This window comes from Vicia villosa, unplaced genomic scaffold, assembly GCF_029867415.1.
Source record: "Vicia villosa cultivar HV-30 ecotype Madison, WI unplaced genomic scaffold, Vvil1.0 ctg.002268F_1_1, whole genome shotgun sequence".
Classification (NCBI taxonomy): domain Eukaryota; kingdom Viridiplantae; phylum Streptophyta; class Magnoliopsida; order Fabales; family Fabaceae; genus Vicia; species Vicia villosa.
Window position 1 is genome coordinate 64,153 of NW_026705880.1, and position 59,809 is coordinate 123,961.

The 59,809-nt window shown below is 35.4% G+C and overlaps 2 protein-coding genes across 3 annotated transcripts; both read left to right on the plus strand.

Annotated features, from left to right (window-relative positions):
• Window positions 1-29,073: 29,073 nt before the first annotated feature.
• On the plus strand, window positions 29,074-35,488 carry LOC131638332 (disease resistance protein RPV1-like). Of its 2 annotated transcripts, XR_009294645.1 has the most exons (6): window positions 29,074-29,848; window positions 29,945-31,067; window positions 31,200-31,505; window positions 31,875-33,455; window positions 33,546-34,190; window positions 35,353-35,488. XR_009294645.1 is itself a non-coding variant. In XM_058908894.1 (5 exons), the coding sequence occupies exons 1-5, from the start codon at window positions 29,373-29,375 to the stop codon at window positions 34,116-34,118; spliced, it is 4,059 nt and encodes a 1,352-aa protein (XP_058764877.1). In that variant the 5' UTR covers window positions 29,074-29,372; the 3' UTR covers window positions 34,119-35,216. The 2 variants fall into 2 exon arrangements, 1 of the variants encoding a protein (XP_058764877.1); XM_058908894.1 differs by lacking the exon at window positions 35,353-35,488 and having other exon boundaries at window positions 33,546-35,216.
• A 194-nt stretch (window positions 35,489-35,682) lies between these two features.
• On the plus strand, window positions 35,683-38,087 carry LOC131638333 (phenylacetaldehyde reductase-like). The gene is made up of 6 exons (XM_058908895.1): window positions 35,683-35,814; window positions 35,940-36,109; window positions 36,373-36,564; window positions 36,649-36,811; window positions 37,073-37,256; window positions 37,387-38,087. The coding sequence occupies exons 1-6, from the start codon at window positions 35,694-35,696 to the stop codon at window positions 37,529-37,531; spliced, it is 975 nt and encodes a 324-aa protein (XP_058764878.1). The 5' UTR covers window positions 35,683-35,693; the 3' UTR covers window positions 37,532-38,087.
• The last annotated feature ends 21,722 nt before the right edge of the window (window positions 38,088-59,809 follow it).

Here is a 59,809-nt window from a genome sequence, read left to right on the forward strand (position 1 = left end):
AATTGACTTATGGACAATAAGTTATGAGCTAATCCATATACTAAAAGAACATTAGTTATAGAGAGAGAATTACCAATACATATGGTTCCTGAGCCAATGATTTTGCCCTTCTGATTCCCTCCAAACTTTACTTCTCTAGCAGATTTAAGTTCCAGACTTTGGAACATAGACCTTCTTCCCGTCATGTGAAGTGAGCACCCAGAGTCCAGGTACCATGACATGTTTTTCTTTTGAGCCGTGAAGGAGATCTGCAACAGGAATTATCTTATCATTAGGTACCCACATTCTTTTGGGTCCTTTGGGGTTGGTCCTTCTCAAGTTCTGATTGAATTGAGATTTCACAAGAGATTTACCAGAATGTGCAACAGCATATTTCTTTGTGTGTGTAATATGGAAACTCTTAGAGTGAGATGTGTGTTTGATATCATGAGAATGACCATACTTAAACTGTTCATATAAAGGTTTGTAATTGATAATCATATCATCAACATGTTCAAGTTTATATGGGGTTTCTCCCTCAAAGCTTATACATATTCTCTTGTTTCCACTTACACCATATATCATAGGGGCTAGCTAACTTCTGCCTATACCTCTAGATAAGAACTTTCTGAAGCTCAAGTCATATTCTTTCAGAATATTGTTAGTGTTTGGAATATAATTTTCTGAACTTGAAGATGTTTCAACATCTTTAGTTAGTTTTAAAATCTTTTCTTTCAGTTTAGAGTTTTCTATTTAAAGTCTTTTAGTTTCAAATTCAAAGAGCTTTTTGAGCTTTTTGTATTTGATACTAAGTTGACTCTTGACTTCCAAAAGTTCTGATAAGCTGGAAACTAGGTCTTCTCTAATAAGTTCAGAAAATACCTCATCAGAGTCTGAATCAGAAGTAGATTCTTCATCAGCATCAACTGTTGCCATGAGTGCTATGTTGGCTTGCGCATCTTCAGAGTTTGACTCTTGATCTGATGAATTAGAGTCATCCCATGTAGCCATCATGCCTTTCTTATTTTCAAACTTCTTTATGGGCTTTTCCCTCTGAAGCTTATGACATTCATTCTTGTAGTGTCCAGGTTCCTTGCATTCATAGCACCTTACTTTCTTCTTGCCAGATCTTCTGTGTTCATAAGATTCTCCCTTTTCAGGTCTCTTGAAGTTATTGAATCTTCTCTGCCTGCTCTTCCAGAGTTTATTTACTCTTCTGGATAAGAGAGATAATTCATCTTCTTCTTCTGACTATGATTGGTCAGATTCTTCTTCTTCTGCCTGAAAAGCATTAGCACAGTTTTTATTTTTAGATTTTAAAGCAATTAACTTACCTTTCTTTTGAGGCTCATTTGCATCTAGCTCAATCTCATGACATCTCAAGGCACTTATCATCTCTTCAAGAGACACCTCATTCAGATTCTTGGCAATCTTGAAGGCAATCACCATGGGTCCCCATCTTCTGGTGTAACACGGTGGGAGAACTGACTTTTAAAAAATGTCGCGGATAGCAAGAGTTGCCACCGACTTTTATTTTATCCAATATAGAAAGGCTAAAAGAACAGAAAAGACCTTTTAAAAGAGATTGAGTTCGGGGGGTAAGTTATACAAAGGGAAGGTGTAAGCACCCTTTGTATCCATGGTTATCCATGGGCTCTTTAATTGCTTAGCTCACTTTTATTTTCAAAATGTTTGAAGTGTAGTGTGTGAATAAGAAAATGTTTGAATAAGAACTTTAGCTTGAAAATAAGCGTAGTCTTTTTGAATTGATTTGAAAGAAGTGGGAAAAGATATTTTTGAATTTGAGAGGAGCAAGCAATTAAAAACAATTACCTTAAGTTTAAATTTTCTGTTCTTTAAGACTTTTAGTTGGAAAGGGCTATCCATACCATAAAGAGGGCAGGTAGTCCTTTCATTGGATTTGAAAAGGGTCATCGAGGATTATCGTTCGCCATGAGACTGCCCTACCATAAAGATGGCAGATAGTCTTTAGGAAAGGACATAATAGTCATTTAGGCAACCAGTGAGGATACCTTAGCACTCGAAGGGGCGATCATCATTTTATTCGAGGCAACACTGAGGGACTAGATCTCATATGATGATTTGATTCGTAGGCAGCGGGCTAAGGTATCCTCGTATTCGAGGGACTTGACTATTTTTTAAATTGAAAGGCAAAAGGCAATAGGCAGCATAAGAAGGGTTACCATAAAGGTGTGTGTGTGGCACAATCAGGTGATCAATATTCAAATATCTTATCTTGTAATTAGAGTGATACTAGGTTAATTTTAGCAAGGCTTGCACTCCCTAGGATTACTAACCACAGCAGAAAAATAAACAGGATTAAAGATCCTACGCTATTACAATAAACACCTGTAGGGCAGAAAAATAAAGGCAAGAAAATAAAATCCTAAATCTATTACAATAAACACCTGCATATGAATAGAGGCAAAATAATAGAAACCCTAAGCTATTACAAGGCTTTGGGGCAGATACAATATAGAGGAAGAATTGGGCGCGAAAAATAAAAGCAGGATAAAATTGAAAGGGAATTGAAAAGACGAATAAAGATAAAAAAGTTAAGACTATAACAAACTTAAAATTAATTATTGGTTAAAAACCTAATTAATTTTTAAATGACTAATCCTGATTAAATTATTTAACCTAAAATTAACTAATTATTAATAATTAAACCTAAATTAATTAACTTATTTTTAAAGAAAACAAAATTTAATTATTTTAGGAAAAAAGGTATTAATTTAAAGAAGTAAAAGAAAAAAAAATTGGAAAGAAAAGGTTTTTAGAATAAAAAAGAAAATAACAAAATAAACTTGTAGAAAAAAAATCTGGCTATGAATCTGGTGAGGTGGACTTCTAAAGGTCCATGGTGGACTGCTGCTGTTTAGTCCTTCAGATCTACTTTGGTGGAAATCCAAGGGCGTGGATCTGGTGCAGTCGTTCCTTTGAGGGAGTATGGTGATCCTGCATTCTGGTCCATCAGATGAGCATTCGTGGTGATCAAATGGTTGACGTTAGTGGATGTATCGTGGGCAACGTATGGGAGGCGCGCTGGATCAATCTTCAAACAACTAGAAAAAATAAAATTGGCCAAACCAGGGATCGAACCCAGGTTTTCTTGTACACCAAGACTTTATCTTTTCCATCTATGCTGCAACGTTAGTTTGATAACATATTTCTCATAGAAAAATAAATATTAAAACAATAGTTAATGGAGCAAAGTCAAAACCGGGACCCACCACTCACACGACAGCCAATGGAAGAGGGAGAGAGAGTCTGTCCTCCTTGACCAACCAGTAGTGAGGCCCCGTCGTGACACGCTGGCGGTCAAACAAGTCAGAGAGAGCGGCCGCCGGAACAGGGACGTCCGATCATCTTCTCCAACTGCTCCGATCACCCAACCTGCGAAATATAACCAAAATAAAACCCCAGGGTATCCTTGTCCACTAATTTGACCCTCCTGAGTCTGAATCTAGTGTTAGTTTTGGTTGAAACGGTTTGTACATGAGAAACCGATCGCCTCCCTTGATCGTGCCCTAGCAATGGTGTTTGGAGATTTTGTAACACCCCAATTCTACCCAAGCATTTAGGTACAAATATCAGAGTACAAAAATTAAATTCATATAAACAATTAGGGTATTACACTTAAGTAACTACACAAACACCTAGAAAACAAACGACCATCAACGATGCCAAAAGCATACAACACCTGCCTATAAAACGATACATAGCACACGGAAGATGTGAACACACACACACACACACACACACACACACACACATATATATATATATATATATATATATATATATATATATATATATATATACGTATAACTCTCACTCTCAAAGAGGAGTTTTCCAAAATAAAGTGTTTACAATACACATCAGCACATCATCACATATATATGTTCAAAAGAGTCATATACAAATAAATAACAACAGACTTCTGACTACCCGGTGTTATGTATCAGAGCAACCGACAAGACCAACTAGAGAACTACCTCTTCCAAAAGACTCCCAATGCGGCTAATCTGCAGGATGCCACTCAAGCATCAAATCAGCAGAAGGGTGAGTATATAATTCATTATGAAGAAGTATAATATATATAGCGACTAAAACACAATGAATCAAAATACAACACACGGACCAACCTAATAGCTCAAGAATAAAAGTCACGGCAATCCACTCATTCAACCACAATCGATATATAAGTAATTCGACTCATGAATGATAACATAAATTATAAAGACAGACAATGATTAATGAGACTCGACTATGCATATGCATGTGGTATCAATCTGGAGTAAACTCCTCTTGTCATTATGACAAATACACCATTGCCGAGCATTATGCTGGGACTTTATACCACTCAGGAAATTGCCACTCAGGCCATTGTCATCGAGCATGTAACTCCCACTGATGACCTCTTGCCACTCAGGAAAATACATCTTTACCGAGCATTAAGCTCCTACTGGTAAAAATTGCCAATTCAGGCCACCTGTTAATAGCATTCCTCCATTAACGTAATGATATGTTATGATGTGCAAATATATGACTCTATTACATGATAACAACATCATCCACAATATAACACGGTCACATACTCACGTTACACTGTTTATATTCTATCCAAAAGGATACATCACCAATTAATAACATCGTTATCAATTACATCACACCATAATTACCACACGGGCATTCATAAGCACACATCACACATTCACCGTCAAAACATACTGGCCACATCGTCATAGATGAACGCATAACACACAAATACAATCCAAACAATCATACGTCATCAATACATCAACAACAAGTTGTACTAACAACAATTCAACAACTAATACATACCGTTTTCATAACAATAGTTACTTGCCATTAGGCCACACATCAGGTTAACAACAAACAACCAAACATCGTTACATATCAAGAATGAAAATTCATTAATACATAACCTATACGAACATAATCTCATGTTATCGACAATTAATCATATTCCTCGTACCAATACGATAACGTTCACACAACACATCATCATGATTTATCATGCACTAGTTCACAAAACCATTTATGAAAATCAACCAACCACTACTACATCCTACATCATCATATAGAGCATGGAAATAGCTTCCAAACGTTTCAAACGACACATAAAACAAACACCCGAGTTAAAAGATACGACTTTTCAAAAGTTTGGAAAACATAAACATACTTCATATGTTAACCCTACTTAGTTCTATCACTAAATCCTAATAAAAATAATAGGAGACTACATCCTATGAATCATTTCATTAAATCTTAGTGTAGATTATTGTGTTAGCTTTCCAACACTTCGAACGACGACAAAATCGGAGTTACGGATCAAAAGTTATGATCGTTACAAAATCTGTCAAAAATTGGAAAAGTTGTAGGTCGACGCATGGAAAACATAGGTCAACGCATTGAACTCCTGCCACCCTCGGGTATGCACAAGCCGACCCAATAGGTCGACACAAGGATTTCACAGGTCGACGCATTCTGCAGAAAACGCAGATTTTTGCCTTTTAGGCTGCACAGGTCGACGCAAACCTCTGTGTAGGTCAACCTAAGCTGCGTAGAAACCTAAAAATCACCATTTCCACCAACCAAACTCTTATAAACATTTCTCTAACACATATACATCATTATAACATCAATATAACACACACATGCCATATAAACAACATAACATCCAACTTTCATGGTTGATTCATTAATCTTTCTCAAAACCTAACATTTTCTCCAAACTCAAGCAAGCCATGGAAATGGAAAAGAAAGCATGATCAATCATCATAACACAACAAGGGTATCATTTAATCATCATACAATCATTCTTAAGCAAGCTTAGATCAATCAAAGACCACACAAGAAAGTTATGGGAATTGAAACAAGAAGAACAAGAACACAACCATATAAACCATACCAATTCACAATAAACAACATACTCCCCCTTACCTTGGTTTAATTCTTCATCTTCTCCAAAACTCTCTCCTTCATTTCTCTCCATCTTTGCTCTTCCTCTTTCTCTCTTCCTTTTCTTTCTCTCTTCTTTCTTTCCTTTTTTTTCTTATCTTCTTTTCTATCTCCCCCTACTTTTCAGAATATCTCAACAAAGTATCTACTTTACGGTCTAAACTCAATTGCTCAGAAAAACCCCAAAACGCAGAATATTACCTCAATAATATTTCCAGTACCAAAAATATGAAAACCTTCAATTAAATATTAGTCTGCCATCCCGAACTAATACCGACTGAAACGACTCAAAATGGTAAAATTCCAATAAACATCACAAACGTCCAAATTAAGCATATACTTATTTTTCCGGGCGTTACAGATTTCTCCGTGAAAGCTTGCAAACGACAACCCAGAACTGTTCTAATACATCTCAGGAAGTGATTAGCATGGTTAGTTTGAATCGAAACAGGCTATATAGTAAAATGCGATCAACAGAAAAAAACAAAGAAAGTGAACTCATGTATGCATGGTTCTGCGTGTTATAGCCATAAAATTGATTCCACACTTACCTATTCTTACCTCAGGAATCTGAATATATCCTTGAAACTGATTGAAGGTGGTTGCAATATGATACTCGATGGTTCAAGTTTTCTTGAATATGTTGAAATAAGAACCCTATTTGTTTTGCTCAGAATCCGTCCCCTTGCCATCTAGTAGGTTTGTGTATTTATAGATGAGTGGATTAGGGCAACAAACTTAGACCAAATCCCTTTCAATCAATGATTGGAAAGTTGATTGAAATATATTATGAAAACCTTCTAATTTTGTCTCAATCTTAATCTTCTCTCACCAATCTCACTTAGAACGAATTTGTATCAAATATCCAGCCCTTGGATGATTGGGAATGATTGGAAATCAAAGCCAAATCAAATCTTTTGTATTTCCTCTAATTATTTTGATTTTAAACCATCTTTTAATGAGTAAAAATTCAATAATAATATAATAAAAATCAAATAATCGTGGCTTTGGTCATGGAGCTTTTTGATGACTTGAGAAACAAGATTGGATCATAAAAACTTGGGCCCATTTGCAAGAAAATCCATTTTGAAACTTATTTGCTTCACATTCTTCACCCAAAATTGTCCAACTTTGACAAGGCATATATCCCTCAATTTTAAAAATATGGAAGTGTTCTAGGACTTTTTGGAAAGCTCAAGATTTCCTCTATAAGCCACTTTGGAATATTTTTCCATTTGGAGATTTTATCTTGATGATATGGCTCCTGACAAAAAAAACAGCTTTTTGCGATCTTTTAGAAGGACCTGTAATGTTTTGGCTCATATCTCTTAGGCTGAAGCATTTCTGGGTCTTGGACCCAACATCAAAATTGTAGAGAATCAAATTTCCTTGAGAATGAGCTTTGTTTGGGAAATTTATGATGAATCAAGAAGGAGGTCTGTCTAGTCAAAGTTGGATTGACTTTTAGTTCAAAACCCTAACCCTAATTTAGAAACTTAGACATTTAGTGATTTTGAAGCTTTCCTTGATGAATCATGATCAATTATTGATTAAATGATGAATGTTACTTCAAAATGTTGATGTTAACCAAAAATCAGGAGTTTTGGCTATGGTTTGACCATGGTTGACCTTTAGGTCGAACTAGTCGACTATTGACCATTTGAGCAGTTGATTGAGCAGTCTGGTGAATCAGAGCTTGAAGCTTGGCATGAGGATCCTTTGAAGCATATGAGTGACCATGGGATCCATTTTATGTCTTGTAACTTGATTTGGCCTTGAGAGAATCAAAACCCTAATTGTGGGTTGATTGCTTAGGAGGTAGGTAAGTGTACCCGATTCTTGCTTAGTCTTGAGCAGTTGAAGATCATATGAGTCAAAATATTTTGAAATATGATAGGCAAATTTTGGGGTATGACAGCTTCCCCTGTTTAATCTTCTTATACCTGAGGATGTAGATTGGCTTGTGTGCCTGTCAGAATCTGAAGGTGGAAGAGGATTGAACACTAGAATACCAAGACGTAAAAGGTAGAATCAAAGATCTGAGAGCCCACTCTGATTGGGAGCTTTACTTCTCCGTATACTATTCTTGTTGATCCGTCGAAGGCTCTTACCACCACATCACTTGGTTGTAACACAACTCCTTCGAAGTCAAGTTTTTCCAGTACTACTTTTGGTAACACATTCAACGAGGAACCATTGTCTACCAGCACATGAGACAAAGTGGTGTCGTTACATTCGATAGAGATGTGCAGGGCTTTATTGTGATTTTTCCCAGCAGGGGTTAAATCAGCATCAGAGAAACCGAGACCGTTATCCACTGTTAGACTGGCAACACAATTTTCAAATTGGTCGACTGAAATCTCCTATGGTACATGTGCAGCTTTCAAGAACTTCATCAGGGCCTTGGCATGAGTTTCTGAATACTTTAGCAGAGACAGCATTGAAATCTTTGAAGCAGTGTGCCCCAGTTGTTCGACAATATCGTAATCACTTTTGCAGATGATTTTCAACATTTCCTCCATTTCTTGCCTTGACGGATCTTCAACAGTGACTTCCACAGGTACTTGAACTGGTTCAACTAGTGGCTCTTTGCCTCGAGCATTGATATCTTGATTAGGAACTGGGACCTGGACTGGATTAGTAGTAACATTTGGAGAAATTTCTGGTGAAAAGATCCTTCCACTTCTTGTAGTTTTACTAGTCCCCACAATATTATCAACAGTTGGAGTAGTAAAATTCACGGCCTCTTCAGTCAAGGTGTCTTGCTTAACTCCATGGACATAAACATTAGTGCCATAACTCCACGGGACAGCTTTATCTGAGGAATATGAAAATGGAGCCAGATTGGTAATGATTACAGATGCTACTCTGGGTGTAGCAGAAATCTTGAAGGGAGCCTTGGTAGGGATTTTCAATGGTATGTTAGAAATCACTGAGACGTCCTCTATCTTCATCCCATTTGAAAAAACTTCGCACAAATTGTCTATAGAAGGAAGTTTCGCAAACATAATGATACGACGATCCATCCATTTTTGAATTCCTCCTTTCAGATTTTCACAACCATTGGGTAAGTGTGCGCAATAAAAACAATCAGGGTCACAACCTGGAAATAAATCAGCTTGTATTAGCTTTCTTTTTACTTCAAGGAGCGGAGTTGACAGTTCTCTTACATCATAGATATAAACAGTGTCTATGATAGCATTAACAGTCTTGTCGTGTTTTGGCATAGGCGCAGTGATGACATTTGGAGTTTCTGGAGGATCGAACTCAATTTCCCCAGAATCTATCATGTCTTGGATTTTATTTTTCAGGGCCCAACAGTGATCTGCGTCATGTCCAGGACAGTTGGAATGGTATGCACATGTTGCATCGGGGCGATAACTAGGAGAGGAAGTGTTGACATTCTTTGGAGGATCTTTCAATGTAATCAGATTTGCTTTTAACAAGTGTTGCAATGCTTGCGAGATTGGCATGTTGATTCTGGTGAAGTTTCTTCTTGGTGCATCTGGTCGACGCGTATACTTCGGTGGTTGATCTTTTTGAGGTGCAGATGCAGAGATCAGAACAGCCCCTACAGATTTGCTTTTAACAAGTGTTGCAATGCTTTGGTGGTTGATCTTTCAATGTAATCATATTTGCTTTTAACAAGTGTTGCAATGCTTGCGAGATTGGCATGTTGGTTCTGGTGAAGTTTCTTCTTGGTGCATCTGGTCGACGCGTATACTTCGGTGGTTGATCTTTTTGAGGTGCATATGCAGAGATCAGAACAGCCCCTACAGATTGGTGATGCTCACTTTTGCGGCTTTTCTAACTGTGCACTGTATTGACATCATTTCTCCCACTGATGGGCCTCTTTGTAGTACCAGAGGAGGAGCCTACTTGAATTTTTCCACTTTGAATGCCGCTTTCGACATGCTCTCCAGTTAATATCAGGTTAGTGAAACCTGACGACGAGCTTCCCAGCAAATGACTATAGAAAGGGCCAGTTAAAGTGCCCATGAACATGTCGACCAGCTCGCGATCAGATAAGGGAGGTTGAACCCTTCCAGCTAGATCTCTCCATTTTCGTGCATACTCTTTGAAACTTTCTTTTGGTGCCATGGTCATGCATCGTAGCTGAGTACGGGTTGGTGCAAGATCAGCGTTGTATTGATACTGTTTGTAGAAAGCAGCAGCCAGATCTTCCCAGGTGTCTACTTTTGCACTTTCCAGTTGGTAGTACCACTCGAGTTGAGTACCTGACAGACTTTCTTGGAAGAAATGAATCAACAATTTGTTATCTGCTGTATGAGGTAGTATCTTCCTCACATAAGATCTTAGATGCAGCTTTGGGCAAGAGACTCCATCATACTTTGTAAAGACAGGAACTTTGAACTTTGGAGGGATGACAATATCTGAGACGAGTCCAAGATCATTGAAGTCTAAACCAGGTATTTTTTGTATCTCCATAGCTTTCATGCGTTCTTCCAACTACTGGTATTTGCTATCACCCTGTTCGTCTTTGGAGTGATAATCTTCTTCATCAGGAGAGAGAGAGAGAGAGAGTTTGGCAGAACCTTGGTTGCTGTGATTGTCTTCTTGATCACCTTCACCGACTACTTCATGGATTGGCGCTTTTCTGGGCATCCTGGCTGGGACTCTGACTTTCCTTACAAGGTGACTTAAACCTACAGATCCCTTGGGCTTCTTTTTCTTCTTGGTCATCAGGGCTTTCAGTTCCTGTTGCCCCTTTGCTAGCTCCAGAATTGCTATCTGAACTTGGGCGTTCTGTTCCTCGAGATTCTTGATGCTTGTTTCGGAATCCATCCCTTCTAACTGAAATAAACAGCGAGGAGATGAGAAACCTGTTATGTGAACCTGTTATGCAATGTTTATGAATGAAATGTATATGCAATGTTTTCAAGGATCTTAGAATTTAGATTTGTTTAAACAAGAGAGAAACAAACATTTATTAGTCAAACAATTTATTTCTCTTTTTTTTCTTTTGTCTCTTTTTTTTCTTTTTCTTTTTCTTTGCCTCTTTTGGGCTTACAAGATAAAACAAAATATAAGATCCTTCAAGTTTCCCATGGACGCTTTCTCTTTGCACCCAGGAACGTGTTGATCTGCTGTTCTTCCTAGAGTTGTCTGGTGAGCTCCAACACTTTCCTTTCATAGTCTTGACAGTGTGCTTTGAAGGTGTCCCTTTCTCCTTTTAGTTGAACCCAAGATTTCTGCAACTCTTCTAGGTCAGTCGACATGTCTGGATGTAGAATAACTCGAGGTTCGTCCCCTTCGACTTCTGGCTCAATAGTCATAGGTAGGATAGCGGGATATGGCATGATGAACTTCTGAGCACGAGCTCGCACCCATTTGAGGTAAGGCTCCATGGGAATAGAATTCCATTGTCCTAAAGTCTTGCTTTCTACTTTATAGACACTGCCCCAAGCATGTATAAACCTTCGTCGATATCTTTGGGAATCATCTTCGTAGTCGAACATAATGCCATGGATAATCATGTCATGAGGACCATTTCTTCGTGCATATCCGAATTGGCGCAAAGCTAAAGAGGGGTTGTAAGTGATACCTCCCCTAATGCCAAGGAGTGGCACATTATGGTACTCCGCACAATGGTCAATGAGAGTGATGTCTTTTTGAAAGAAATTGTTCCACCGGATATCTGAATGAGACAAAGACATAATCCTGCGAGACCATTGCATCCTTTGCTCGTTTCTCAAAACTGATCGGGGAAGGTGTAATGTAAACCATCTAGCCAGTAATGGTACACAACACATAAGAGTTCCTCGCTTTTTCATGGTACGAGTGTGTAAAGAATGTAGAACGTCTCCCAGTAAAGTAGGTACCGGATTGCGGGTTAAGAAAATGTTGATAACGTGCACACTTATGAATTGGTCGGGATTAGGGAATAAAACCAACCCATAAATCAAAAGAGCCACAACTTCTTCAAAAGCTTGGTAACTCTTATCCTTTAATAGTGATCGAGCCTTTCCCATTAAGAACTTAGCAAGCAAACCCTTGACTCCACTCTTTGTTTCCCAATTGGACTCGATTTCTGACTTTCGTAAATGTAAGGCCGCAGCAATAATTTCAGGCTTTGGAATCTTTTCTAAACCAGTGAAAGGTAATTGATCTCGAACAGGTAGCCCAATTAATTCAGAGAATTCCTCCAAGGTGGGTACTAGCTGGTAATCAGGAAATTTAAAACAATTATGTTTGGGATCAAAGAACTGGAGCAGGACTCGTATCATGTCTTCTTCAAATTTTGAGGTAACCAAATGGAGTAGGTGATCGTGCCTCTCGGTGAATTGAGCATTTCTGGGAAATTATGATATTAAGCCCTTTAGTTCAGATGGTACTGTTGAGATGTTGATTCGGATGTAATCTCTGGTAGCGGGAGCCGTTACCTGCAATCACAAAACAAAAATAAACTCTTCGATCCTTGAAATGATTAGTGAGAAAATGATATATTTATGATGCTTATGATGTCATGATGTCAAACATGTGGAAAACACACACAAATCACACAATAGCCTTAGGTTTAAAGGCTTGCACGAGGTTTATAGGTGATACCCTCCCCACTGAAGTTGAGTTGGTTAAAACCTGTCTTAAAATGGTATTCGGGTTCTATGATCCTTGGAGATAACATCCCAATACGGCACTCGGACGGCCGATCAAAATATTCCTCGAGGATAACTAACTTTGATCAATTTCAAAGCCAGTCACTTAATAGGCCACTAGTCAAGTTCAACTAAAGGTTCTAAGACAAATTAGTGCTTAATGACATTTCGGAAGCCTAACATACTCCTTGATCGTTTTCAAGGGATATCAGTAAGACCAAAGTGTCGCACTAACGGTGACTACCAGATCAACCGTATCGGTACATGCCGTACAGTTTCCTTGGTCTATTGTCACATACTTAAGGTATCTCGAGATTCGGGTTAGAATCTTTCACACAAGTAAATCCAATACCCAAACAAACCTTTGAAAAATAGAGCAAACAAGACAAGCAATTGAAAACATCGAAGTGATCTAAACTCTAAGGTAACCCCTTTTGAAAACATTTTGTTTTTGATATCCCCAGCAGAGTCGCCAGTTCTGTCGTCCTCGGATTTTTTCGTGGGATACGAACTGACTCTTCTTTTATTTTTGAGTTGTGAAAATCAGAGAGTCGCCACCGACTTTTATTTTATCCAATTAAGGAAAGGTTTATAAAAGAAACAGAAAAAGACCTTTAAGAGATTTTGGGTTCGGGGGTAGGTTATACAAAAGGAAGGTATTAGCACCCCTTTGTATCCATGGTTATCCATGGGCTCTTAATTGCTTTGCTCACTTGTTTGAATCATTTGTCTTGCTTTGAAAAGCTTGTATGTGGTTTTAAATACTTTTGTAAAGAAATAGCTTTGTAATGATCCTTGTGCGGATGTATACAAAGTGTTTTATCTTTCGAACGATGTTTTGATGGTTTGAAAAAAAGTTTTTAACTTCGTAATGATCCTTGTTTGGATATATACAAAGTGTTTGTCTTTTTGAAAGTTTTGTTTTGGAAAAACAGTGATATGTGAAACATTTGTTGTTTTATTTGATTTGAGCAAGCAATTAAGAGATTTACCCTAAGTTCGTAAGGTCCTTTCTTATTTCTTTTAGAAAATTTTCTTTGACTGGATACAGAAAGAAATTATTTGAATCGCCTTTGAAACAATAGAATTGATTTTGGAAAGAGTAACAGAGGGATTACCCTAAGAGGTGCAAGTGTGATTGTGTTTTATTTTCAGATATTTTTGTCTTTGAAATTAATGATTTAGCGCTTCAGTTATTATCTTTGCCATACACGCAATTTTATATGTACAGAAATTAAAGTGCGGGAATGTAAAATGCAGAAAATAAATCTACGCTATTACATCAATTGTGCGAGAAATGTAAACTACGCTATTTACATAAATTTGACAACCTATACACTTATCTATGAATTTAAATTGCAATAAGATAAAAGGAAAATATTTTTGGATGATTGATTTTAATTAAAATTAATGCATAATTAATTTAATTAAAAGGTTAGGAATTAGAAATAAAATTTAAACCTAAAAAATTAAGTCTAAAATATGTCCAAATTGTGTGTTAATTAATTTTAAAATAAAATTAATTTTTTGGGATTTTTTGAAATTGTTTTGGAGATTATTAAATTAATTAACATATAATTATACAAATAATTATACACATAATTTAAACTTAAAGAGAAAAATATTCTAAATATGTACAAAATTATTTTATAATATATAAACCTAATTTAAATAAATGAAAATATTTTTTCTGATTTTTTGATGGGTTAGAAATAATTAAAAGATAAATATAACAATATTATCTAATTAATTAAACAAAATATTTTAATTATGAAGAAAAATAAAATATTTTTGTGTCAAAAATTAATTAATTATTTTATCACCCTAAAAATATTTTTATTATATTTTTCTTATATTTAAAACTATTTTTAAATAATTTTGCAAAGAAAATAAAATAAAATAGAAAATATATAAAATAAGTGATCAGGTGTGGTTGGCTGGAAGGTCTATGGTATGGATGCATGTTCAGGCGCGTTGGATGAGCTGGCAGGATGATCATGTGGCTCAGATATTGAGGGTGCAGGGAAATATGATGGAAAGCACACATGGGAACCAAGAATTTAAAAAAAGACTGGCGCGCGCGTTCTGGCCAACCAGAGCTTGCCACGCCTTCATCTTCTTCCTCTCTCCGTTGCTATAGGCTCTGCAACAGTAGGTAGAGCTTTTAGTGACGGTTTTCGTCCGTAGCTACAAGACCTGCACATGTCAAAACTTCATACAAGCAAGATAAATTAATTAGGAGACCATGGTTCAACTTAAAATTGTCCCCTGAGTTCAAATATGCCCTTAGTTTCTCCTAATTTTGCCTAAATCAAAGGATCCCAAATTTTAGCTTAAGAACCCTAAAATGGTATATTTTACAAATGGCCATTAAAACTCAATTAAAGCTCCAGAAATGATTAGAGCACCAAACTAAACACAAATATGGGATTACATCTTATTGAATATGCATGAATAATCAGATTCGTGTTGGTTTATGTTTGAATAAACCGTGGCTTGTATGGCTCGATTTGTGAGGCTTTGAGGCTTGAAATTGATTTGGATAGGTTCAGTGATACTTGAGGAAGATGTTTGAATGTTTAGTTTGGATTGAAATTAGCTTAAACTAAAAATTTGAAATTCAAATTTCTTTGAAAATTTCAAGTTTGATACAAGAGTGATACAAGCATGTGTTTGTTCTGAATTTGTGTCTCCCTTCTTACTGAAGTATGCTAAGCTATTTATGAGCAACAAGAGTGCTGCAAACTTAAGCTAACAATTATTGATTGCTTTGAACTTTTGAATTTTTTAATATATAAAGCTTTGAATTCTTTGGCCATGGCTTCATTTTTCTTCACCCTCTTGCTCTAGGCCTGCTGTACAATCTCTATGATGCAGAAGTTAAGCCATCTTGGTGACTCAACCTAAGGACAAAAGCCTTGGATAATTGTCTTGAACCATTTCTTTTTTAATTTAATTTTAAATGTAATAAAATTAAATTAAAAAAGAAACAAAAATGTCATGGGCCAAATGTTGGTCATGGGAGCCCTTTAACATCATTAGAAACATATTTGGATCATGAATGCTTGGCCTCTTTTGAAAAAAAACATTTTTGATCAATGCTAGTTTCATGCATTTTCCCAAAAAATAGCCAACTTCAACAAGGCATATCTCCCTCAATTTTGATCATATGAAGGAGTTCTTGTACTTTTTAGAAACCTCAAGATGTCCTCTACAAGCTACTTTGGAAACTTTTTTGCATTTGGAGAAGTTATCTTGATGTTATGGCCTTTGACAAAAAACCACTTTTTGTTGACTTTGAAAATGATCTGTAATGTCCTGGCTCATATTTTCCAAATGGTAAATCCAATGACCATGGGATCAATTTCATTTGAAATATAATTGAATTTCCTTCAAAACAAGCTTTGGTTGTAATTTTTTAAATGAACGAGGAGAGAGTTATGGCCGGTCAAAGTTCAGTTGACTTTTTAGGAGAAAACCCTAATTTTGAAACTTAGGGTTTTGTTGATTTCTGAACTTTACTTGATGAATTATGATCAACCATTGATAAAATGATGAATCTTTTGACAAAATATGGATGTTGACAAAAAATTTCATTTTTTGACTGTCTGTTGACTTTTCGGTCAAATTGGTCGTCTGTTGACTGTTTGAGCTGCTGACTGTGCGTCCGAGCGAATTGAAGTTTGAAAATTTTTCTGGTGGTACTTTGAGACATATGGAGGTCCATGAAATCCATTTTAGGTCTCAAAAAACGTGTTCTCCTGAAAAAAAACAAAAAACCTAGTTAGGGACTGTTTGTGTAGGAGACAGTTAAGCGTACCTGATTTTTGTGCAGTGTTGAGTCTCTGCTGATCATGTGATTATCAGAAGAATTCTAGAACAACAATCTTGGAATTTTGAAATATGAAATATTGATTTGAATGATAGTACAAACACGGAGAATCTTGTTGTCAGCGGGTTTGACTGTTAACTGGCTGTCCGGGAATTACCATAACAGTTAAAGTGAAAACTTTAACAGTTAAAGTGAAAACTTTAACAGTTAAAGTTAATTTTTCTTTTTTGTTTTTTTATTGTGTTAATGGTGAAAATTTATTTACATGAGTTGTTAGAAAAACACAAACATAATAAATAAATAAAATATACCGTACACGAACGAAATTACCGATAATAATCTTGAAAAAATATTTAATGCACAGACAAATAAATATTTAACTAGCAATAAACACACATAATACTATCTTGATAATTAAACGACGGTACGACAGACAATATAATTTTTAATACTGACAGTACAAATATTACATAATAATATAGCGAACAGTACGACAAAATGAACGATACATTATTTGAAAGCAAAAGATACGACAAACTTTAAGTATGACGATTGAAAACCCATGCTACAAATAACAATATATAGATGCACGGGAGTGTAAACATCCCAGGTCCTCATTTTTCAGGACTATGCAGACAGAAAAAAGACATGATCACCACCAAAACAGTGATGACCATAAGAAAAAACGTGTCCATCCACTTTGCCATTTTTGCCGGGGAAGAAGAGAAAATAATTATGAGATAGAAATTTGGGAAATGAGTGAAATTTGATGTGAGAATTTATGAAAAAAATGAGGGGTATTTATAGAGTGAAAAGAAGGATAGAGACGTTGGGGAATGAAATGATACCGTACAAAAAAGGAAAATTTGAGTGGTAGTAGGATTTGAAAGAAAGTGTATGGAATAAAGTTAGGATTTGATTTGAAAGAAATAGATTTGAAAAGAAAGGAAAAGATTTGAAAACAATAGTATAGTACAAAAATTAGTGGGAAACAAAAACTAATAATAATTTAATTGTTACCAGTACAGTCTGAAACCCCGGACTTTGCGCCTGCAAAATTTAATTCTGTACCAATTGCGTCAGTATTATTTATCTGAAAATAAATCTCAAATAAACAGCGTGTGTGAAGTGATAAACAGTATTTGGCGTTTGTGTAAGAATAAATTCAACAGCGAACCAAAATACCGTATAAAACCTTCTAAAAACTGAGTATTCATAAAATCAGGATATTTACGAAATAAAATCCAAGATTATATGAAACTCCCAATTTTTAGACAGAAGTCTGTTGTCTTCTCTCTGAAAAATATGCGGGCAAATTTTGGGGTATAACACTCACGCCTTCTGTTTGAATGTTACTCCTATGTTGGTAACGTGCAGGTAATCAGGAATGAAAGCTATTGACCTTCATTAGTTCAAGTCGGTGTCGTTGCTCTGATACGTAACACTAGGGGGATGAACGTTTGTTGTTTTGTTGTTGTTATTACCTCAATTATTGGATATTAAGTTCATTTTGTAGAGTACTTGCTGTTTTTGAGGTTGTTTTAGTTGAACAAAAGATGTTATGACTATTAAGTTGAAATTTATGAATCCGCTGTGTAGTATTAAAAAGTTATCTTATTTTGAAGACTAAAAGTTATTGTTATTTGTTCATCCAAGTGTTAAAGTGTTATGTATCTGTTTAACATGCAATTAATTATGTGTTGATGTTTTAAAAAAAAGTTGAAAATTGTAGCATTTCATTGTATGTTGTACTATGATTTTATTAAATATTTGTTGGGTAGCAATGGGGTGTTACATGTTCTGATCCTCTACACTTCTGCAATCTATCATCCACCACTCGTCACGTTTTTCCCTACAAGTTAAGCTAAGCATTTAAGATCGGAAGTTTTTCAAGGTTCAACAATGGCGTCTTCTGAAAAAAACGAATTTGTGATTAAAGATCAAGAAGTCTCCACCGTGTTTGCGTCAACCAATTCTAAAACTTGTGAAACAAATTTCAAACGTTTTAATTTCCAAAACATAAAAACAGATCTACCAAATTCATCACTTAGTCGTAGCGAAAAGAACTACCAATTTTTCACAAATTCGGCGACAAATTTGATGTGAGCTTTGCGTATTTGCACTTGATCTACTTCTTCAATGTCTTTGAGTTTCAGTTCTAAGGTATTGAGTAAGAAGGTTATGTGTGTAACGGGTTGTGGAAGTTTTTTGTGTGTGATTTCCTGATGATGATTTTTGTTTCTTTTCAGATATGATGTTGTTGTTACTTATGGGGGAATGAAGGGATGTAATGCGTGATCAAGGTGTGAGCTGGCATGAGGGAAAAACGTGACCAAAACTTACAATTATCTCTTTTGCAATTTTGTTTGTTCTGTACCGTAATCTTCATTTTTACTAATGTAAAGTACTTCCGGGTGGAAAGCTTGACTATAATACTTTATTTTATATTGAGATAAATTTAAAGGGATGTAATATTAGAACTGTAACAAAGAAAATCACTAATGTAACTTTGGTTGATATGGTTGTTGTTTAAACTCTGATACATATCTTACTGATATAACTAACTGAGATGGTTGAAAATGGTTTTGCTTCAGAAATTGTAAGCTTTCAATACAAATTTATTACATTTGGTCTTTGAAGCACAAGGTTTTTATTGATTCTGAAATTGTTTTTTTTACTAATTTAGTTCATGTTTAGGTGATTTGAATAGATTTTTCTATTAACATATTCTTCAAAAATGTAAGTTTTGTGCAAGTAGAAACTAATCTACATTTGATGGATCTCGTGGCACTAATATCCCATCAAATATTCTTTTGGATTCACTCACATTTCCTAACTTCCCATACCCAACAATCATTGCAACCTGCGTGACCACGTCCTTGCCACTCATGACATCATACAATTCCTTGGCAGCCTATGTCTCCACGATTTGTATACCCAACAACCATAGTAGTACAAGTAAAAGAATGTTGTTCCCCCATTTTATCAAACAACAACCTTGCATCAACCATCTTCCGGACTTTAGCATACCCACAAATCAAAGTCGTCAATGCAACCACATCTTTCTCAACCATTCCATCAAACACATCACGTGCATAACACTTTCATTTAAATTAATTAATACTTATTAATTTTAAATATTCTCTCCTATTAATTGACACTTTCATTAGATATTGAATGCAATCATAATTTATAATTGCGGCTATTAATGTGAATTGTTTGATTCTCTATGTAGTAAATTGCTTCTCTATTAATACGAATTGTTTGATTCTTTATGCATTCATTGTTTGATTCAATTCTTCTCAATTTTGATGGTATTATAATAGTTATGTTACTTAACAACAACAATAAATATCTCTATTAGTTTTTAATTAATTATATTAAATATTTATATATAATTTAAATTAAATTTTAATAAATAATTATTACGATTTTATCTATGTGATAGGTAGGTAATAATGAACAACAATAATTATTTAAAATTTTAATACAAGTTATAAATTTTATTTTAATATTCAAATTAGGTTAATAAAACAATTATTTCAATATATTTTTTAGTTTTTTTTTGTTGATAACTTCTGTAAATTTAAAATGAAAAACTATTTAATAATTTTAACATAAAAACAAAAAAATAATAACAGTTTACTTTTTCAAGATAGTTATTTTGAATAGAAAATTATATTTTGAAAATTATATATTTAAAACGTATAAATAAAAATTGACCATAATTAATAAGTTTAATTATTTATTTTGAATTTACAATTACTATTTAAAATTATTTATTCAACTTATTAATATAATAGTGATCATTTATAATTAATGCAAATTAAAAATATTTAACAAATGTACAAAACAATGTGTATAGTAATATCATATAATTTTATTAGGTAATTATTACATTCTTAGAATTTTTTTAATATTTATTATGATTTTTGGTTTTTTTTACGCTAATAATAAGTAATTATTATGATAGGAGGATAGTAATGAGCAATAGCAAGTATTTAAATTTTTAATACAAGTCATACAATTTTTTTAATATCTAAATTAGATTAATCAACAATTATTTTTATTATCTTTTTTATTACAAATATCAAAATTTATTTTTCTAAAACTGGAGTTTTATAAACAATTAATTTAATTTTTAGTTATTATTATTATTATATATTATTATCAAGCATACTAAATTTTATATAAATTTAAAATTATTATTATTAGTTAAATTTTTTAAAAATTTATTATATTTTATTTAAAATTATTCAATGAAATATCAAATAATTTAAATTTTTTAAAAATTCCAAAATTTTATAAATTTTGTAGAGTTAAACGTCTATTATGAAATTTTCCTAGCTAAAAAGATAGAGAAAATGTTCATTTGAATTGAAATTTCAAGATACCATGTAGTGTAGAAATTCATTTATAACTGAAATTTGACGGGGAGGTGTCATATATTATATGTTTGCAAAAATTGTAAATATGATATAATAAGAAGGATTTAAAACTTATATTTGACGGGAAGAGGTTATAAATTTTAGGTTTGGAAAAATCGACTAATATATCAAAAGCAATGTTATTTGAATTGAGAAAATGATTTTATTGAAATATGTAGTTTTACAATTAACTATTTAAATTCAACTGAGTTTTGTTAACTTATCTGAATTCACGGGTAGTTTTGTTATCTCATCCGAATTCACGGGTAGATGTAAACGTATCTATGAGATATCAGTTGTAGACTGTTCATTTTAATATTAATCTTTTAAATATTTCTCTTGTTGTTGTAATATTATTGTAAGTACGAATCAATGCTTAAAACTTTACAAATATATTATTAACATATATTTGTAACTATGTCAATGTTAATCAATTGAATAGTGAATTCAAACTTTATAAATGATGGTTTGATAAATATGTAATGTGAATCCAGACGGGAACCGTGCGATAGCACGAATTTCTTAGTAGTTTCAAAGATAAATAATGCAAGCAAAATTGGGAAACAACATATTCCCTTGTAGTTATTTTTGTTTTCCTTTTGGGCTTTGGCTCTCCATGTTGCCAAAAAAAATTGGGAAACAATATGAAGAATTCTAATCAAAACTCAGAAAAAGATATTTAGCTAATAAAAGAAAATAAAAATAAGGTCAAAAAAAGAATAGTAAGAAAAATAGCTATTGTCTAGCTTTCTCTCCTCAAGCGAGAGAAAAGTGTTTTTTCATTTGAAGGTACACACCATTTTTCAGAGAATTTGTCTTGTCACACCCAAATCATCTCTGGCACCCCCAAAATTTACGATATTCCCAAAAATATCCCTTATACCATTACCTCACAATTTATCCCATTTTAAAAAAAAATTACTGTGAGAAAGTAAATTTTCGGCACCTTTAGCAAATTTCCGGTACCCTTTTGTGTGCGATACCGGAAATCATTTGATTTTCACAAAATTCCGGTATCTGTTTACTACCGGATATTTTAAAAATCCGGTACTTTTGCAAAATTCATTACCTCGTACCGGAAATTTCCCAAATTTCTGGTTTATAACTCGTTGCCGGAAATTTCAAATTTTCGGTGTGTACCGGAAATTTCGTTAAACCTAAAATTTCCGGTATGGCAGATCAACTTTTGTATCTTTGCGGTCCTGAACTGGCAGCTTCAGCTTCTTCTACGGATTCTTGCAGTGATCTTACACAGTTCTTCATGACAGATACAGTATGTTTACCTCATGTCATACAAAAAAGTCTTTTGTTTACATTATTTCTTGCAGTTATGTCACTGTACGTTTTTGTGATTGTCAGATTTTTGAATCACGAGATAAGGTTCTAGAACGGGCACGTGCTATTGGAAGAACTCATGGTGTTGCTGTTGTTACAATATGATATGATTCTTCTAATGGAATGCGAGGAAGGAAGGATAAATTGATTATGGGTTGTGACCGAGGAGGAAATTACAAAAAGAAAAATGTAGATGCGGCCTCTTTTGATGACAGTTATACTATGAGGCTTAGATGTCCATTTAGGCTGAGATATGCTCCGAGTGGTATTGGTTGGATGGTGGTGGTTAGATGTGGGATGCATAATCATATTCTAGATAAGGATATGTTAGGTCATGACATGTTGGGGCGTCTAAAAGATGATAAAAGAAAGTTTGTGAGTGACATGACGAAGTACAGTATGGCACCAAGGTACATCGCGTCTGCTTTGAAAGACAAAGATCCAAAAAATCTCACGAGTATTACCCAGAATTACAAAGCTAGAGCAACATTCAGACTGGGCAAGAGAGGTGCACTAACAGAAATGCAAATGTTGGTCTAGAAATAAGGAGGATTCAGATATTGTGGCTGATATCTTCTGGACACACCCTGACTCGGTCAAGTTGTTGAATATGTTTCCACTGGTGTTGATTCTTTATTACACGTACGAGACAAACAGGTCAGATTTTTAATATTAATTTCTCCCATCTTAAAAATAAGTAGAACGATTTAGTTTATGGATGATTTTTTAATCGTGCAGACTGCTTGAGATTGTTGGTGTTACATCAATAAAATTGACGTTTTCAGTTGCTTTGCATATTTTGAACATGAAAGCAAGGAGAACTTGACATGGGCACTAGAAAGGGTCAAGGAATTATTCTATTCTGAGAAGTTGCTACCAGATAACGTCATGGTGATGGACCGGAAACTTGCATTAATGAATGCCATTGATTCTGTGTATCCAAATGTGTCTCATCTGCTGTGTACATTTCATATTTCAAAAAATGTTAGCATGAAATGTAAAGAGTATGTCAAATCAGAAAAAACAAGAACATGTCATGGATCAATGGAACAACATGATGTATTCAAATACAGAAGACGAATTTGAAGTACATCTCAACCACTTCGAGAGTGTATGTGGTGATATTCCATCATTTGTCAAGTATGTGAAAAAAAGATGGTTAACACCATATAAAGAAAGATTTGTTGCTGCATGGACTAACAGAGTCAATCATTTAGGGAACACAAAAACAAACAGGTACATTCTAAAAGAACATATGGTTATGTTTTCTATTTTTGAGTTGTTTATTTAATGTGTCTATGATTTGTAGGGTGGAGTATGCACATTGGAGACTGAAGAACATGTTGACGACAAGTCGTGGTGAATTATGTGCAAGTTGGGAGGCTGTGAACACAATGTTGAAGTTGCATCTAGGTTCCATAAGAGTGTCGTTTCAAAAAGTATCGTCAACATTGAGCATCGGTATAACACTCCATTCTATTCTAAATTGCACAATTTTGTTTCAAGGCAGTGTATACAAATCATTAGAAAGGAACTAGAAAGAGTCAAATTTGTTGGTGAGAGCAAGCAGAGGTGTGGCTGTTACATTAGAACAACACATGGGTTACCGTGTGCGTGTCAGCTCGCCGGCTACCAGATTCTAGGCATACCTATACTTTTGGAATCTATTCACGTGTTTTGGACAAAATTGCAAATTTATGAATCTGAGGTGAGTCCTGACGAGGGGAAATGGGATTTAGAAGAGGAGTGCGAAGAGTTGAAGCGACAATTTAGTACTATGGATATTGTGGATCATAGGGCGTTGAAGAAAAAAGTTCATGATATTGCCTATCCATCCACATCTTCAATGTGTCCACCGCCGATCAAATACAAACCAAATAGAGAAGTTAAGAAGAGTAGAAAGGGGAAAGAAAGTGATGTGCATCGTGATCCAAGTTAGTGGGAATATGCTGATGCTTCGTAGGGGAGTCAGACTATAAAGAGATCATGCACACAACCAAGTGGGAGTCAATCGTCAACCATGCAGATTGGTAAGCAATCTTCTATCAATTCTGCAAAAGCCAAGTACTTGTCACAGTTTCCTGCCTTTTTTCATTCATACATTGTAACACCCCATTTCCCCATTGTGTAATTAATTAAATAATCAAAGTAATTACAACATATCAATCATTATCAAATGGGATGTTACATCGAAACATCATACAAATATTGCTCAGGTTTTAATTCAAAGATATATAACACATATAATCCATATGAATCGACAAAAAAGCAAGCATAGAATTCAACTTCAGTTCATTAACGCAGCAGAAATAAGTCAACACAAGAAACCATCGTCTCATGCAATTTAAAATAACATTTTCCCAACATTCTCTGTTCTTTGTTCATTAAAGTGTTATGTGTCTGATTGTTGTCGTGTTATGTTGAAATGTGACATCTCATGTTTGTTGGAAAATTTTTGAAACTATGCTTTTATTATAAATGCCAGGTAGAAAATGGGGTGTTACATTAGTGGTATCAGAGCAGGTCGGTCCGTCCGGCCAAGTTGTCTAAAGTTGTTTATCCCTTAGTGTGCGACAAGTGTGGGAACACTGTCGGTACTTGTTTTTTTGTTTACAGGAGTTGTTGAAGAAAAGTGGGGGAGAAGCTTTGCTTCTCGGATATGTTTCAGTTGCAAGTTTGCGAAGAGAATTGTTATCTTGGTGTTTCGGAAATTGAATTTCGGCGAAAGGATCCATCTCTTGAGTTATACAGAATTTGGGAGCATGGGATATGTTAAGAGTTGTTTGGAATATGTTTAAGTAGAAGAAAAATGAGTTTCAGAGTGAAATTTCCGTAAGCGAATCGCAGGAAAATTCAAAATTATTGTAGAACTTCAAAATTTCATAACTTGAGTTCCTGATGTTGGATTTGAGTCCCATTTAAAGCGTTGGAAAGCTAACGAGATGAAATTTATTTTAAAAATTGTTTCAGCAGCTGTAGCAGACTTATTTGTCACAGGATGATGTTGGGAGAAGGTGCAGTTTGTTGTTAAGTTTTTCTTTGGAATTAGACTTATTTTTTTGGAAAGTAGATGTTTTAAGTTGGAAAATTATTGGATGGTGATGTTGTAGGTGACTTACAAGTTCTAAAAGAGTGCTATTATAGTCGGTAATGATGGTTTATACTCTATTATGGTTGTCGGTTGTCTATTGACAAATTAAGGAACTGATCACCCTTAGTCTCTTGTTGATAGTAGACGAGATCGTGTTGGATGTTATAAATTTGTCTTGCTATCTTAATGGTGTATAATGATGTTATGTCGCAAAGGTGTTGAAGAATAACATGTGTGAATTGGATATTAAAGTATATTGAGCTGTTATTATGTCAGTAAATTTGTTGTTAAAGTGTTGGTAAGTGCGAAGTTTGAGGATCAGGAAGTTGGATACGAGGTTCGCGTTAAGGATGGTAGTATCAAATAGATTTTCGGGGATGAAAATATTCTAAGTGGGGGAGAGTTGTAACGCCCGATAATTTAATTAATTATTTAATTGAATTATTGGGAGTTTAATTATCGAAGGTGTTGAAGTTGAGAATTTTTGCTTATTACTAAGAAATATTATTTAAATTGATGGATTGATGAAGTTGTAGAAAATAATATTATAAATAATATTATTTAATTATATAAGGGTAATTAAGTGGACTTAGTTGGTCGTGTCAGAAAAAGTAAAAGTGGCAGTATGCAAATATTAGGCCCAATAAAAATATTATTATTATTATTATTTGGATTAAGTTGAATAAAAAGAAATATTAAGTTTATGTTGTCAGTAAACAAAGGAAAGATTTTGAAGGAAGAAAAATAAGGATTGGGAGGAGAAAAAGAGATCGTGGAAAAGTTGTTGCGAAGAAAAAGGGCAAAGAGGCAAAGAACAAAGATTCGACCGGTGGAATAGAGCGATCTTCAATCCAAGGTAAGGGTGGGGTTATTGCTCTATAACCGGGTATATGATGAATAGTATGTGGGATTGGGTTGTTGAAATTATTGTCGTCTGTGCTTGTGCTGTTGTTGTTATGCGGTAAAATTGATATGGAAAATTGATCATGTTAATGTTAATTTAATTGGTAAATTTGGTGAGTAATAGGCTATTAAATTAGTAGTATAATTGAGAAATATTTTGGGATATATGACAGATAATTAAAGGTATTTGACCCTTTTAAAATGGTTTTATTATTACTTGAGTCAGACCATTAACCAATTAAGTTCATAAGAATTGTGAGTAGAGTAAATTAATAGTTGAATATACGTTTGATGAATTAACTTTATTATGTTGAAAAGTAGTTATTATAATTTGTTGATGAGTGTTATTATAATATTTTGAAAAGTTGTTATTAATAATTGTTGATGAGTTGTAGCTATATTATGTTGAAAAATTGTTATTATAATTTGTTGATGGATACTATTATAATATGTTGAAAAATTGTTATTATAAATTGTTGATGAGTTGCTTCTATATTATGTTGAAAAGTTGTTATTATAATTTATTGATGAGTGTTATTGTAATATTTTGAAATATTGTTATTAATAATTGTTGATGAGTTGCAGCTATATTATGTTGAAAAGTTGTTATTATAATTTGTTGATGAGTATTACTATAATATGTTAAAAAGTTGTTATTATAAATTGTTGATGAGTTGCTGCTATATTATGTTTAAAAGTTGTTTTTATAATTTGTTGATGAATGTTATTATAATATGTTAAAAAGTTGTTATTATAATTTGTTGATGAGTTGCTGCTATATTATGTTGAAAAGTTGTTATTATAATTGTTGATAAGTTGCTGTTATAATATGTTGAAAAGTTGTTATTATAATTTGTTGATAAATTGCCGTTATAATATGTTGAAAAGTTGTTATTATAATTTGTTGATAAGTAAGCCGTTAAATATATTTCGGTAAATGATTAGGTTGTTTGTTGTTGATTAATATTGTTGTAATACGTGGTTGTTGATGTATGTCGTTGTTGACATGTTGATATAAGTTGTAGGCTTTTGGCCAACGTTGAAATGTGATGAGTGCCTTTATTTATTGGCACAACGTTGAAGAAGTTGTTGAGTTGTTACTACGTTATTGATATTGATGTTGAAATTGTTGTGGATTTGAGTTGATGTGTATTTCAATTTTGTAGATGATTTTCCTTGTTGATGCATTTATAGCATGTCATTATTATGTTGGCCTGAAATTATGGCACCCATGTTGGCCTGAAATTATGGCATCCACGTTTGCCTAAATTGGCAAATTAGCGACGAAGGCTTATGCCTTGATGCCTCTATTAATTGGATAGATTTTTACGTTGGGAGTTATGTTCCAATGGTACCACATGCATAAGCATTGCATAGAGTCACATGGTTGAATTATGTTATTTTAATGAGTTGTTGTTATATTTTGTTGATATTTTTTAGTTGAAAAGTGTTGCCCTAAAATGTTGTGAGGCGTGGTTTTATGCCTTGATGAGTTGCTTTCCTTGTGTTGTATTTGAATTGATGTGTATATATTTTGGTGAGTTGTTATTATAACATGTTGATGATTATGTGGTTAAATGTGTTGCTCTAAAATATTTATGAGGCATGATTTTATATAATTCGATCTAATATATTATTTATCATCAACCTGTTTATATGGTTTGAGAATCCCACCCCTTCTGTTGTAATGTTGTCCTCTGTTGGTAACGTGCAGGTGAATCAAGAATAAAATCTTAGTTGTTGTTAGTCCAAGTCGGTTCAGTCGCTCTGATACGTAGCACTCGGGGGTTACTTAGTTGTTTATGTTGTTCGTTCCTTGTTGACTTGTTTATGATAATTAAAGATTGAAATTAATAAGTACAATGTTGTTTAAGTTGTTGTTATTAAACGAATATCAATATGTTGTATATGGTAAATATCTTGAGTTCCGCTGCTTAATTAGTAAAAGTTGTTATGTGATCCTCCAAAATAAAGTGTTATGTATCTAATTGTTGTCGTGTTCTGTTGAAATGTGACATCTCATGTTTGTTGGAAAAATTTTGAAACTCTGATTTTATTATAAATGTCGGGTAGAAAATGGGGTGTTACATTAGTGGTATCAGATCAGGTCGGTCCGTCCGACCAAGTTGTCTAATGTTGTTTATCCCTTAGTGCGCGACAAGTGTGGGAACACTATCGTTACTTGTTTGTTTTGTTTACAGGAGTTGTTGAAGATAAGTGGGGGAGAAACTTTGCTTCTCGGATATGTTTCAGTTGCAAGTTTGCGAAGAGAATTGTTATCTTGGTGTTTCGGAAATTGAATTTCGGCGAAAGGATCCATCTCTCGAGTTATACGGAATTTGGGAGCATGGGATATGTTAAGAGTTGTTTGGAATATGTTTAAGTAGAAGAAAAATGAGTTTCAGAGTGAAATTTCCGTAAGCGAATCGCAGGAAAATTCAGAATTATTGTCGAACTTCAAAAATTCATAACTTAGTTCCGGACGTCGGATTTGAGTCTCATTTGAAGCGTTGGAAAGCTAACGAGGTGAAATTTATTTTAAAAATTGTTTCAGCAGCTGTAGCAGACTTATTTGTCACAGGATGATGTTGGGAGAAGGTGCAATTTGTTGTTAAGTTTGTCTTTGGAATTAGACTTGTTTTTTTTTTTGGAAAGCAGATGTTTTAAGTTGGAAAATTATTGGATGATGATGATGTTGTAGGTGATTTGAGTACAAGTTATAAAAAAATGCTATTATAATTGGTAATGATGGTTTATACTTCATTATGATTGTCGTTGTTTATTGACAAATTGAGGAACTTATCACCCTTAATTTTTTGTTGATAGTAGACGAGATCGTGTTGGATGTTATAAATTTGTTTTGCTATTTTAATGGTGTATAAAGAAAATGATGTGATGTTGCAGAAGAATAGCATGTGTGAATTGAATACTTTGTATCCATCTCTCCCCTGAACACTCTCTCTCATCTTTTATTAATATAAAAGTCACCCAAGTCATGGATGCCAAAGTCACTGATCCAGCCCCATTTTCCACACGCCACAGTAGGGCAGAGCTGTCTCTGTCCAACGATTATAGTATGAGCCCTAACAACTGTGCACGTAAACAAACTTTAGTCAATTAAAGTAAAGTAAACGCTACTAAGTCTGCAAAATTTCATGTGCATTTGAGTATCAGAGGTGATGTCGTCCTCTTCTTCTTCTTCCTCCGGTGGAGGAGCTTTCAGGTTTCGTTGGGACGTGTTTTTGAGCTTCAGAGGTGAAGATACTCGCGAATGCTTCACCAAACAACTATATGAATCTCTCCACAGTCCAGGTGTTCGTGTTTTCATGGACGACGAAGGTTTGGACCGTGGGGATCGCATAGATATCACTCTTCTTCAAGCCATTGATGACTCTGCTGCCTCCATCGTTATTATCTCTCCAAAGTACGCTGAATCTCATTGGTGTCTCGATGAACTTGTCAGAATTTTTGAGAGTAAGAGGCTTGTTATTCCCGTTTTCTATCAGGTTGATCCTTCTCATGTTCGGAAACAGTCGGGGCCTTTTCAAAAAGGTTGTACCGATCTTCAAAACAGATTTGATAAAGATATGGTTTCCAAGTGGAGAGATTCTATGAAACAACTTGGCGGACTTGCTGGCTTTGTTTTCAATCACAGGTTTCTCTATTTTTTAATTAATCTCCTATTTTGTTACAATCTTTACTCATTTCTACTCTCATGGATTTTTCTTTTATTTTTGTTTTTGTTTCTTAGTTATAAAGGCGAGCGTGAGAATCTGATACATCTTTTGGTGAAAAGGGTTTGGAGGGAGTTAAGAAATACTCCAATGGTTGTGGCTGAGTTTCTAGTCGGACTCAATGAACGTGTTGACAAGGTGATGAATCTGTTACAACTTCAATCCAATACAGTCAAGGTCTTAGGGTTGTATGGGATGGGAGGTGTTGGTAAGACAACCCTTGCCAAGGCTCTTTTCAACAGTCTCGTGGGTCGTTTTGAACGGAGATGTTTCGTTTCAAATGTGAGACACTCCTCATCCAAAGAGGGGGGTTTGCTTTCTCTTCAAAGCAATATCATTAAAGATCTTTCTTCTAAAGATGGAACTCAGAGTTCTATCGGTGACGGCAATGCTGGTATTGCTACAATAAAAAGAATAGTTCATGAAAATCGAGTTCTGCTAGTGCTAGATGATGTTGATAATGTAAACCAGCTTGATGCTTTGATTGGTAAAAAGGAATGGTTTTATGAAGGAAGCTGTATCATAATTACAACAAGGGATACAAGTGCTTTGCCTGAAAAACATGTCAATAAGTTGTATGAAGTCAAAGAATTGTATGAGGAAGAAGCTTTACAGTTATTCAGTTACCATGCTTTCAGGAAAAAGGACCCTCCACCAAGTTTTCTGGAATTTTCAAAGAAAATTGTATCTCTTACAGGAAGAATGCCATTGGCTTTGGAAGTGTTTGGTTGCTCTATGTGTGAGAGGAGGAGGGTGGAGGAGTGGGAGGATGCTCTTGAGAAGTTGAGAACAATTCGGCCTGGGAATCTTCATAATGTGTTGAAGATAAGTTATGATGGGTTGGATGAACAAGAGAAGTGTATATTCCTTGATATTGCTTGTTTATTTCTTCAAATGAGAATGAAGCGCGGTGATGTGATTGATATATTAAGAGGTCGTGGTTTTAGAGGAGAGATAGCTGTGACATACCTTGTACAGAAATGCTTAGTCAAAATAGGACATGACAATACCTTGTTGATGCATGATCAAATTAGAGACATGGGAAGACAGATTGTTATGGATGAAAACCATGTTGATCCTGGGATGCGTAGTAGATTGTGGGATCGTGCTGGAATCATGTCCGTTTTCAAGAATAAGAAGGTAAAAAATTCTGAAACATTGCCAAATACAGAGTTTGATATATATAAAGTGCTTCTAAAGATACTTTAAGCTGCATGATGTTGTCTTATAGATTATGATAATCAGCAGTCTTCTTCATTGTTTTTTATGTAGGGAACAAGATGCATACAAGGAGTTGTACTAGATTTTGAGAAAAGATTAATAAAGCCTGAAGCAGAGAAATATAACGATGTTATACTTGATAGAAAATCCTTTGAAACAATGGTTAACTTGAGATTGCTTCAGATCAATAATTTGAGTTTGGGAGGCATGTTTCTTCCGGATGAACTAAAATGGCTACAATGGCGAGGATGTCCTTTGGAGTGCATTCCTTTGGACACTTTGCCACATGAACTGGCTGTCCTTGATCTCTCAAATGCCGAGAAAATTAAAAGCTTGAGGGGATTGGAAAGTCACAAGGTACAACTTTTTCTATTTTATGCATGATTTAATCAGGAATGCACAAACTTTGGTGATTGCAACCTTTTTCACAACATATGTTAAACCAGTTTCTGAAATAAGGATATTAGTGGTCTTTTGCACGGCAACAAATACAACACATCCTATCAAATAAGGATATTTGTTATGTTGGGCATGGGTTCAAACCCGCGGTACCCTGCTTCTCTGCACTTCACGTATGTAAGTTTCACCGCTAGGATTTTTTACACAGAAAATATATAAGGCAATTTATGTTCCTTCTTTCCTTTTGCTATATGTACTTAAAGGACTGAAACCTTATAACTTCTACAAGTATAACATCTTATAACATAACATCACATTGTTTGGCAGGTACCAGAGAACCTAATGGTCATTAACCTCTCCCACTGCTTCCAACTAGCGGAAATCCCTGATTTATCTAGGTGTCTCAAGCTAGAGAAAATTATTTTGGATAGCTGCATTAATCTAAAAAGGATTCATGAATCAATTGGTGGTTTGACTACCTTGCGTAATTTGAACTTGCGGCGTTGTGGAAACATCACTCAGCTTCCCGGTGATATATGTGGGCTGAAACATCTGGAGATCCTAGTTCTTTCTAGTTGCACCAAGTTGAAAGCATTACCAAAAACCATAGGCAAGCTTATTTCGCTGAAAACACTTGAGGCTGATGACACTGCTATAGTTAAGCTGCCTGAGTCCATTTTTCGATTGACCAAACTCGAACGACTTGTTTTAGATCGTTGCTCATATTTGAGAAGACTACCAAAGTGCATTGGAAAGTTATGTTCTTTGCAAGAATTATCTCTTAATCAATCAGGCTTACAAGAATTACCCGACACTGTAGGAACCTTGAAAAATCTTGAGAAGTTAAGTTTGATTGGGTGTGAATCTCTCACGGTAATGCCTGATTCTATAGGAAATCTCGTATCGTTGACAGAACTTTTGGCTTACAACAGTGGAATTAAAGAACTCCCTTCCACCATTAGTTCTTTATCGTATCTGAGGATGTTATCAGTTGGAAATTGTAAACATCTCAGTAAATTGCCCGACTCAATGAAAACTTTGGCCTCAATTACTGAACTTAAGTTAAACGGAACACCTATCAAATATCTTCCAGAGCAAATTGGAGACATGAAACAGCTAATGATACTTGATATTGGAAATTGCAGCAATCTGGAATCATTACCAGAATCCATTGGCCACCTAGGATCTCTTACTACATTGAACATAGACAATGGAAATATTAAAGAATTACCAACGTCGATTGGATTATTGGAAAATCTTGATACCTTAACATTGAACAAATGTAGAATGCTTAAAAAGCTCCCAGCTTCTATTGGAAACTTGAAATCTCTAAGTCACTTAATGATAGAGGAAACAGCTATGTCAGACTTGCCTGAAAGCTTCGGTATGCTCTCAAACCTGAGATCACTTAGAATGGCAAAGAGGCCTATTTTAGTTCCCATATCTGTGGAGAAAAATGGTTCTTTTGTGATACCGTCTTCTTTCTGTAATCTGACCTTGCTCTATGAGTTCGATGCTCGTGCCTGGGGATTATCTGGGAAAATTCCTGATGAATTCGAGAAGCTATCATTAATAGAGACTTTAGATTTGGGCCAAAACAATTTCCACAGCCTTCCTTCCAGTTTGAAAGGTCTTTCCTCTCTTAAGAAACTCTCACTGCCAAATTGCACGGAGCTGACTTCTCTCCCCTCACTTCCTTCAAGCTTGATCGAGCTAAATGTTGACAATTGCTACGCATTAGAAAGTATACACAACATGTCAAATTTAGAGAGGTTGGAGGAGTTGAAACTCACAAACTGTGAGAAAGTGGTGGATATTCCAGGTCTTGAATGCTTGAAGTCCTTGAGAAGATTGTACCTGAGTGGTTGCAATGAATGTTCCTCCAAAGTACGCAAAAGACTTTCAAAGGTTGTTATCTCCTTCTATTTGCCTATAAATCCTAATTCAATAAATAAGAAATATGAGAACTAAGCCTTTGATTGTTTATATTTATGACAGGTTGCACTGAGAAATTTTCAGAACTTGAGTATGCCAGGAACTAAGTTACCCGAATGGTTTTCGGGAGAAACTGTCGGCTTTTCTAAGCTCAAAAATCTTGAGCTAACAGGTGTAGTTGTAGGTGTTGTTTTCTCAATTAACCATAACAATAAGAATATTCAAACACATGGAGTGTTTGACGTTCAAGCAAATGTTCTCAAATCAGGCAAACTTACTCTTAGTTCAGGGCTATACATAGCCGGAGTGCCAAGGACAGATGAACCACACATATACTTGGGAAGGTACCATGATTACCATGCATTGGTATCCGATTTAAAAGATGCTGATACAGTTAGTGTGACAAAGAGGAGTCCTCCTTTTGATGAGAGGTTTGAATTGATAAAATGTGGAATTCATTTAATCTTTGAAGGGGATGATGATTATGAGGGAGACGAAGAATCGTTGGACAAAGGCTTACAATCTGTCTCAGAAAGGATGGCCAGGTTTTTTAACACTTATGATGAAGGTGTTGATAACACTTATGATGAAGTTGTTGATGCAACTGAGAGTGAAGATGAGTGTCAACATGAATAGTAGCAGGGAAAAAGAAGAGATTGACTTGTACACATGAATAATGTTTGATCAACACAAAATTTGCTCCTTCAGGTTTTCTATTGTTTTTGGTTTCACATTTTTAATTATAAATTTTGAGTTAAATCATTTGTGAAGTCAAATAAGAATAAAATTGGAGATGAATTCAAGTAAAAAAAAGAGTTGGGTTTAACTTGATTTTACTTCATTTTGTCCGACTTTGAAGATATCAATTTCGTTTTTAGATAGTTTCAACTCGAGTTTGAAAACCTTGAGTGTGATACTCATTACTTGGCAAGAGAAACTGGTAAAAAACAAAAATTGTGCAAATTTTACTTGCCCTTCAGTAATTTCAATAACAAGATATGACTTCAATTACATATTTATTGAGCAATTTCTGTTACAATAGAAAATTATGTGCCAAAATTCCCCATGAAGGTTGTTGATTGCTTGAAAGAGATGTTGGCAATAATTTTTGCTGTCTTCTTCTCCACATCCTTTAACTGTTACAGGCTTCAATAAAATCAAAACTAGTTGATTTGAGTGTGACAACATTGAATAGCATGTTCTGATTTCAGTCTGTAATATCAAAACACAGCTTAGCTTCATCCCAAGGTCCATTGATCTCAAACTTGTACTCCTGAATCCTTATAAGCCAATAAGGACAGACCAAGTTGACAAAAACCAACAAACTAAGTAGCAACATGAATAGCATGCGATGCAGTGTGAACACAAAACTTAATTTCAGGACCATCAAACTAATAGAAAAGCATAGGTGCAAGCAAACAGAATATTTTTCATAGCGCCGGTGCTAGCATCTTTGTTTACTCGTCTGTTCTTGCTCTGCAAGACTTGAATTCAGTTTCAGAGACACCAACGGCGTCTCTGTCAACCACCTTCGCTCAAACCTTGTCTTTCCTCTGACGATACCTAAGGTAGATCCCAACTTATCAATTTAGTTTCCTCAACATGAACTAGCAGTTAATAATCTTAATGTGTTATGAGATTTTCAGTAATCAATTTTTAAACTTTTCCAAAATCTGCTTCTATAATAAGCAATAACGTATACTAATAATCTACTGATGATAATTGATAATCATAACCGAAGTGGAAATTAAACTAACTAAATAGATTTCCTTTTATGGCTTCACACTGCACTAGTGAAACCAAAAAACTTATCTTGTATTTCACTTTATCACCAATTTTGGATTTTAAATGTGTTTTTTTCCTTTTGTAGATAATGAACTATGATATGAATTTCGGTTGGTGCTGAAGTCAAATAAAAAATAGAAAGAAAAAAAGACTGAATTATTGATACACCATGTGCCAAAGCATAATAAATTGACATCTGAACTATGATACCAGAATTATTCCTACTCTCAACATAGTTTAAGGCAATTACTAATAGTTGAATTACCTACTTTTTTTAGCCATAGTTTAAAAGGTTAATTCCAATTAGAAGTATTCGTAGTGTATCAAGGAAATGAAGAATAAATCAGTATATAAAGTATGAATATTCATCTTTTAACATAAAAGTCAAGGGAAGTTCAAAGTTTTTGAAGGAAAAAGAGAACAAGGATGATGAGTGGGGAAGGGAAGGTGGTGTGTGTGACAGGTGCTTCTGGTTATATTGCTTCATGGATTGTCAAGTTCCTCCTCCAACGTGGTTATACTGTCAGAGCCACCATTCGAGATCCAAGTCAGTGCTTCTTTTTCCTTCGGCTTCTTTTTCTTTATATAATAAATTCATCAACATTCTTGTTCTTTTTGTTTCGGTTATTTGGTTACTTTTATGAATAAGTAGTTTTATTGGTGTGAGAACAGGTAATCCCAATAAGGTTGAGCACTTGATTAAACTTGATGGTGCAAAAGAGAGGTTGCAACTCTTTAAGGCTGATCTTTTGGAACAAGGTTCTTTTGACTCTGCTATTGAAGGATGTGATGGTGTCTTTCATACTGCTTCACCTGTTCGTTTAGCCGTAGATGACCCTCAGGTTAATTCTATTCTATTGTTTATAAACAGTTGAATCTGGTGTGCTTATATATTCACACGATGACTTATTTGGCAACTTCAAATAATATCTGTTTATTATTTCTTTATGATAGGAAGAATAAAGGTTTTTTCTTGAACTTCAAATGAAATTTTGGTTCAAGTGATTTCATCAGTTACCTGTTTATTTTTTTGAAATATTTATTGTCTTTGCAAAACAGAGCAGTTGTTAGTATAAGCAATGTTAACTTTTGATCTTTATCTCAGGCTGAGTTGATTGATCCGGCAGTGAAGGGAACTCTTAATGTTCTTAAATCATGTGCAAAATCACCATCCGTGAAACGAGTTGTCTTTACTTCTTCTGTTGCTGCAGTTTTATTTAACTCAAGGCCGAAGAATCCCGAAGTCATAGTTGACGAGACATGGTTTTCAGATCCAGATTTATGTAGGGAATCACAGGTTTGTGAAACTGGCAAATGCGATTTTGATGTGTTTTTTTTGTTGTTGATATGAGATAGAGCCAACTTCTGTTTGTGTTATCAGTTATGGTACATGCTATCAAAGACATTGGCTGAAGCGGCTGCGTGGGAATTTGCAAATGAAAACAAGATTGACATGGTTGTTATTAACCCAACAATGGTTGCAGGTCCTCTCTTACAACCAGAGATTAACGAAAGTGTTCAACCAATTCTAGACATAATCAATGGTAATTTTTATTTTGGGGTATTTGCAACTCGATTGATAATTGTTTTGAAATATTAGTAGTTTGTACTGATATTATACAAGATTACTATGGTTTATGACTAATGAATTTTCTGATGCACTGCTAATGATTACTGATTGATTAATATTAGTGAACTTTTGCAATGTGTGACATATTAACTATTAAGTAATGTGACATTTATTTATTTCGGAAAAGAATTATCTTGTTGCGTAATAGAACAACTCGCGGAATTGTTGAATGCAGGCTTACCTTTTCGAAATAAAAATTATGGATGGGTGAATGTGAAAGATGTTGCGAATGCCCATATTCACGCATATGAGATTACTTCGGCTAGCGGAAGATATTGTTTGTCTGAGAGAATGCTACACTGTTCAGAACTTGCTAAGATTTTACATGATCTGTACCCAACATTACAAATTTCAGACAAGTAAGTTCAATCATAAAGACACAATTTACGGAACAATCTTGTCTCTTTTTTCTGTGTTCTGGTTTAAATGGTTAATTTGTTTTGTTTTTTTTTTTGTTTTTTACTAACATGCAGTCTATATTTTTATCAGGTGTGAGGATGATGAGCCATACATGCCATTGTATCAGTTTTCCAAGGAAAAGATTAACAGTTTGGGAATCGAGTTTATTCCTTTAGAAGTTAGTCTCAAGGAAACTGTGGAAAGCTTGAGGGAGAAAAAAATTGTCAACTTTTAATCCGTCGCGATATCCCACTTAGCAGAATAAAATGTTTTATTGTTGTTGAAAAAAATGTTGACAACATCAAACAATGTTCATTGCATATATATGTTGTTGTGCGCTGCTAAAATTGAAACAAAAAACTAACACATGGAAGGGTATGTTGGATCACAAGTTTGGTTATAGCGGAATAGGAAGGTTTGCCTATTTGGGATTAGCTTGCAAGATAAACTTTTTGTTTTGTTTGGTCTTTTCCATTGCTGGATAAGTAAAGGTTTTATTGATTGTTACCATAGTTAGTTAAAGGCACTCATCATTACTATTACTATCATTTTTATTTGGAATATGAATTATGGGTTAGTTTTAAGGGCATAAATATTTTTTGGACGAGAGGATTTTGAAGTCTTGATGTTGACTCTAATGAGACTTCAGAATCTTATCAAGCAAGTCATTTATATTTGATTCATGTCTATAAGAAGGCTATAAGAAGGCTAATCAAGGAGATTTTAACTTTTTCACTCCCCATTTATATCCAACATCCCCACATATTTCTTTAATGACAAAATGTTCTTACTATTATTTGCTTAGAAATAAATTATATTTATTAAAAAAATTCTTTTTATTAAATTGTAAAATTCAAATTTTTGGTTGTTAAAAATTGTTTTCTATGTAACAATTTTAAAATTTAAATGTTTTTTCGTCTCTATGATATTGATATGATATTGATTCTTTACTCTTTAAATGTTGTAAATGACAAATATTTCAGTCTCTATTTGAAGTATTAGCATGAACACAGACTGTTGGTAAAAAGCATGGTATTATTGTTGTCATTGTTTGTTCTGATACTACAAATGGGAAGCGAGGGAGGAAAGATAAATTGATTATGGATTGTGAGAGAGGAGGAAACTACAAAAGGAAGAATGCATCTGATATAAATAATTCCTTTAAGCTGAATTATGAGCCTGGTGGTGGCGGATGGAAGGTGAATGTTATGTGCGGGTTGTACAATCATAAACTATCTAAGGATTAAGATGGTCATGACATATTGGCCCATCTAAAAGATCATGAAAGACAGTTTGTGAATGACATGACGAAGTACAATATGACTCCAAGGTACATAGTTGCTGCTTTGAAAGAAAAAGATCCAAAAACCTCATGAGTATGTTAACTGATAATTTCGACAATAGTTGGGTCGAAGAATAAATCAAAGCATTTTTGTGCTTTTGGCTTCGATTGAATAAGATGGGACAAAAGCCCAAATTATTAGGATTGAATATTCGTATTCGTTGACAAGATTTAAAAGAAAATTGAAGTCATTTGGATACAACGCATCGAAGACTTGGCGCTCACAAAGAGAAAGAATTTGAATTCGAATTGGACAAGTCATCCGTCCAAGACGCGTGGAAGTTTATTATTCAAAAGGATCATACAAACATCGAACGTGGCATGTTTTTGTAGAAAGACCGTTAGGGTTGAATTAGTATAAATAGGAGTCTTAATGTTAGGCTTCAGTGTGTTCACTTTGTACAAAATACTCAATATACTCAAAGTACAAGCGTAGAGAAAAGAGTTTGCAGAGAATGTACGTATGAAAAACACCATTACTTTCTGTTTCAAAGTTATTTACTTTATCAATACAAAGTCATTTACATGCTTTAAAGTTCCTTTATTTTCAGTCGAAATCTTTACTTAGAAAACATCTACATATCGTCAGGTCTCTTTAATTTCCTGTTGAAACTTTTGTTTCAGTTGTTTAAATCCAGTAAGTCGAAAGTCTTTTAATTTCTATCCTCAATAGTTATAACATTTAAGACTTCTTCAGAATTTCTATCAATAGATTACCGTACACTAAAACATGTATTCTATTGTAAGTATAATCACTAAAACTTAGACACATGTCCTAGGATCAATTTAGTCGATCGGCAAGTTACCAACACATTCAATTTGCAAGTATAATCACTGTAAATAGAGTGTTACCCAATTGTGTATAAAGCTAGAGCTACATACAATACGAGCAAGAGAGGTTTAATAACAGAAATGTAAAATATGTTGATATCTTTTAGACACATTCTGATTCAGTGAATTTGTTGAATATGTTTCATTTGATGTTGATTTTTGAATATACATACAAGACAAAAAATGAAGATTTTAGATTAGTAGAATTTTTATTATATGCATCGTGATCATACAAGACCAGCTACCACTGCTTGAGATTGTTGGTGTTACATTAACAAAGTTGACATTTTCGGTTGGATTTGCCTCTTTGGAACATGAAAGGGAGGAGAACTTCAAATGGGTATTAGGGAAGCTCAAAGATTTTTTCTCTTATGAGGATTTGTTATCGAATATTGTGGTGACGGACCAGGAACTTGCGTTGATGAATACCATGGAAGTTGTGTTCCCAAATTCAACTCATGTGTTGTGTTTGTTCTATATTTCAAAAAACGTTAGTTGAAAGGTAAAGAGTATGTTAAACCAGAAAGACAAGAACATGTCATGGATCTATGGAATAACATCGTGCATTCAAATAGATAAACTGAGCTTGTTGAACACTTGAAGCACTTTGAGACTGCTTTTGCTGATATTCCTTTATTTGTTAAGTTGTGAGCGAAACAAGGTTGACACCTTATAAAGAAAGGTTTGTTGCTTATTGGACTAACAAAGTCACTCATCTAAGAAACACAACAACAAACAAGTACATGAACGTCAGTTTGATGTTATTACATTAATAAACATAATTTAGCATATATTTTCATTTATGGTTTTTAGGATGGAGTATGCTCATTGGAGACTAAAAAACATGTTAACTACAAGCAGGGGAGATTTATGTCGAAGTTGGGATGTTCTGAAGACCATGTGGAAGTTGCATCTAGGTTTAATCAGAGTGTCGTTTCAAAAAACTATTGTCAATATTGAGCATCGGTATAACACTCCATTCTATGCCAACTTGCACTGTTTTGTTTCAAGACAATGCATACAACACATTGGAAAGGAACTAGAAAGAGTAAAATTTGTTGGTGCAAGCCAAGATGCATGCGGTTGCTTCATCAGAATAACACATGGGTTACCGTGTGCGTGTCAACTTGTCGGTTTTTAAATACAATGCAATCTTGTTCCTTAGAATCAATTCATGTATTTTGGAAGAAATTACACATTGAAGAGCATGGGGTCAGTCATGAAGAAAGTGGTACACAGTTGGATTTAGAAGCAGAGTGTGAAAAGTTGAAGACATATCTTAGTACTTTGGATATTGTAGGCTCGAGGGCGTTGAAGAAAAAGGTTAAGGGACTAACACATCCATCCATAACTTATATATTTCCACCGTCGGTGAAGTTCAAGCCAAAAAGAGGAGCTAAGAAGAGTAAAAAGCATCAAGAGAGTGATGTGCATCGTGATCCTTCACAATGGGAGTATGCTGAGTGCTCGCATGGGAGCTAGACTACAAAGAGATCAAGCATAAAACCAACTGAAAGTCAAATGTCTAGTATGCCGGTTGGAAGTTACCCGTCCACCAAATCTTCAAGACATGTTCACTTGTCTCAATTTCCTTATTTCTTACATCCATACATTGATGACATTATTGATGTTGGTAAAGATGGAAGTTGTGGTTTCCGTGCTATTGCAGTTCTACTTGGATGGGACAAAGAGTCTTGGCCTTTGATTCGGACGAAGTTCGATACTTAAGTTCATCAACACCCTCAATTTTTTTCCAATTTGTTCTATTGCATGGTCTCTATAGTTAGGAATGTGTTACGAGTAGAAACTTAGGTGTGCGGGGTATGGATAAATGGATGACAGTTCTTGATATGGGTTACCATATTGCTTGTAGATACAGTGTTGTATTTGTCTCCCTTTCCAAAAAACTTAACATCACATTTTTCTCTCTTCCCTTAGCGCTACCTATGTACATGAGCATGCATAATATCATTATTATTGGTTCTGTTAACAACAATCATTGGGTTGAGTTAAAGTTGAAACATGATTGTCCATTATCTCCCGTCATTGACCGTTGGAGATATAATTATACTGAAGATGCAAAACCTTGGGAATCAACATATGCGAGACGTATTAGGCACCGGGAAGATGAAGTTAGGAAGTCATCCTAATTTGTTTTGTATTCTTATATGTAATAAAATTTTTATTATATGTATATATTTTATCGGATAGTTTTTTTTATCGAGTTAGTTATTCGAAAAAAGTAAATGCAGGAAAAAATTAAAAACTTACCTCACTGACTACTTAAAATTTCATATTTCCATAATTTTTCTGGTACATATAAGTGTAGCAACCAACCCTAAAATTAAAGGTTTTAGAGTCGCCACCTATTCTGAAGGGCGGATAGGAAACCCTATGCAGTTTAGAGATCGGGATAAGTTATTATAATCAGGTTGAGGGAAGGTGTTAGGCACCCTCAACCCTTTCCTATTGGCTTTGAACCTAAGGGTCAAGTTTTATGGCTAAAAGTTAAGGTTAATAGCTAAGGAATTGAATAGGGGAAAAATTGAGATTTTAGGGAGGGGGACTCGCCTTGGTTATCCAATTGCCTACGTATCTCCTTAGGGAGAATCAGAGTCAACGTAGTTCGGGCACAGGGTTGTACGCCTTTGAATTTGAATTGATTGTTTGAAGTTGTTTTGTGCTTTGAAAGGCATTTTGAGTTGCCTGATTGAAAAAGGATGAAAATCCGTAGTGTCGTGGTTTAGTGTGTTTTGAATGTTTGGGCGTACAACCCTGATTTAGTATGTCACCGTTAGATGCGATGATCAATAGATTTGATCAGTATAGCTAACGGATTAAGGGGCATTGCTGGTTACTCAGATCGATAGATTCGATCGTCGCGGGCAGCAAATTAAATGTATTTTAAATTATATATTTTTTATCTCTCGTCTAATGCGACTAATAGATTTAGTCGGGTCAAGGAGAGAATTAATTGATGGTTAGTCGGATTATTAATAAATTAAATTAATCAAAAATTATTTCTCGCCTAATGCGACTAATAGGTATAGTCGGTTCGGGGAGAAAATTAGATTGAATTATCAAAATAACAAACAATTAAATAATTAGAATTTTTACAAAATTAATTAATTAATTTTATTTTTTTTATTTTATACAAGGGGGGTGTGTTTTGTTCAAGTTAGCAATTTTTAGGGTGTGTAAATATCAAAGGGCTAAGCCCATTAGGATTTGGGTCCGCAGGAATCAGGTACGGTGAGGGTGTATGGATCATTGTGTACGAGCAACATCAGGGCTGTCTGATCAATATCCTACGGCCTGCATGCGTTGGAGTTTGAGGGTGCGTGATAAAGTGCTTGCGCAGAATCATGTTCTGATGCAGCAGCCAAGTGGCTATGGTCTTGCCACGAGGCATTCATCCGACGGTGGGGGGAGAGTTAACCCACAAAAAACCCCAAACATCCCATTCATTTCTTCAAACCATTTCTCTCTCAATCTCTCTTCGTTCTCTCCTCTCTCTTCGCTTCTCTCGTCCCAAAACCCAGAAACCCAAGAACGCCGCCGTCGGCCACCCCTTAGCCACCCCATAAATCCAGTTTCCGGTTCAACATCAACCGTGAAACTCAACCTAAACCCCAGATCCTCAAGGATCTTCAACCCAAAACCCAGGTTTTCGTGAACTCCAGATGAAGATCTAATAATCTTCATCTTCAACCTTCAACTCAAGCCCCAAACTCAAGAACCCTACCCTAACCCTAACCAAACGACGAGCCCTAACCCTTGCATCCAAGAACCCTAACCCTTACTAAAACCCAGATTCACAAAACACACAGCAAATCAAACAAATCAAGCATACAGATCGAAAGGCTTAAGCTACGTGGTTCAATTTTCGGTACCTTGTGTCTTTGATTGTTGGATCGTGTGAGTTCCTTTCGCTAATCTCCTTCTTCTTCTTTGTTTTCTCACAGGTTCGATGAAGAAGAATGCACGGCGTCAAGCTTCTAGGGTTCTCTTTCTTTCCAGCAAATCCTCTTTCTTCTAATTTTCTCTTAGGTTATATAGTTAGGGTTTTTATTGATTAGGAAATTAGAGATTTCAATTAGGTTAGTTTTGATTCGTTTGTAATATTAGTTAGAGATTGTAATTGATTCAATCTATTAATGAAATCGGATTTAATTTTGTTCATATGTTCTCCAGATTTGATTTCGATTCAATCTTGTTTTGATTTTATTTTTATGTTAACATTTGATTGAGTTTCTGTTATATGATTGATTGAAGATTTTGTGCAATTCAATTCGTGGGCCTGGGCAAAGATTGGGGATTAGGGTTTCCCTTGGTGGTTACAGCGGCGCCGAGGAAGGAAGGGCTCGTGAGAGGGATGATGAACAGGATCCGGGTCAAATTGACCCGGTCCATACCCTGGTTCGTTTGGCCCATAGTTAGATCCGTGGCCCAATACCTTGATCCGTCCCACTTCTCTCATTATTTCATTGATTAACTTAACTAACTACATTAATAACAATTAAGAAATAATCCTAACCTATTAACAATAATATCAAAACAATAATAATAATATTAATAGTTAATGCTAGCAATTAACAACGATCCTTGATCATAATGACTAACCCATATAATTAAACCCCTAATTAATAAAACAAGATATTAATAATCATTCTACTAATCTTAACAATAATAATCCATAATAATAAAATATATTGATTGTGGTGTCGTTTTCTTTTACCTCCCCGTTTCACTTGGGAGGACGGCACGCTAAACCCTTCACGCGAAATTTGGAAGGAGAATGCGCCCGTGGTGGGATGAATTTTATTTCAGTTCTTCCTACGATATCACACGAACTTTCTTATTGTCCTACGAGTAGGAAAGGGGAAAAAAGATCTCAACTAAACCCTAGGAGTTTGCTAAGTGTGGGGATTTCACCTAGACTAGAAATTCTGGAGTCCGGGAGGTCGGTTATACATAGGGAAGTGTTTAAACACCCTACATATCTGTAGTATTCTACAGGAACCTTCTCTGTGTCATTGTGTTTGTGTTTGCTGCTAATGATTGGGAAAGTTTCTCCTTTGTGTTAGGAGAAGGAATTGAATTGATTAAAGAAAGACAGACAGATAGACAGACTGACTATTTTTTGGTATTTTATTAGCTCGCTGAGATTCCTTGTGAACCTCATGCCTACATATCCCTAGTGGAAGTCAGAGCTTAATGTAGTTCGGGGAACTAACTAGGGAAATTAAATGTTTTTGGTGCCTTGCTTGAAGCTCAAGGTTGAAGCTTGGAATTAAATCTCTGTTTACAGTAAAGGGACATGAAATCATCTCTACAGAGAGGTATTTGTACTATTCTACCACAAACATTTAAAGGAGTGACAGAATAACTGGATTCATTTCATTCAAGAGGGGGACCATACTTGTGTGTGCAAGTATGCCAGTCAGATGCCTCTTAAATGAAAGAAAGATGCTCGTCCAAATTAGGGAAAGTGTACAAGTCTGGGGATGTGCCAGAGCATGTCTTTCAGAGTCCTAAATGGGAGACTTTGATTGAAATTGAAATGTTTGTTTGTTTGAATGTGGTAGAGTAGTAAAAATATCTCTCTATAGAGATAAGCTATGTCTATCTATTGTATGAAAGATTTGACTTTAGCTGGCTTGTATGAGGCCCAAGCTTGAGGCTTTTTGATTGACTTATTAATTATTGACTCTGGGAGATGACTCCATTGAGGATTAATTACAGAGTATTTTTGTGTTCTGTACGAAGCCCAGAATTGAGGCTGACTCTACTTAGGGAGATTCTATTTGTGTGCCTTGTACAAAGCCCAAGGTTGTGGCTAACTGTTGAGGATAATTGAATGAATGACTCTATTTTATGTGCCTTGTACAAAGCCCAAGGTTGTGGCTAACTCTAGCTAGGGAAAACATTATTTTCTGCCTTGTACAAAGCCCAAGGTTGTGGCAGACTCTTAAATAAATGAATTGAGTATGGATGACTCTATGGGGAAAAGATCCTAGGTGTTAGGAATCTTTGACACATGAAAGTATGGTTTATCTGCCTTGTACAAAGCCCAAGGTTGTGGCTACTGAATGATGAAGAACTCACTGGGGAGACTCTATTATCTGCCTTGTACAATGCCCAAGGTTGAGGCTGACTCTTGACAGGGGAGTTTTATTGTTTGGGTGCCTTGTATGAAGCCCAAGGTTGAGGCTAACTGTTTTTGTTGGTTTTGACTCTACTGAGGAGATTTTATTTATTGAAAGACTGTTTTTCTTTGGAAGCTAACCCTTTCCAGGGATTTTGACTCAGCTGGTGAATTTGTCTGTTAGAAGACTGACTTTATCATGTTTTTTGGAGGCTGACCCTTTCCAGGGGTTTTGACTCTTTTGGGGAAATTATCTCCTAAGAGAAATGAATCTTTATTTTTTTGACATTTTTTATTAATTGACTTTGGAGGCTAACCCTTTCCAGGGGTTTATATTAAAAATGAAAGAATGTGTGGAAGCTAACCCTTTCCAGGGATTTTATTGAAATGATGGATTGATTTTAAATTGACTTTGGAGGCTAACCCTTTCCAGGGGTTTTGTTGAGAATGAATGGCAGAAAGATTATCTAATGGAGACTTCTTGTTTAAAGCCCAAGATGAAGGCTGACTCAATGCTGAGGATGACCCAAAGCATGGATCCTAGACTCTGCTAAGGAAGATTGATGAAGATAAGGGTGACAGAGACTGTCCATGTCTCTCATTCCAAAAGGTGTACTCAATGCAAAATTGAGACAAACTTAGCTTGTTTAAAGTCTGGTTTAAATTGGAAGAAACTCACCAGGGTAGGCTAAAAGGTGGCTAAAGACCTGTTCCTATGTTTATAAGAAACCTGATGGGTCCTTGTATACAAGCTCAAGAGGAAGCTGGAAATGCTTTTAAGAAGCCTGTGGGTCCTTGTACAAAGCCCAAGAGGAGGCTAATCGAGGGTCCTTTTTATAGCACAAGAGAAAGCTATGTAGTTTTGAACTTATTTTGGCTCTAAGCAAATGGGTAAGAGGTTTCACCGGGAATAATTCCTCTTTGGGTGGATGTGTCCTATTATTTTGGATTCTAAGGTTTTTGCCAAGATGTTTCACCGGGAATAATTCATCTTGGGGGTTTGAACTACAGATCTCTAATTAGGAAAGAGCCTTCACCGGGAAGACATTCTCAATCCTAGGTCATATTCCTATAATATATATATAGTTTAACTGTCCTAGGGTTTATACTCAAACGTAGTTCTAAACTAATATATGCACAGTTTATATTTGACAGTAATTTAAATAAAGACTGTAAATTGAAAGCTTGTAAAGCCTAACCTGGATGGAGTGGAGGCCATTGAAGAAGTATGTACAGAGCCTCAACAGTAATTTTTGTTGTTTTGTTGATGACAGTTGAATATATGATAAACAGTTAATGGTTTTTGAAAACAGAAGAAGTGAAGATGGACAAAGGTCACATAGGTATCTGAAGAGTTTCACCGGGAATAATGCCCTTCAAATACCAGAAGAATGTTTTGAAAATAGAAAGAAGATTTTGAAAATACAGTTTTGAAAACAAGCTAAGAAGAGAAGGTTTTTGGGACTTACACTCTATTAGAGGCCCAGTACTTTACAGTACTGGTGTAAAAGTAATTTGAAAAATGATTTGGAATGATGCAAGGTTTTGTTGTTTGAAAACCTTAATCATCCGTTTAATCAGAGATTGAAAACAGTTTTGAATATTGACAAAAGTCAACTTAATTAAGGCAAAGATAAAGACTTTTTTTAACTAATTAAGACCTAAACAATTAGGGTTTTATCATAAAATTATTTACAAAGTGATTAGGTTAAAATAAAGTGATAATATATATTTAAAGTATTTAAGAAAACACTTAAAAACATACTATTTTAAACCTAATTAAAATTCAAGAAATAAATAATATTTTTTATGATTTTTTGACTATTCACAAAATAGATATATTAAATAATAGGTGTATGAAAAATGAAGTGAAAATGATTTAATTTGATAGGTGAATTAATTGTGTGAAGTTGTGAAGAAATTTAGTGTGAAAAGTGATTAAAAAAAATGGTTTTGTCACCTAGAGGGGTTGAACTCACGCCCTCCAAGTCATTGGCCAAAACACACACCATCTGGGCTACGCGCGCAGTTTGTTTAAGATGCACATCCAACTTATTATATTTTCAAACAAGTGGCAAAACATTGAAAAATAAATGAAGCAAAAAGTCTGGGGCGAGGGGGATTCGAACCCCAGACTTGAGGCATGATGAGACTAAGGGCGTATGTGTGGCCACTGGGGCAAGTTTGTTCAGTCGTTTATAAAACACCTATCACTCAAAATAAAATAAAATTTGCCCTGAGATTTCAAAAATGGCGCGCTTCACCATCTTCGTCTTCAACCTCAAGTTCTCCATTTTTGAATTTCTGAACTTACTCGTTTCTCAACTATTTGCAACGATGTAAACATGAAACTTGCTCTAAATTCACTCACGATTTTGAATATGTAACTAACATGGATTAATATTAACTACATCTAACTAATTTACCAGAAATCGTGAAGAACCCTAAAATTTCAAAATTAAATTAAATGACTATACTGAAAGATAAATGAATGATGATAGAGGGTTTTCAATCCTCTGATGATGCTGAACAAGATAGAATCGAGCTATTTCACAAAGAGTGCTTAAATTAGAGAGGTGAAGTTCAGAAACTTACCTCTGAAAAATGGAGGTCGTGAGGATGATAGAGACCACCTGGGCTTGAATGAATGATCTCAATAGCTTCCCTGAGACTCAATGATGCTAACTGGATGCTTATTGGAGCTTGAATCCTTCTGAGTTGTTCTATGGACCTCCCTCGATTTCAGCTTCAAGTGAGCATGGAGGGTGTTGATTCTTGAGTTACAGATGAGCTGCAGACATCTGGTTAGCTTCACTATGACCTGAGGAGTGTGCCTGGATGATTGGCTTGGCTCAGAACCTCCTGAATTACTCCATGGACCTCCAACTGCAAATGCTCCAAAGTGAGAGCAACAATGGTGTTCCTCCACTTACAGAAGTGATCCAGGTGCTTGGATCACCTCAAATGACCTCCCTTGAGATGTTAGAATGTTCACTTCCCAAAGATGAGCTCTGGTTTGAAGAAATCGATTCTTCTTGCCAAAGAACTTTGAAAAACAATGAACATGAGAAGAGAAAGAGAAAGCAAGGAATATGGTTGCTTTGGTGTGTTTTCTGAATGAGAATGAGGCCTCTATTTATAGGCAAATGGATGCAGATCAATTGGCTGTGGTGAGCTTGCTTAGTGTAGTGAGTTTGGTTTCTTAGCCATGAAGAAATTCAAAGAATCTCCAAAATGCAATGATGCATTTTCGGGCTAGCTTCCCCTATCCATTGATTCTATCTGATCTTAGGGGACATTTCAGATGCAAAGTGAGCTCCAATTGGTTGATGAGAAGATTCCTTGGGTGATTCATCAATTTGCCATAAATTCACAAAAGTAATCATTACATAATCACATGTTCTTGTTTTTAGAATCTTCTTCAATTCTTATGGCATGGTGAAAATGAATGCATGGTATTGTTTCAGACATGTTATGGGTCGTGTAGCATCCATAAGAGAGGTTATTTGCACAAAATTTGCAAAGTCCAAAAGTGTCCATGACCTATAATTTTACTTCATGAGGCCAACTTTGAACAAGCATAACTCTTAGCTCAAATTGAATTTGGAGAAGGTTGAACACAATTTGGAAAGCCCTAAACATCTACTTTAAATCATTAGTTTATGTCTTCTTCAGAATCATTTGGGAAATTTGTGAAAAATGAGCCCAAAGTTGGATGAAAACTAGGTTAAAACACTTAGAAAAATTTCTAAGTGTTTATGACCTAAACTTCAAAATTTCCAAAACTTCATAAATGATTGATCTTTTGAAAAAAGTTCCTTTGTAAGATGTTGTTTTATTTTGCAAGATCTACAACTTTCATGTTGGAAGTTTTTTGAGTTGTGTAGGTGAAATTTTGAGTTCTCACCATGCCCTCAAAAACCCTAATTCCCGACTTTTTGCTCCTTGGTGAATTTCTTTGAATTTCTTTGGTCAAATGAATTTAATATCTATATATTGATGATATTGATCTTTGAAAGTCATTTTTTGACCAAAAACCTTAAAAGTCAATGATGATCCTTCACAGTTGACTTTTCCCTGACAAAGTGAATTTTTGGGCTTTTGTGTAGAAACAAGATCTTTTCCTCAAAGGATTGATGTAAATGGATTATATTGAGGTAGTAGAGATTCTTGAATCATGTCTTGAGTTTTGGATCCATGCCCTGATTAAAAGTCAACTATCTTGGTGAATTAGGTCAAAACCCTAATTTGTCGACCATGTGAAAATAATGACTGTAGACTTTGAATTGAAGTGTGATGTCCAGTGGATCTTGTAATATGAGATATTTGAAGATGATTGATGTCTTTGAATGATCCCCTGAGGTTTTTTAGGGCTTCCCAAATGTGATCCCTGATTTCAGTCCTTGATAGGCTCAAAACCCTAGTCTGGTGACCTGAGTAAACCTGTACTCAGATGACTGGATGTCTAATCAATCATAGATGAGAAAAATGAAGTCCTTGAGCCCCATGATTGTATTAGGGACTAATCCATGTATTGATTGATCCTTTGCCTGAGTTTTCTTGTCTTTGAACACCCTTGATTGAATGTCAGGCTGCTCTGGGTACTTGCTTTGACTTGATGAAAATCCTGAAGATATGTCATCTCAGGGGGGTCAAAAATTAGGGTATGACAATGATAAAAATGAGATGAATAGTGAAGACTAAATTGTAGAAAGTTGAAAAATGATAAAAATAATATATTAAAAAAACTTAGAATGAGATAGATGGGCCCAAATATTTGGGCCTAAATATTTGCTAATTACACATCTTTATTTAATTAAAGAGGGTTTTATAAGAGGTCAGGTTTAACAATAGGTATGTTTAAACCCATAGTCCTTAATTTTAACCCCTTTAATAAATTAAAAATGCGAATCGTATTGGGTAAATTTTGGGGTATGACACTTTGAAGCTGTCCTATGGAAGCAAGAATGTCTTAGAGAAGACTACCTGAAGGGATTCCTGAAAAGGATGCCAAATTGTTTTGAAAAAGACTACCTAAAAAGGTACTTAGAACAAGAATGTCTCGAAGAAGACTACCTGAAAAGGTACTTAGAAAAAGAAATGTCTTGAAGAAGACTACCTAAAAAGGTACTTAGAAAAAGAAATGTCTTGAAGAAGACTACCTGAGGAGGTTCCTGAAAAGGATGACAAATTGTCTTAAAGAAGACTACCTGAAAAGGTACTGTGTAATGTATCAGCCATTGTATGTAGGGCATGAGTTATATGTACTTGCATGATGCTCCAATAATAGGTTGTTGATAACCAAAGCGTACATAGTTCGCTAATGTTGTAAGGTTGTTGGATGCTAGCGCGATTTCCAAATAATTGTTTTTTGAACTTTGAAGATCGTAGTTAGGAGAAAGATTGATTCGAGGTTGTAAAGTATGAAGACGCCTTTTCCTTTTGTTGCGCTTCTTATGGATTTGATATCCATTGCCCCAATTTCGTGGGAAAAAAAAGATGCTTATGAGGGAAGTGCCCCAGGAAATAGCCTTGTCATATGTTTCGACGTTTAGATTGAAGGGTGCGCCCCTGATTTCCGGGATATGGAGGGTTATCCATGTTGTTCTATCCTTTTGAATTTGAATTTGTCCCATGTTTGACATGCCCCTGATTGAGATTGCTTCGAGATATGACCCAAGTCAATTGGAACTTAGGGAGGATGCCCCTAGTTAATAGGATCCTTGATTGTATGCCCCTATAATCATTGAGGTTTTGCCCTTGTTTAGGAAAACCCTCTAGATGTGGTTCCCCCATGCAAGATTCTTTATTAGAAATGGTCATCTTTGACTAACCAATTTCGAGACCTCCTCGATGCTAAGTGTATATTCGTAGCTGGCGTTGTACCCTTTGAAAAGTAATTCTAATGTAATGCGAATGCAAGTTTTGAAATCGAAGTCCGTTATGAGTTAGGTCTGGATGATTAGAAATGAACTCTTGAAGAAGCGTAGTGGTTAGAAATAGTTTTAACAAACCTTAGGAGTCAGTATAACAAATCCTGCTTGTATGCTTTCGTAGTTAACCTTGCCTCAATTAGGACTTTTCAATGTTGTAATTTGGCCTGGTTCACGGTTTTAAGAAACAATAGATATAAGGCTCAAAAATTTATTTAACCCACCCCTTTCTCCTTGATGTTCTCCAGATCCTAAAGTTCGCCTAATCCAATGAATGTGCTTTGTTTGTAAGAGAATCATTTCAGTTCTGATGTTGAGAAGAAGTCTTAGTAGAGATCCAAGCATTGATAAAGAAAACGTTATGAAGATCCAAGCATTGATGTGAAGCTTTGATGGTTTAGCAGTCACAAGATTATCCTTTGTATTTCGCCTTTGTTTTGTTTTTATCCCTTATTTTTGCATGAACCAATTTCTTTAAATTTGATCCATCGGGATGCCCTAATTTTTGCCTAAGTCATTTTTGTTTTCTTTCATGAAATTTTCCATTTTGACTTAGCGGGCGTTTTTCCTCCTTTTTTTTGAATGCTCCTTTGGAAATATTGATCCTTGGATATTGAAAGTTGTGACTGCCATGTTGATTTTGATTTGTAAGCTTCGACTTTGACACGTCCTCGATGAGGAAGAAGTTTGTTGTGAATGTTATCTCCATTGCTCCCTCATTCTTGGATGAACGCGAGGAAGAAGATATGCTTGAACCTTTGCTTTGCTCTTTGCTTGAATCCTTGTTTGAATTGATTGATTCTCTTAACAACCAAAATACACCATTGAATTAATCGAAATCTACCCTGCCCCTGGTTGAAATCAAGGTTTATTTGAAAAGTAGAAAAAAACTCCAACTCCTGGCTCGAGGGGGTGGCGAGGGATTAACATCCTTATATCTCCACTGTTTGGGAATTGAAACAATGCCTGTACATCCTCGGCTCGGTCTTACCTCGAAAGCATACGTTTAGCGAGATTTAGTTATTTGTATTCGTCATTCTCCCTCAAGTTTGTTAATAACCCTAAATTTGAAATTGAAATTCGTAGTAGTGAGCGAATGTATTGACTCCAAAACCTGCATGGTCATCCCATTAGAATTGCTAATCTGAAGGTACAACTTTTATCCTGAGAAACACTTAGCGATCGTAGGGGTTGAAATTCTGAGCATGGCAAAACCTATTAATCCTAGGGACAATCTCCTTTGTAAACCCGTCGACCTTGTTTTGCTCCTTAGCTCTCAGACACGTAGAAGTAAAAGGGTAATCTCGAATTCTCCTTGGGCACGTCAAACCGGTCGGGAATAGATTGTTAGTGGTGGGTTTTTCGTCGTATCGGAACTTCATGAGTTTCCTTTGACTGAACCTATTTTGCTTTTTCTAAGGATAGTATCACACCGTTCGTAACCTCCAGAGTTCGTAGATTGATAGAGAGAACCTATGACCCTTTTGCCCCTTGGTGTGGAGTTAACACACGTCGCCTTCTCTCCATCATATTTATGCATCTTTGTTCAGGATTTTGCCCCAGTTGGACTAATCCTTGCCCCCAGGTCATCGTAGAGCGTCCTTGTAACTTGGATATGTTCTAAGATGAACCCCTTTATGACTAGATACCCCTTGAGTGCATCTATGAGGGAACTCTTTTGTTGAACTAATCCTTGCTCGATGATACCCTTTGTTGTATTTATGATCCTGTTACGACAAGGCATGGACATGTGGCATGACGAGGGGCATCCTTTTTTCCTCCTTGTGAGACCAAGTTTGTTCTCGATAATTTATCCCCATTTATCCATAGTCTACGATCCTTTTGATTTTTTTGTGAGTCTCGGGAAATCGGCTAGTGCGGTAGGTGCGGATGCGGGTGAAGATAGAAATGCAAATGTAAATGCAAATGTATGACTGCATGAAAATGCGAATGCATGGATATGCGAGATACTCCTTATATTATAACTCCGTGTATGCAATGGAGACGTGTGACGTATAATCTTAGGGATAGCCTTAGAGACGACATTAGACCCTAGTGAAATCCTTGCAAGATAGATGTTATTACACGCCAATGGAAATCCCTTAGATTAGGGAGTATGCAGAAGGTAGCGGCTGGTGACCGTTCATGACAGTCACCAAATCTCATGGCCATCGAGAGGTCGTTCGACGTGTACCAATGAAGTTGTCCTTGGTGGGAAGGTTCTCTATGCGGAACACAACCTATATAAGGACGATATCGGATGAAGTGAAATCCCTACAGGCTAGGGATGAAAGATGTATAGATGGGCATCCAAACCCTACAAGTTAGAGGGTGCGCGAAAACAAGCATGGAGTGACCGTTCAGGACAGTCATTAGATCTCATAGCCATCGAGAGGCCAATCAAACGCATGCAAATGAAGTTGTCCTTCGGGGAAGGACGCGTCGTTGTGAAAACACATGGATGTAAAAGAAAATCCCTATAGGCTAGGGAGTACGTAGGAGTAAGCACGGGATGACCGTTCAAGAAAGTCACTGGATCTCATAGCCATCGAGAGGCCAATCGACGTATGCTAACGAAGATGTCCTTCGAACGAAGGATGTGATTTTAGAAGTAGAATCCCTACAGGCGAGGGAATACGTAGGAGTAAGCACTGGGTGACCGTTCAAGATAGTCACCGAATCGCATGGCCATCGAGAGGCCAATTGACGTATGCTAACAAAGATGTCCTTCGTACGAAGGATGCGATTTGGGAATTAGAATCCCTATAGGCTAGGGAGTACGTAGGAGTAAGCATTGGGTGACCGTTCAAGATAGTCACCGAATCGCATGGCCATCGAGAGGCCAATTGACGTATGCTAACAAAGATGTCATTCGTACGAAGGATGCGATTTTAGATATATAATCCCTACAGGCTAGGGAACGCGTAGATGTAAGCACATGGTGACCGTTCAAGACAGTCACTAGGTCGCATGGCCATCGAGAGGCCAATCGACGTGCATAAATGAAGGTGTCCTTCGTCGGAAGGACATGGTTTTGGAAATAGGGTCCCTGCAGGCCAGGGAACGCGTAGGAATACCTGCAAAATCAAAACGCAAGACATTCGCAGTATAAATTGCAACCACATAATAAGCATATAAGCACATAAGCCCTAGGTTCATAGGTTCGACGTAACGGCTTAGGGTGCCTACCCTTCCCATTGGTATGTTCTAGAAGGTATCATGGGGTCGTTCGTAGCCGCCGAGACTTTTTGTCTCTTTGGATTTTAGAACAACTCATTTATCCATGAGGTTCGAGTTTTAGGGGTAGGTTCCCAGAGAGATCAGCCAAATACCAAGTCCAGCCCTCAACAAGGTCAAGCCTCGTATCAGACCTTTCCGGATATTCAACCCACTCTGAGTGGAATTATAATAAGACTCGTAGGCGATGTAATTCCCCTCTGGTCTTAAATATAATTCCCACGCTTAGGTTTAACGGCAATTTATATACAACCCAGAATTTACAGTAAAACAAGTAAGCATTTAAATAAACATTTATTTAAATTACTATGAAAGTTACTGTAAATAAAAACCGTAAATAAATAAATAAATAAAATTAAATTTAAATATTTATAAGAACCTGATCTCCAAATCCTGCCATTTGTAGCTCCAAAAAATGCAGTACAACAATAAATATTAACGTAGACAAATATTCATTTAAATTGTCGCAAATAATGATTGAAAATGTAAATAAATAAATAAATAAATATTTAAATAAAAATGAAAAAACCTAAATCCTAATCCACAACCCTAATTTTGGCAAATTAGCCAAACCCTAATAGCTAGCCACAAACCTAAATAATTTGCCAAACCTAAACCCTGCCAAAACCTAGGAGCATAATAATTCACCAGGAAGTTCGGTCCCCAGTAGAGTCGCCAGCTGTAGCAACCTGCCCTAAAAATTAAGGTTTAGAGTCGCCACCTATTCTGAAGGGCGAATAGGAAACCCTATGCAGTTAAGAGATCGGGGTAAGATTATTATAATCAGGTCGAGGGAAGGTGTTAGGCACCCTCAACCCTTTCCTAAGGTTTGATCTTAAAATAAAGGTTTATGGCTAAAATTATAGAGGTTAATAGCTAATGAAGTGAAAAGGGCAAAATTGAGATTTTAAGTGAATTGAGATTTTAGGGAGGGGACTCGCCTTGGTTATCCAAGTGCCTACGTATCTCCTTATGGAGAATCAGAGTCAACGTAGTTCGGGCACAGGGTTGTACGCCTTTTTATTTTTTATTTTCCTGCTTGTTTGAGGTCTTTGTGTAAATCGCAGGTGTTATATCTATTGGTTTTTACAGCTAATCCTTTGCAAGTGCTGTAGAAAGTCTACGTACAGGTTATAAGCAAGAAGATGATGAGGTGTAGCTATCCAAATGGCTCGATTCAAAATATTCCATCGGCGCGCGCATTTTCTCATTGAGGTGTTACGTTTTCGTACATTATGACTTTGGCGTATGATGTTTACAACAAGTGCAAATGGCTCAATTGGTTAGCGCGTTTCGTTGGGAAGCAGTGGCGCGTTGGTTCGATCCCCAGGCCAGACCAACTAGTTTTTTACATATTTGTTTCCACGTGATCTTGTACACGCTTTCAAGACAAGCCTAAGGTGTGGCTTCTGCCATCACCATCAGATCCAACACAGACTCAGATCCGACGCACACAAGGCTGGAGGTGCATCATGGACCTTCAATAGGCAACCACACAGGATTGCTGCCCAGGTTCTTTATTAGTTTTATTTTATAATTTGTTTTGTTTTATATTTTCTATGTTGTTTAGGATTGAATTTTGGGATTTGTTTTATAAATTTAATTTAGGTTAAATGTTTATTTAATTATACTTGATTTAATCAATTTATTTTAGGTTTAGAATAATAAAATAGGATTAGGCTAATAATTAACATTAGGATTATCTCCCGATTATTCGATATATTGATTAATTTATTTAATTATTTTTAATTATTAAAATCACAAAAAACCCTAGGAGTTGTAACAAAAATATCAGGGTTTGCCCAATCCCACTGCCCATTTGGCGAAAAACATTAACATTAATTCTCTCCTCGACCCGACTAAAGCTATTAGTCGCATTAGACGAGAGATAAAAAAAGATATAATTTAAAACACATTTAATTTGCTTCCCGCGACGATCGAACCTATCGATCTGAGTAACCAGCAATGCCCCATTAATCCGTTAGCTATACTGATCAAACCTATTGATCATCGCATCTAACGGTGACATATCAAACCAGGGTTGTACGCCCAAATCTAAAACACACTAAACCACGACACTACGGATTTTCATCCTTTTCAATCAGGCAATTCAAAATGCCTTTCAAATCACAACTTCTAAAACTACGATAGGCCATTCAAAAAGCCTTCTAACAATCAATTCAAATTCAAAAATTCAAAGGCGTACAACCCTGTGCCCGAACTACATTGACTCTGATTCTCCATAAGGAGATACGTAGGCACTTGGATAACCAAGGCGAGTCCCCCTCCTTAAAATCTCAATTCACTTAAAATCTCAATTTTGCCATTTTCACTTCATTAGCTATTAACCTCTATAATTTTAGCCATAAACCTTTATTTTAAGATCAAACCTTAGGAAAGGGTTGAGGGTGCCTAACACCTTCTCTCGACCTGATTATAATAATCTTACCCCGATCTCTTAACTGCGTAGGGTTTCCTATTCGCCCTTCAGAATAGGTGGCGACTCTAAACCTTAATTTTTAGGGCAGGTTGCTACAATAAGAAATTTTACAATTTCCGATAAGATAATAAAGGTATTTACCAGAAATTTCATATTTAGATATATATGTATACCGGAAATTTCAAAATGCCAGAAATTTCACCTTTGTAACGGTAAAAAATGTATGTTTTTGCAAATTTCCGATGAATAATCCAAAGTTCTGATACATCCCAATATTTTTTGAAAATTTTGGTATTTAACAAAGGGTATAATAGTAAAAGATTTAAAAATATGGGGGTGCCAAATATAAGTGAGGGTGGGGGGAAGGTGGTAGCAGGTTAAATCCTCCTAATCAAGTGTGTATTGTCTTAACTAGTTTTTTTCTCGTAGTTTTTATTATTTTATTTTTTCTTGGGCTCTTAGTCCATTTTGTTCAACTAAAAAAATATAAAATATCGTGTAATTTTTTTTATAAGTGAAAAAATAAAAAAAACAGAAAATTATGTAAAAAATAAAGTTTCATTAGCATTAGATAGTAGGAGAGTGATGATTCTAATAGAGGTTTCAAAAAAGGATCGATACACCGTATCATTACTAGTTCTATGTTTCTCTAGATAGTTAGCACAAGCATTTCTCTCCCTAAGAGTATGAAATAGTTAAACTCGTCATTCCTTAGAGAGAAATTCTTTAATATTGTGAAAAATTGCGGCATAAGGATGCCAACATTAACAAACTCTGACATAAGATTGATAGTAGAGTTGGAGTTAGAATAACACATCGGGTATTTGATGTTAAGTTCTAGGTCATCCGCAATCCATGATATAGCGCCATCAGCTTAACACGAAGGATGTTGGAATAATCAATACTATCCAAAAAATCGTGAATCTAATCACCATTAGAATTTTGAATCAATCCACCAAAACCCGAGACACCGAGATTATCGAGGCTATTTCCATCAACATTCAAACTTATATTACTACATTTGTATTTATTCCATGTAATCATTCTTGTTGGATGAGACAGATTATTCCTGAGAAAATACTACTAGAAAAAACATATTTTACCTTGGTTTCAAAAGAGATTTTACTTCGGTTTCACATGCGAGGTAACAAAGAGCGTCATGAAAACTTTCCACTTTACCCCTCATTTTTTGTTTCAAGGGGAAAGTTGTAAATATCATTGGTTTGATCCCTAACAACAATGTTTTTTATTTTCAAAATTATAAAGTGCGCGGAACATGCCTCTTGGTTTTTGTAAATATCCTAGGGAAAATGAAAGTATTTGCGTCGGTTATATATTATCTGAGGGGTATAACCTATTTTTTCATTTATAATTTATTTTGAATCTCAATTTGACTGACACGTATTTTTCTTACACAAATTAGATTGTTTACAAAACCAAATGTACATATATGCAAAATGGTACACCAAGAAAACCTATACATATTATAAAATAGGACATATTTGAACCTATAATGATAAAACCTATAGAAAGAGAATATGTACATATTTGGACCCATACATATTTGAACCGATAATGACAAAACTTCTATACAATGCTTTCAACAACCAAAAAAATTGTTGGAACAAGATTTGTTCAGACCCTTAAAAGGTTTTGATGGTAGCAAAGTATTTAAAGAACAATAAGATTTTACTAATGGTTGTTCAAGTGTGCAGAATCTAAATACATTAACCTGATATAAATCAAGATAAACACTTAGAAGAATTATCAAGAGAGATGCAAATCTCTTATGAATCAGAAGGATCAAAACTAAGCTTTCTTGCTCTAGAGAAGTCAAACTCAAGTCTCTCAGATGTTGTGCTGAAGCTTATTTGGAAATCTAAATACCAACAATATCTGAAGACTGAAGTCATTTGAAGCAAGCAGACGTTGTCATAAGGAATGACTCTGCAACTTTTGAACAAGCTTCATCAACAGTTCTAAAGTCTCTGCTTCAAAGGGTTATTGTATATATCAATTCAACAACTCTAAAAGCATTCATCCATATTAGCTCTAATCAAGAATCTGATAAAGGAAAACTCAGAACCTGTGAACTTAAGACTCTAAAGTCTCACTCTAACCAGGTTCTAAAGACATACTCTAACTTCTGATCAAGCTTTAATTAATTCTATAAGAAGCTTCTAATTCAGAAAGTTAAGTATAAAAAATAAGAATGACTGTACTCAAGCTTCAACAAACTTCTATAAGAAGTCTCCAGTCAGAAGCTATCTTAAGAGGATCTCGTGACAACGTACAACTACTTTATATCTATTCAAGAAAGTAACGTTGTTAGGATCCCATCTTTTGAGTTGTTCTGCAAACTCTACTCTTCTCATCTCAATGGCTTTATGCTAGATGTAATTAGACTTCACTTTACGTGTTCTAGCTAAAGACCTTCAACTGCTACTTGTACTATGGCAGTTTCAACCTTCAACTTCTACTTACACTATAAGTAGTTTCAACCTTCAACGACTACTTGTACTCTGAGTGGTTTCAATCTTCAACGGATCTATTTTTAGATTCTATAAATGAAGAAGATTAAG

Coding starts and splice junctions, on each gene's coding strand:
- LOC131638332 (XM_058908894.1), top strand. CDS start 29,373: ATGTCGTCCTCTTCTTCTTCTTCCTCCGGTGGAGGAGCTTTCAGGTTT. Junction 31,068..31,199: donor CCGTTTTCAAGAATAAGAAG/GTAAAAAATTCT, acceptor TTTTTTATGTAG/GGAACAAGATGCATACAAGG. Junction 33,456..33,545: donor TACGCAAAAGACTTTCAAAG/GTTGTTATCTCC, acceptor TATTTATGACAG/GTTGCACTGAGAAATTTTCA.
- LOC131638333 (XM_058908895.1), top strand. CDS start 35,694: ATGATGAGTGGGGAAGGGAAGGTGGTGTGTGTGACAGGTGCTTCTGGT. Junction 36,110..36,372: donor TAGCCGTAGATGACCCTCAG/GTTAATTCTATT, acceptor TCTTTATCTCAG/GCTGAGTTGATTGATCCGGC. Junction 37,257..37,386: donor ACATTACAAATTTCAGACAA/GTAAGTTCAATC, acceptor TATTTTTATCAG/GTGTGAGGATGATGAGCCAT.